The 63,531-nt window shown below is 44.5% G+C and overlaps 1 protein-coding gene across 1 annotated transcript; it reads right to left on the reverse strand.

Moving 5' to 3' along the window:
- Positions 1-54,649: 54,649 nt before the first annotated feature.
- LOC123100082 (uncharacterized) lies at positions 54,650-56,916 on the reverse strand. Its single transcript, XM_044522073.1, has 3 exons — positions 56,615-56,916; positions 55,225-55,403; positions 54,650-55,146 (listed from the first exon to the last, which is right to left on the reverse strand). The coding sequence occupies exons 1-3, from the start codon at positions 56,786-56,788 to the stop codon at positions 54,966-54,968; spliced, it is 534 nt and encodes a 177-aa protein (XP_044378008.1). The 5' UTR covers positions 56,789-56,916; the 3' UTR covers positions 54,650-54,965.
- Positions 56,917-63,531: the final 6,615 nt, after the last annotated feature.

A 63,531-nucleotide genomic window follows, 5' to 3' on the forward strand; every position in this document is an offset into this window, starting at 1 on the left:
TTTGGGGCTGCCGCACCCCTTGGGGTGGGAACCCTAGAGGGGGCGCAGCCCCTATCTCTCCCCTGTATATAGTTGAGGTCTTTGGGGCTGCCAACACAAGAGTTTTGACCTCTGCCTGGCGCAACCCTACCTCTCTCCCTCCCCGTTTCTTGTGGTGCTTGGCGAAGCCATGCAGGATTGCCACGCTCCTCCACCACCACCACACCGTTGTGCTGCTGCTGGATGGAGTCTTCCCCAACCTCTCCCTCTCTCCTTGCTGGATCAAGGCACGGGAGACGTCACCGGGATGCACGTGTGTTGAACACGGAGGTGTCGTCCGTTCGGCACTAGGATCTCTGGTGATTTGGATCACGATGAGTACGACTCCTTCAACCCCGTTCTCTTGAACGCTTCCGCTTAGCGATCTACAAGGGTATGTAGATGCACTCTCCTTCCCCTCGTTGCTAGATTACTCCATACATTGATCTTGGTGATGCGTAGAATTTTTTTGATTTCTGCTATGTTCCCCAACAGTGGCATCATGAGCTAGGTCTATTGCATAGATTCTTTGCACGAGTAGAACACAAAGTAGTTGTTGGCATTGATTTTGTTCAATATGCTTACCGTTACTAGTCCAATCTTGTTTTGACGGTATTGTGGGATGAAGCGGCCCGGACAGACCTTACACGTACACTTACGTGAGACAGGTTCCACCGACTGACATGCACTTGGTGCATAAGGTGGCTAGCGGGTGCCAGTCTCTCCCACTTTAGTTGGAACGGATTCGATGAAAAGGGTCCTTATGAAGGGTAAATAGCAATTGGCATATCACGTTGTGGTTTTGCGTAGGTAAGAAACGTTCTTGCTAGAAACCCATAGCAGCCACGTAAAACATGCAAACAACAATTAGAGGACGTCTAACTTGTTTTTGCAGGGTATGCTATGTGATGTGATATGGCCAAGAAGAATGTGATGAACGATATGTGATGTATGAGATTGATCATGTTCTTGTAATAGGAATCACGACTTACATGTCGATGAGTATGACAACCGGCAGGAGCCATAGGAGTTGTCTTTATTTATTGTATGACCTGCGTGTCATTGAACAACGCCATGTAATTACTTTACTTTATCGCTAACCGGTAGCCATAGTAGTAGAAGTAATAGTTGGCGAGACAACTTCATGGAGACACGATGATGGAGATCATGATGATGGAGATCATTGTGTCATGCCGGTGACGATGATGATCATGGAGCCCCGAAGATGGAGATCAAAAGGAGCAAAATGATATTGGCCATATCATGTCACTATTTGATTGCATGTGATGTTTATCATGTTTATGCATCTTATTTGCTTAGAACGACGGTAGTAAATAAGATGATCCCTCATTAAAATTTCAAGAAAGTGTTCCCCCTAACTATGCACCGTTGCGAAAGTTCGTCGTTTCGAAGCACCACGTGATGATCTGGTGTGATAGATTCTAACGTTCACATACAACGGGTGTAAGACAGATTTACACACGCGAAACACTTAGGTTAACTTGACGAGCCTAGCATGTACAGACATGGCCTCAGAACACAAGAGACCGAAAGGTCGAGCATGAGTCGTATGGTAGATACGATCAACATGAAGATGTTCACCGATGATGACTAGTCCGTCTCACCTGATGATCGGACATGGCCTAGTTGACTCGGATCATGTAATCACTTAGATGACTAGAGGGATGTCTATCAGAGTGGGAGTTCATAAGATGAACTCAATTATCCTGAACATAGTCAAAAGATCTTTGCAAATTATGTCGTAAGCTCGCGCTTTAGTTCCACTGTTTAGATATGCTTCTAGAGAAAATATAGTTGAAAGTTGTCAGTAGCGATTATGCAGACAGTAGAAAGCTTATGTCCTTAATGCACCGCTCAGTGTGCTGAACCCCAAACGTCGTCTGTGGATATTGCGAACATCGGACATACACGTTTTGATAACTACGTGATAGTTTGGTTAAACGGTTTAGAGTTGAGGCACCAAAGACATTTTCGAAACGTCGCGGAACATATGAGATGTTTCGAGGGCTGAAATTGGGATTTCAGGCTCGTGCCCACATCAAGAGGTATAAGACCTCCGACGATTTTCTTAGCCTGCAAACTAAGGGAGAAAAGCTCAATCGTTGAGCTTGTGCTCAGATTGTCTGAGTGCAACAATCACTTGAATCGAGTGGGAGTTGATCTTCCAGATGAGATAGTGATGTTTCTCCAAAGTCATTACCACCAAGCTGCTAGAGCTTTGTGATGAACTATAACATATCAGGGATAGATATGATGATCCTTGAGGTATTCACGATGTTTGACACCGCGAAAGTAGAAATCAAGAAGGAGCATCAATTGTTGATGGTTGGTGAAACCACTAGTTTCAAGAAGGGCAAGGGCAAGAAGGGATACTTCATGAAATGGCAAATCAGCTGCTGCTCTAGTGATGAAACCCAAGGTTGAACCCAAACCCGAGACTAAGTGCTTCTGTAATAAGGGGAACAGCCACTGGAGGAGAATTACCCTAGATACTTGGTAGATGAGAAGGCTGGCAATGTCGATAGAAGTATATTGGATGTACATTATGTTAATGTGTACTTTACTAGTACTCCTAGTAGCACCAGGGTATTAAGATACCGGTTCGGTTGCTAAGTGTTAGCAACTCGAAATAAAAGAGCTATGGATAAACGGAGACTAGCTAAAGGCGAGCTGACGATATGTGTTGGAAGTGTTTCCAAGTTTGATGTGATCAAACATCGCACGCTCCCTCTACCATCAAGATTAGTATTAAACCTGAATAATTGTCATTTGGTGTTTGCGTTGAGCATAGACATGATTGGATTATGTCTATCGCAATACGGTTATTCATTTAAGGAGAATAATGGTTACTCTATTTATTTGAATAATACCTTCAATGGTCTCGCACCTAAAAGAATGGTTTATTGAATCTCGATCGTAGTGATACGCATTTTCATGCCAAAAATATAAGATAGTAATGATAGTACCACTTACTTGTGGCACTGCCATGTAAGTCATATTCGTATAAAACGCATGAAGAAGCTCCATGTTGATGGATCTTTGGACTCACTCGTTTTTTGAAAAGTTTGAGACATGCGAACCATGTCTATTGGTGTATATGCGTGAAGAAACTCCATGCAAATGGATCGTTTGGACTCACTTGATTTTGAATCACTTGAGATGTGAAAATCATACCACATGGGCAAGATGACTGAAAAGCCTCGTTTTCAGTAAGATGGAACAAGATAGCAACTTGTTGGAAGTAACACATTTTGATGTGTGCAGTCCAATGAGTGCTGAGGCATGCAGTGAATATCGTTATGTTCTTACTTCACAGATGATTCGAGTAGATGTTGAGTATATTTACTTGATGAAACACAAGTATGAATTATTGAATGGTTCAAGTAATTTCAGAGTGAAGTTGAAGATCATTGTGACAAGAGAATAAAATGTCTATGATATGATCATAGAGATGAGTATCTGAGTTACGAGCTTTGGCACGCAATTAAGACATTGTGGAAATTGTTTCATAATTAATACCGCCTGGAACACCATAGTGTGATGGTGTGTTCGAACATCATAGTTGCACCCTATTGGATATGGTGCGTACCATGATGTCTCTTATCGAATTACCACTATCGTTCATGGGTTAGGCATTAGAGACAACTGCACTCACTTTAATAGGGCACCACATAATTCCGTTGAGACGACACCATTTGAACTATGGTTTGGAGAAACCTAAGTTGTCGTTTCTTAAAAGTTTGGGGCTGCGACGCTTATGTGAAAAAGTTTCAGGTTGATAAGCTCGAACCCAAAGCGGATAAAATGCATCTTCATAGGACACCCAAAACAGTTGGGTATACCTCCTAATTCAGATCCGAAAGCAATAGGGATTGTTTCTTGAATCGGGTCCTTTCTCGAGGAAAGGTTTATCTGAGAATTGAGTGGGAGGATGGTGGAGACTTGATGTGGTTACTGAACCATCACTTCAACAAGTGTGTAGCAGGGCACAGGAAGTTGTTCGTGTGGCGCCTACACCAATTGAAGTAGAAGCTTATGATAGTGATCATGAAGTTTTGGATCAAGTCACTACCGTACCTCGTAGGGTGACAAGGATGCGTACTGCTTAAGAGTGGTACAGTAATCCTGTCTTGAAGGTCATGTTGCTAGACAACAATGAACCTACGAGCTATGGAGAAGCGATGGTGGGCCCAAATTCCGACAAATGGTTAGAAGCCATGAAATCCGAGATAGGATCCATGTATCAGAACAAAGCATGGACTTTGGTGGACTTGCCCGATGATCGGCAAGCCATTGAGATAAATGGATCTTTAAGAAGAAAACGAACGTGGACGGTAATGTCATCGTCTATGAAGCTCGACTTGTGGCGAAGAGTTTTTCACAAGTTCAAGGAGTTGACTACGATGAGATTTTCTCATCCGCAGCGAGGCTTAAGTTCGTCGGAATCATGTTAGCATTAGCTGCATTTATGAAATCTGGCAGATGGATGTCAAAACGAGTTTCCTTACCAGTCTTCGTAAGGAAAGGTTGTATGTGATACAATCAGAAAGTTTTTTGTCGATCCTAAGGATGCTAAAAAGGTATGCTGGCTCCAGCGATCCTTCTAAGGACTGGAGTAAGCATCTCGGAGTTGGAATGTGCGCTTTGATGAGATGATCAAAGATTTTGGGTTTATACAAAGTTTATGAGAAACTTGTATTTCCAAAGAAGTGAGTGGGATCACTATAGAATTTCTGATGAGTATATGTTGTTGACATATTGTTGATCAGAAATGATGTAGAATTTCTGGAAAGCATATAGGGTTATTTGAAAGGTGTTTTTCAATAGAAAACCAGGATTAAGCTACTTGAACATTGAGCATCAAGATCTATGAGGATGGATCAAAAACGCTTAATGGTACTTTCAAATGAGCATGTACCTTGACATGATCTTGAAGGTGTTCAAGATGGATCAGTCAAATAAGGAGTTCTTGCCTGAGTTGTAAGGTACGAAGTTAAGACTTAAAGCTCGACCACGGCAGAAAAGAGAGAAAGGACGAAGGTCGTCCCCTATGCTTTAGACATAGGCTCTATAGTATGCTATGCTGTGTACCGCACCTGATGTGTGCCTTGCTACATATCTGGCAAGAGGGTACAAAGGTGATCAAGGAGTGGATCACCAGATAGCGGTCAAAATTATCCTTAGAGGAATAAGGATATGTTTCTCGATTATGGAGGTGATAAAAAGTTCGATGTAAAGGGTTATGTCAATGCAAGCTTTAACACCTATCCGAATGACTCTGAGTAGCAAACCGGATATGTATAGTGGAGCAACCATTTGGTATAGCTCCAAGTGGAGCGTGGAAGCAGCATTTGCAATATGACCTGGAGATTTGCGAAGTACATACGGATCTGAATGTTGCAGACCCGTTGACTAAAACCTCTCTCACAAGCAAAAAATGATCAAACCCCAGAACTCATTGAGTCTTAATCACATGATGATGTGAACTAGTTTAGTGACACTAGTAAACTCTTTTGATGTTGGTCACATGGCGATGTGACCTGTGAGTGTTAAACACATGGCGATGTGAACTAGATTATTGACTCTAGTGCAAGTGGGAGACTGTTGGAAATATGCCCTAGAGGCAATAATAAATTAGTTATTATTATTATATTTCCTTGTTCATGATAATCGTTTATTGTCCATGCTATAATTGTATTGAATGGAAACTCAGATACATGTGTGGGTACATAGACAACACCATGTCCCTAGTAAGCCTCTAGTTGACTAGCTCGTTGATCAATAGATGGTTACGGTTTCCTGACCATGGACATTGGATGTCGTTGATAACGGGATCACATCATTAGGAGAATGATGTGATGGACAAGACCCAATCCTAAGCCTAGCACAAAGATCGTGTAGTTTGTATGCTAAAGCTTTTCTAATGTCAAGTATCATTTCCTTAGACCATGAGATTGTGCAACTCCCGGATACCGTAGGAATGATTTGGGTGTACCAAACGTCACAACGTAACTAGGTGGCTATAAAGGTACACTACGGGTATCTCCGAAAGTGTCTGTTGGGTTGGCACGAATCGAGACTGGGATTTGTCACTCCGTGTGACGGAGAGGTATCTCTGGGCCCACTCGGTAGGACATCATCTTAATGTGCACAATGTGACCAAGGGGTTGATCACGGGATGATGTGTTACGGAACGAGTAAAGAGACTTGCCGGTAACGAGATTGAACAAGGTATCAGGATACCGACAATCGAATCTCGGGCAAGTACTATACCGCTAGACAAAGGGAATTGAATACGGGATTGATTGAATCCTCGACATCGTGGTTCATCCAATGAGATCATCATGGAACATGTGGGAGCCAACATGGGTATCTAGATCCCACTATTGGTTATTGGCCGGAGAGTTGTCTTGGTCATGTCTGCATGGTTCCCGAACCCGTAGGGTCTACACACTTAAGGTTCGATGACGCTAGGGTTATAGGGAATAGATGTACATGGTTACCGAATGTTGTTCGGAGTCCCGGATGAGATCCCGGATGTCACGAGGAGTTCCGGAATGGTCCGGAGGTAAAGATTTATATATGGGAAGTCCTGTTTTGGTCACCGGAAAAGTTTCGGGTGCTATCGGTAATGTACGGGACCACCGGGAGGGTCCCGGGGGTCCACCAAGTGGGGCCACCGGCCCCAGAGGGCAGCATGGGCCAAGTGTGGGAGGGACCAGCCCCAGGTGGACTGGTGCGCCCCCCCCCCACCAAGGCCCAAGGCGCCTAGGGTTTGGGGAGGGGGCGCCTGCACCTTACTTGGGGGGCAAGTTTCCCCTCTCCCCCCCTTGGCCGCCACCCTAGATGGGTTTTGGGGCTGTCGCACCCCTTGGGGTGGGAACCCTAGAGGGGGCGCAGCCCCCTCCCTCTCCCCTATATATAGTTGAGGTCTTTGGGGCTGCCAACATAAGAGTTTTGACCTCTGCCTGGCGCAGGCCTACCTCTCTCCCTCCTCTTCTCTTGCGGTGCTTGGCGAAGCCCTGCAGGATTGCCACGCTCCTCCACCACCACCACGCCGTCGTGCCGCTGCTGGATGGAGTCTTCCCCAACCTCTCCCTCTCTCCTTGCTGGATCAAGGCATGGGAGACGTCACCGGGCTGCACGTGTGTTGAACGCGGAGGTGCCGTCCGTTCGGCACTAGGATCTCCGGTGATTTGGATCACGATGAGTACGACTCCTTCAACCCCGTTCTCTTGAATGCTTCTGCTTAGCGATCCACAAGGGTATGTAGATGCACTCTCCTTCCCCTCGTTGCTAGATTACTCCATACATTGATCTTGGTGATGCATAGAAATTTTTTGATTTCTGCTACGTTCCCCAACATAAGTCTCACGAGGCGGGCGACACCAAGACCTCTGGAAGGAGCGGCCTCCCCAGGCGCCCTCCTGAGGAGCGGACATTCTGATGCAAGCGCTGACCTCATGTGGTTGAGGTGACGTGAGCCATGATGACCAAGGCCAGGCGCGTGCCAGCGGGTGTAGAGCAGCAGGTTTCCCCTTTGGTGCTAAGGAGGCAAGAGCAGGCGCAGAGTCCCGAGGAATCAACCGAAGGTTTCCATTCCCATGCAACAAGAGCAAGACCACTAGGACGGATGTCAACGCCGAGCCCACCACGACCTCACGACCAGAAGCTTTGCATGCGAAGACCACCTATGATCAGGATAAGATGTACTACTTGTGCCCTTTCAAAATTGGCCACTGTGGGATCCCTTCCCGCCTAAGTTTTGGGGGAAGAGGACCAATGCCCCTATAAGTATAGCCTAGCCACCACCATAGTAGAGGGGAGATTGAATCCCTTGAGCTCATATCCACCCCAGAGCAGACCTCACGAGATTGTTCTTCCTTGTACTAGTTCATCCTAAGCCCCCGCACATGCCCTAGAGTTCGAACCTTTCTTGGGTATACGAAGCCCTGAATCCGGCATTTGGCGTGCCAGGTAGGGGCGTGTCAAAGCCTCTTTTTCGTTGGTTGTTTCACCATCGCTCCGTTGTTCTCATGGCGGACGCTCGTCGAGTTTGTGCTGAGCGCCGGGCAGCCCTCGCCGCCCGTGTTGCTTAGATGGCGCCCGCAGGCAACGGTGCTGCCTGCCGCTCCCCGTCACCTATGGCCAGCGCCTCCACCAGCCCCATGATCCACGAGCAGCAGGACTCATCGTTTCCGCCCTCCGTGCGATGCAACGGCCGCACCACCACCCAATCGCTGACCCCGGCCGCTGCTTCATCTTCCCATGCTCGTGGCAAGCCGGCGAACACGGAGGTGGCACTGCTCATGGCGCGAGAGCTACTGCGTTATCGTCCGGCCGATGACCTCTACGAGGACTGGTTGGACCGCATCATCGAGCTTGTTAGTGCTGCTGGAGAGGCTCCTGCACCGTCTCGTTCGCTGCCTCCCCCGCCGCCCTAGGCAGGCGATGTAGCCCACGACGCCCCCTCCTCCTCTCCGGCATGATGTCGTCCCCGAGCCAAGGTGTGAGGCCCCCTAGTGCAACCCGCCGTGCAAGGCACCAGCACGCGATGAAGAAAGTTGCCGGGTGGTCCAGCGGCCCCAGGGAGAGGCCCATGCTCTCCTAGCACCACCGGCACCCCCGCGCCAAGACCGTGCGCCACCCGAGGTGGCGGCGCGTGGACGTCAAGATCAGGCTCCGCCTCTGCGGCAGGCTCCCATGAGCGCGGCAGGCTGCCAGGCGTTCACCCAGGAGCTCCTTCGTGTTGTCTGGCCCGACAAGTTCAAGCCAGATTTGCCTCTGCGCTACGACGGCACCCCTGACCCAGCTGAGTTCCTCCAACTCTACGAGATGAGCATCATGGTGGCGAACGGTGACGAGAAAGTCATGGCAAACTGGTTTCCCATGGCTCTCAAGGATAGCACGCACTCGTGGCTCCTAAACCTCCCGGTGGGGTCGATCTCCTCCTGGGACGAGCTACAGAAGCGTTTCGTCCCAACTTCCAAGGCACCCGCAACTGTGCTCCTACCGTGGGCGACCTGCGGCACATCAAGCAGTAACCAGGGGAGACCTTGCACAAATACATCTAGCGGTTCACCAACGTTTGCCTCAAGATCCCCAAGGTGCCGGACGAGGCCATCATCTCAGCGTTCACTGATGGCGTCCGGGACGTCAAGATGAAGGTGGAGCTCGCCATACACGAGGACCTGTGCTCGGCTCTGGAGATGTTGAATATGGCAACCAGGTGCGTGAGGCTAGAGGAAGGCCGTCTCTCGGTCCTCAAGCTCCCAGAAATTGACCCAGAAGACAAGAAGGTCAAGGCGAAGGATGTGAAGCGCAAGGGCCCGGCGGTGCTCGTGGCCGAGCCCGAGGTGAAGCGTGGCTGCGATCACCCCGAGTCTTCCAAAGACAACCACCCATTCTGCGTCTTCCACAATGTGCACAACCACAACACCAATGACTGCCAAGAGCTCAGGGCCATCCAAGACGGACGCCTTGGTCGCCGCCCTAAGCCCAACGACCGTGGCTACGGTCATGGAGGAGGCCGCGGCGGAGGCCGTTGGGACAACCGTGACCCCCATCAAGACTGGCACGATCAGCCTTGTGAGGACCGCTGGCAGGGCCTACCTCGCGATAGTTCATGGAGGGACCAGCCTCGTGAGGACCACCCTCAGGGCAATGCTAGCCTCCCTCCGTTGCCACCGCCACCAAGAAGGAACGACGACCTCCGCTAGGATGATGGGGCCGGGGACTTCCAAGAGCCTCATGCTATCTCCTGCATCCTGGGTGGTGCTCAGGCCCCCGCCTCCCATTGCGTCTTCAACAGTTTACTCCTAAGGTGAACGCGGCCCTGCCCAAGCTCGAGGCATCACATCCCCTCTGGTAGTCCAAGTACTCCATCACCTTCGACTCCTTGGACCAGCTCAAGTGTGCGGCCACTGCGGGCGCGCTCCTGGTGCTCTGTTCACCAACCATCAACAACGTCCTCGTCACCAAGACACTCGTCGATGGTTGCGTGGGGCACAATGTCCTCTCTGTCGAGACATTTGACATGCTCCTGGTGCCATACGACCAGCTTCAGCCCACCAAGCCATTCTCAGGAGTGACCGATGGCTCCACCATCCCCATAGGGTAGATCCGTCTCCCCATCACCTTCGGCAAGCGCGACAACTACCGCACCGAGCTCATCGGCTTCGATGTTGCTCACATTCGCCTACCATGCAATGCCATCCTCGGGTACCCAGCCCTTGCCATGTTCATGGTGGTGACTCACCACAGCTACAATGTCCTCAAGATGCCAGGAAGCAGCAACATCATCATGTTCACCTGCAATGAGAAGGACACGATGTACTCCCTCGAGCGTGCCTACCAGGCCGTGTCGGTCGAGAATTCAGATGGCAAGGGTGTCACCCATCCTCCTGAGGCATCCCTAAGAAGAAGAAGCAACTCCTCAGGGGCCCTCAGGAGGCTGGGGCGCCCCACGATCATGCTTCAAGCCCCGCGCCCTCTGCGGGGCGCCTTTCCCTCTCGAATAAGAAGGCGCACCTGGTGCCCCTCTTAGGCTAGGCTCAGGGGCTCTCCTCTGGAGGGCCTCTGATCTGACCAGTGTCACGAGAGAGGCAGTCGGGCACCATGTGGAGGCGCCGCTTCAATGCATGCTTCTGTGCACAAAGCGCAAGGTGGGAGGCGCCAAGCACTTAGGAGTTCATCACCAAGGCAATCGGAGAGCTTCAGGAGGCGCAGGCCATGCGCAGTGAGCGTCGACCCATGTCACTCAGTGCAACTGCCGCCTAGGACATGAGCGGTGAGCTGCACATCTGCGTCAACATCCCGAGCCTCAACATGTCTACTTCTCAGGAGCTCTTCTGGTCGTCCCGCATTGGCCGGTGTAGAGGCTAACCCCATAGGTACGTCTGCATGCCGTTTGGCCAGCCGAACATGGCTGCCTTGCACCAGCGCTACATGCGGCGCGTTATGGAGGCTCACGAGGCCAGGCGCCTGGCGCTCCTGACAGGAGGATGAGCCGGAGCCTTGCGAGCCCCCCGGACCTCCGGAGTCCCCAGGGGCTCAGGAGTCCACTCGCTCATGAGGAGCGACTTCTACGGTGCGCATTTCCAGCTACTCCAACACTTCTACACCAACGATGCCAGGTGACTTTTTTGGTTTGTTCAGTTGAGGGCGCCCCTTGGGCTGCATTATCCTCAAGATGTACGGGTTCGCCCTGCATCGTGTATCGTTTTGCACATCTATCAGATCTGGCCTCACCTCATCGTGATTATTTACGTTACCCCTGCTGTCGCACTATTCGTGGAGTCGCCAACGTGGCCTCCGCACGTCGCCAACCTGCCTCCTACTCATCTCGCAATGGGGGCTGCTGGCACGACGCCTGTGCTTGGGTCTGTCCCTGCAGTGCTGATAAACCTGAGAGATCGAGCTATGGCTCGCGGCCTACCCCGCGGCAGTCACCTCATCGGGTCCTTAGTGCCTTTGCCTTTTTGCGAAAATATCACTGGCAGGTCGGCGAGCGTGGTTGTGTTCTATGTTTTCTTTCTTCAGCTAACTCGTAGGGACCTCCGGAGCCAGGACCACGAGTCGCGATCCCTCCAAGGCACCCTCGTGAGGCCAGCCCCCCTTTTTCACTTAATTCGCTTGCATGTTAAAGGGAGAGCCCTTGAGCATCACGCCTCAGGGGCCCTTACTAGCCCTTGAGCCCTCACCCCCTGGCCTTGACCACGGCACCGCGACCTGGCATACCAGCGGCGGCTGAGCCTTTATCGAGGGCTAGGACCCAAGGATGTAGAGCACCCAGATGAGCGAGGAAGAAGGGGCCGGCGTGAGCCTTTCCTGGGAGCACCGCTGCCACCAGGATGCAGCCAGGCGTCGCGCAAAGTGTGGCACCCCGACCTAGAGGAACCGGTATACATTGCATTGCCAGCCCAGAGATCTAGTCTTCTGGCAACACGCAACAACTTGGTACAGAAAACAACCGCTTTATTGATGCTAGAGGAAACATAGGTTCGATATTACATCCAGTGGCGAGGCCGAGCGCCACACACTTTGCGGCTGAACAGTATGTACATTATTTAATGAACATGAAGGGGGCCTCGAACACGACAACTATGCGACAGTGGAATGATGACAAAGCGGGACTCCGTAGCACAGGGACACCGATGTGGACACGATCTAGACAGGGGACGCACTCCAATCCGATATGACTTTCCTGAAATATGGCATGACACGCCAGGTCAGTACATTGAATGTACTTGCAAGCTCACAACAAACAGAAGCATAATGGAAAACAATATTATGAAAATTAATTAGGTTAAATGCAATGCAACGTACTACTCAAGTATCAACTTACTACTCATGCAAAGCATCAACTTACTACTCATGCAGTGAATATGCTCATGCACCGAGTCCCTCGGACTCACTTACCGAACGGGTTACCTCGTAACCAAAATCATCACAACGGTGATCACTCCAGGATCACAAATGGAACCAACTCTTTGGCTTCTGCAACAACGACCATTTCACGGTCTCCATGATCTCATCACAAACCAGTGTCACCATGTTTCCTTAGTGTGCAAGATTTACTTATTTATGTTGAACCATGGTGTGACCTACTTACGAGCTGTGTCCGTAACCAAGGACGCGACTATCAATAGATTAATAAACACTCTGCAGAGGTTAGCACACTGTACCCACACCACGGAACCCAAGGCCTCGCACTCCCATTCGGGTGGACCAATGGTATTCCGACAAAACCCACCCATTTCCATGACACTCTCTTGACCACTCCGACCAACTCCCCTCTTGGGCTAAGTCATGGGTGGCCCCGATGTCTACCACAGACATCCAACAGCCACCGTCATGGCAAAACAAATCTACGGTCCCACACGGGGACAAGGTACTATAACAACAACAACGGGCAGACAAGGTTATGGCTGCTTACTGGGCTAGGGTACCGCATGCCCATAACCTTCCCTCATTGGAAGCACTGCCCAGAGGCATGACATCGGACCGAATAAAGATCTTCCCATAAAGGTAAATGTGGTTGCACTGGGAAGCTCAATTCAGTGGCACCATGACCCGATCAACATTAGGTTCCAATTGAGTTATAATCAGTTTTAACTTGACATGAAAGAAACTATGAGTCACGATATGTCATGAACATGCAACTATCTAACATGCACCATAACCATATATCAGGAAAACAACGGATCAACAACAATGAATCAAGCTACTTGCACTACTCATCATTTTAACTCACTGGTTTCAACTTCCCTGGTTATGTAGCTCATCAATTTTTTAGTTATGCATTGTCATATTAAAAGCAAGAACTCCGATATGAAAATTATAACGATTATACCCGAATCATAACCATGCCATGACCATCCTACCAAAACACCTCTACTACCTCATACTAGTTCATGCATGCAAAATACTTCTGTAAACTAAGCACTTCTATCATGTAACTTCAACTAGCATAAACATTATTCATATAAATGACTAAATGCATGAAAATAATTCATATTTAAGTTGGAAAATCATAAATATTGAGATCACACCATGAAAATGCTTGTGGTGGCTTGCCTTAGCACAGAGGAGGGTCACACTCCTCCTGGTTTCCTTCAACACAAGTTTCCTCCTCTAAAAAATAATTAAAATCACAAAAGAAAAATGTCAAGAACACTTCTGAAAATCACCAGAAATTCTAGACAGCAGAGAAAAATCTCAACTTTTGTGTACTGCTAGAGAATTCCAAGACAAACACAATGCAAAAAGAACCAAATCATTTAGACTTATGGTTTAGAAGTTAGAGCCAGTCAAAATTTCTGGTCAAAGATTGATTAAAATTTGAATTAAAAGAAAAACAGGGGGTGACGTCGATGGTGTATTCCTGGAATACACCTCCACTCGTATCGCTTCGGGTGCGAGTGGTGAGGCTGATAATAGGCCACACACGTCAGGTCGGGGAGAGAGAGAGAGAGAGAGAGAGAGAGAGAGAGAGAGAGAGAGAGAGAGAGAGAGAGAGAGAGAGAGAACAGAGACATGCGATGCTTTGCCGGCGCTTTCTCCGGCGAGGAGAGCTCGGCGGCCAGATCAAGAGGGATGGGTGGATAGAGGAGATGCTCGCGCACCTGCCTGTACCCGTGGAGTGGCTAGAGGTGGACGGATGGGGTCGGAAAGGGCTTCTCCAGCGGCTGTAGAAGGCGGAGCTCACCGGAGTTGAAGAAGACGGCAATGCAGGGCTGCACCAGGGACTTCTACGGGTTCAGACAGCACCAGAGGATCATTAGGGAGTCACCTGAGGAGTTGATTGAGCTTGAGGGGCACTAGAGTGAGGAGGAGGAGCGGAGGGGATCGCCGGCGAGCTTGGGTCGGGGACGGCGGCCAGAGGCCTGCCCGGCCGGGCTGCGGCTATGCTACGGCTTTGTTGAGGTTGGCGATGAGCTTGGAGTGCTCGGAGAGGCTAGAGGGGGTCGGAATATATAGGCGGATGGGAGGGGGTCTCGGCTCTGCCGGAGGGGTCTGGAAGCGGCACACGACTGAAGGAAATATGCCCTAGAGGCAATAATAAAGTTATTATTTATTTCCTCATATCATGATAAATGTTTATTATTCATGCTAGAATTGTATTAACCGGAAACATGATACATGTGTGAATACATAGACCAACATAACGTCACTAGTATGCCTCTACTTGACTAGCTCATTAATCAAAGATGGTTATGTTTCCTAACCATAGACATCTGTTGTCATTTGATTAATGGGATCACATCATTAGGAGAATGATGTGATTGACATGACCCATTCTGTTAGCCTAGCACTTGATCGTTTAGTATATTGCTATTGCTTTCTTCATGACTTATACATGTTCATGTAACTATGAGATTATGCAACTCCCGTTACCGGAGGAACACTTTGGGTGCTACCAAACGTCACAATGTAACTGGGTGATTATAAAGGAGTACTACAGGTGTCTCCGAAGGTACATGTTGGGTTGGCGTATTTCGAGATTAGGTTTTGTCACTCCGATTGTCGGAGAGGTATCTCTGGGCCCTCTCGGTAATGCACATCACTATAAGCCTTGCAAGCAATGTAGCTAATGAGTTAGTTACGGAATGATGCATTACGTAACAAGTAAAGAGACTTGCCGGTAACGAGATTGAACTAGGTATTGGATACCGACAATCGAATCTCGGGCAAGTAACATACCGATGACAAAGGGAACAACGTATGTTGTTATGCGGTTTGACCGATAAAGATCTTCGTAGAATATGATGGAGCCAATATGGGCATCCAGGTTCCGCTATTGGTTATTGACCGAGAATAGTTCTAGGTCATGTCTACATAGTTCTCGAACCCGTAGGGTCCGCACGCTTAACGTTACGATGACAGTTTTGTTATGAGTTTATAAGTTTTGATGTACCGAAGTTTGTTCGGAGTCCCGGATGTAATCACGGACATGACGAGGAGTCTCGAAATGGTCGAGACATAAAGATTGATATATTGGACAACTATATTCGGACACCGGAAGTGTTCTGGGTGTTTTCGGAGAAAACCGGAGTGCCGGACGGTTACCAGAACCCCCCCGGGAGAAGAAATGGGCCTTATGGGACCTAGTGGAGAGAGAGAGGGGCAGCCAACATGGGCCGCGCGCCCCCTCCCCCTCTGGTCTGAATTGGACTAGGAGGGGGGGGGCGCCCCTCTCTTTCCCTCTCCCTCTCCCCCTTCCTTTCCCCCTCCTAGTAGGAGTAGGAAAGAGGGAGTCCTACTCCTACTAGGAGGAGGACTCCTCCTCCTTGGCGCGCCCACAAGGGCCGGCCGGCCTTCCCCCTTGCTCCTTTATATACGGGGGCAGGGGGGCACCCTAGGATACACAAGTTGATCTACGTGACCGTTCCTTAGCCGTGTGCGGTGCCCCCCTCCACCATATTCCACCTCGGTCATATCGTCACGGAGTTTAGGCGAAGCCCTGCGCCGGTAGAACATCATCATCATCACCACGCCAACATGCTGATGGAACTCATCCCCGACACTTTGCTGGATCAGAGTCCGGGGATCATCATCGAGCTGAACGTGTGCTAAACTCGGAGGTGCCGTACATTCGGTACTTGGATCGGTCGGATCATGAAGACGTACGACTACATCAACCTCGTTGTCATGATGCTTTCGCTTATGGTCTACGAGGGTACATGGACAATACTCTCCCCTCTCGGTGCTATGCATCACCATGATCTTGCGTGTGCGTAGGAATTTTTTTGAAATTACTACGTTCACCAACAGTGGCATCAGAGCCAGGTTTTATGCGTAGATGTCATATGGACGAGTAGAACACAAGTAAGTTGTGGGCGATACAAGTCATACTGCTTACCAACATGTCATACTTTGGTTCGGCGGTATTGTGAGATGAAGCGGCCCGGACCGACATTACGCGTACGCTTACGCGAGACTGGTTTCACCGTTACGAGCACTCGTGCTTAAAGGTGGCTGGCGGGTGTCTGTCTCTCTCACTTTAGCTAAATCGAGTGTGGCTACGCCCGGTCCTTGCGAAGGTTAAAACAACACTAACTTGACGAACTATCATTGTGGTTTTTGATGCGTAGGTAAGAACGGTTCTTGCTCAGCCCGTAGCAGCCACGTAAAATTTGCAACAACAAAGTAGAGGACGTCTAACTTGTTTTTGCAGGGCATGTTGTGATGTGATATGGTCAAGACGTGATGCTATATTTTATTGTATGAGATGATCATGTTTTGTAACCGAAGTTATCGGCAACTGGCAGGAGCCATATGGTTGTCGCTTTATTGTATGAAATGCAAACGCCCTGTAATTGCTTTACTTTATCACTAAGTGGTAGCGATAGTCGTAGAAGCAATAGATGGCGTAACGACAACGATGCTACGATGGAGATCAAGGTGTCACGCCGGTGACGATGGTGATCACGACGGTGCTTCGAAGATGGAGATCACAAGCACAAGATGATGATGGCCATATCATATCACTTATATTGATTGCATGTGATGTTTATCCTTTATGCATCTTATCTTGCTTTGATTGACGGTAGCATTTTAAGATGATCTCTCACTAAATTATCAAGAAGTGTTCTCCCTGAGTATGCACCGTTGCGAAAGTTCTTCGTGCTGAGACACCACGTGATGATCGGGTGTGATAGGCTCTACGTTCAAATACAACGGGTGCAAAACAGTTGCACACGCGGAATACTCAGGTTAAACTTGACGAGCCTAGCATATAACAGATATGGCCTCGGAACACGGAGACCGAAAGGTCGAGCGTGAATCATATAGTAGATATGATCAACATATTGATGTTCACCGTTGAAACTACTCCATCTCACGTGACGATCGGACATGGTGTAGTTGATATGGATCACGTAATCACTTAGAGGATTAGAGGGATGTCTATCTAAGTGGGAGTTCTTAAGTAATATGATTAATTGAACTTAAATTTATCATGAACTTAGTACCTGATAGTATTTTGCTTGTCTATGTTTGTTGTAGATAGATGGCTCGTGCTGTTGTTCCGTTGAATTTTAATGCGTTCCTTGAGAAAGCAAAGTTGAAAGATGATGGCAGCAATTACACGGACTGGGTCCATAACCTGAGGATTATCCTCATTGCTGCACAGAAGAATTACGTCCTGGAAGCACCGCTGGGTGCCAGGCCTGCTGCTGATGCAACTGACGACGTTAAGAATGTCTGGCAGAGCAAAGCTGATGACTACTCGATAGTTCAGTGTGCCATGCTTTACGGCTTAGAACCGGGTCTTCAACGACGTTTTGAACGTCATGGAGCATATGAGATGTTCCAGGAGTTGAAGTTAATATTTCAAGCAAATGCCCGGATTGAGAGATATGAAGTCTCCAATAAGTTCTATAGCTGCAAGATGGAGGAGAATAGTTCTGTCAGTGAACACATACTCAAAATGTCTGGGTATAATAATCACTTGATTCAACTGGGAGTTAATCTTCCTGATGATAGTGTCATTGACAGAATTCTTCAATCACTGCCACCAAGCTACAAGAGCTTCGTGATGAACTATAATATGCAAGGGATGGACAAGACTATTCCCGAGCTCTTCGCAATGCTAAAAGCCGCGGAGGTAGAAATCAAGAAGGAGCATCAAGTGTTGATGGTCAACAAGACCACCAGTTTCAAGAAAAAGGGCAAAGGGAAGAAGAAGGGGAACTTCAAGAAGAACAGCAAACAAGTTGCTGCTCAAGAGAAGAAACCCAAGTCTGGACCTAAGCCTGAGACTGAGTGCTTCTACTGCAAGCAGACTGGACACTGGAAGCGGAACTGCCCCAAGTATTTGGCGGATAAGAAGGATGGCAAAGTGAACAAAGGTATATGTGATATACATGTTATTGATGTGTACCTTACTAATGCTCGCAGTAGTACCTGTGTATTTGATACTGGTTCTGTTGCTAATATTTGCAACTCGAAACAGGGACTACGGATTAAGCGAAGATTGGCTAAGGACGAGGTGACGATGCGCGTGGGAAATGGTTCCAAAGTCGATGTGATCGCGGTCGGCACGCTACCTCTACATCTACCATCGGGATTAGTTTTAGACCTAAATAATTGTTATTTGGTGCCAGCGTTGAGCATGAACATTATATCTGGATCTTGTTTAATGCGAGACGGTTATTCATTTAAGTCAGAGAATAATGGTTGTTCTATTTATATGAGTAATATCTTTTATGGTCATGCACCCTTGAAGAGTGGTCTATTTTTATTGAATCTCGATAGTAGTGATACACATATTCATAGTGTTGAAACCAAAAGATGCAGAGTTGATAATGATAGTGCAACTTATTTGTGGCACTGCCGTTTAGGTCATATCGGTGTAAAGCGCATGAAGAAACTCCATACTGATGGGCTTTTGGAATCACTTGATTATGAATCACTTGGTACTTGCGAACCGTGCCTCATGGGCAAGATGACTAAAACGCCGTTCTCCGGAACTATGGAGCGAGCAACTGATTTGTTGGAAATCATACATACTGATGTTTGTGGTCCAATGAATGTTGAGGCTCGCGGCGGGTATCGTTATTTTCTCACCTTCACAGATGAGTTGAGCAGATATGGGTATATCTACTTAATGAAACACAAGTCTGAAACATTTGAAAAGTTCAAAGAATTTCAGAGTGAAGTGGAAAATCATCGTAACAAGAAAATAAAATTTCTACGATCTGATCGTGGAGGAGAATATTTGAGTTACGAGTTTGGTTTACATTTGAAACAATGCGGAATAGTTTCGCAACTCACGCCACCCGGAACACCACAATGAAATGGTGTGTCCGAACGTCGTAATCGTACTTTACTAGATATGGTGCGATCTATGATGTCTCTTACTGATTTACCGCTATCATTTTGGGGTTATGCTTTAGAGACGGCCGCATTCACGTTAAATAGGGCACCATCAAAATCCGTTGAGACGACGCCTCATGAACTGTGGTTTGGCAAGAAACCAAAGTTGTCGTTTCTTAAAGTTTGGGGCTGCGATGCTTATGTGAAGAAACTTCAACCAGATAAGCTCGAACCCAAATCAAAGAAATGTGTCTTCATAGGATACCCAAAAGAAACTATTGGGTACACCTTCTATCACAGATCTGAGGGCAAGATTTTCATTGCTAAATTCGGATCCTTTCTAGAGAATGAGTTTCTCTCAAAAGAAGTGAGTGGGAGGAAAGTAGAACTTGATGAGGCAACTGTACCTATTCCCTTATTGGAAAGTAGTTCATCACAAGAACCGGTTCCTGTGACAACTACACCAATTAGTGAGGAAGCTAATGATATTGATCATGAAACTTCAGATCAAGTTTCTACTGAACCTCGTAGGTCTACCAGAGTAAGATCCGCACCAGAGTGGTACGGTAATCCTATTCTAGAAGTCATGTTACTTGACCATGATGAACCTACGAACTATGAGGAAGCGATGATGAGCCCAGATTCCGCAAAATGGCTAGAGGCCATGAAATTTGAGATGAGATCCATGTATGAGAACAAAGTATGGACTTTGGTTGACTTGCCCGATGATCGGCAAGCCATTGAGAATAAATGGATCTTTAAGAAGAAGACTGACGCTGATGGTAATGTAACTGTCTATAAAGCTCAACTTGTTGCAAAAGGTTTTCGACAAGTTCAAGGGGTTGACTATGATGAGACTTTCTCACCCATAGCGATGCTTAAGTCTGTCCGAATCATGTTAGCAATTGCTGCATTTTATGATTATGAAATTTGGCAAATGGATGTCAAAACTGCATTCTTGAATGGATTTCTGGAAGAAGAGTTGTATATGATGCAGCCAGAAGGTTTTGGGTGCTAACAAAGTGTGCAAGCTCCAGCGATCCATTTATGGACTGGCACAAGCATCTCAGAGTTGGAATAAACGCTTTGATAGTGTGATCAAAGCATATGGTTTTATACAGACTTTTGGAGAAGCCTGTATTTACAAAAAGGTGAGTGGGAGCTCTGTAGCATTTCTGATATTATATGTAGATGACATATTATTGATTGGAAATGATATAGAATTTCTGGATAGCATAAAGGGATACTTGAATAAAAGTTTTTCAATGAAAGACCTCGGTGAAGCTGCTTACATATTGGGCATCAAGATTTATAGAGATAGATCAAGACGCTAAATAGGACGTTCACAAAGCACATACCTTGATAAAATTTTGAAAAAGTTCAAAATGGATCAGGCAAAGAAAGGGTTCTTGCCCGTGCTACAAGGTGTGAAGTTGAGTCCGACTCAATGCCCGACCATAGCAGAAGATAGAGAGAAAATGAAAGATGTTCCCTATGCTTCAGCCATAGGCTCTATCATGTATGAAATGCTGTGTACCAAACCTGACGTATGCTTAGCAATAAGCTTGGCAGGAAGGTACCAAAGTAACCCAGGAGTGGATCACTGGACAGCGGTCAAGAACATCCTGAAATACCTGAAAAGGACTAAGGATATGTTTCTCATATATGGAGGTGACAAAGAGCTAGTCGTAAATGGTTACATCGATGCAAGCTTTCACACTGATCCGGACGATTCTAAATCGCAAACCGGATACGTGTTTTTATTAAACGGTGGAGCTGTAAGTTGGTGCAGTTCTAAACAAAGAGTCGTGGCGGGATCTACATGTGAAGCGGAGTACATAGCTGTTTCGGAAGCAGCAAATGAAGGAGTCTGGATGAAGGAGTTCATTTCCGATCTAGGTGTCATACCTAGTGCATCGGGACCAATGAAGATCTTCTGTGACAATACTGGTGCAATTGCCTTGGCAAAGGAATCCAGATTTCACAAGAGGACCAAGCACATCAAGAGACGCTTCAATTCCATTCGGGACCAAGTCCAGGTGGGAGACATAGAGATTTGCAAGATACATACGGATCTGAATGTTGCAGACCCATTGACTAAGCCTATCTCACGAGCAAAACATGATCAGCACCAAGACTCCATGGGTGTTAGAATCAATACTGTGTAATCTAGATTATTGACTCTAGTGCAAGTGGGAGACTGAAGGAAATATGCCCTAGAGGCAATAATAAAGTTATTATTTATTTCCTCATGTCATGACAAATGTTTATTATTCATGCTAGAATTGTATTAACCGGAAACATGATACATGTGTGAATACATAGACCAACATAACGTCACTAGTATGCCTCTACTTGACTAGCTCATTAATCAAAGATGGTTATGTTTCCTAACCATAGACATGTGTTGTCATTTGATTAATGGGATCACATCATTAGGAGAATGATGTGATTAACATGACCCATTCCGTTAGCCTAGCACTTGATCGTTTAGTATATTGCTATTGCTTTCTTCATGACTTATACATGTTCCTGTAACTATGAGATTATGCAACTCCCATTTACCGGAGGAACACTTTGGGTGCTACCAAACGTCACAACGTAACTGGGTGATTATAAAGGAGTACTACAGGTGTCTCCGAAGGTACATGTTGGGTTGGCGTATTTCGAGATTAGGTTTTGTCACTCCGATTGTCGGAGAGGTATCTCTGGGCCCTCTCGGTAATGCACATCACTATAAGCCTTGCAAGCAATGTAGCTAATGAGTTAGTTACGGAATGATGCATTACGTAACGAGTAAAGAGACTTGCCGGTAACGAGATTGAACTAGGTATTGGATACCGACGATCGAATCTCGGGCAAGTAACATACCGATGACAAAGGGAACAACGTATGTTGTTATGCGGTTTGACCGATAAAGATCTTCGTAGAATATGATGGAGCCAATATGGGCATCCAGGTTCCGCTATTGGTTATTGACCGAGAATAGTTCTAGGTCATGTCTACATAGTTCTCGAACCCGTAGGGTCCGCACGCTTAACGTTACGATGACAGTTTTGTTATGAGTTTATAAGTTTTGATGTACCGAAGTTTGTTCGGAGTCCCGGATGTAATCACGGACATGACGAGGAGTCTCGAAATGGTCGAGACATAAAGATTGATATATTGGACAACTATATTCGGACACCGGAAGTGTTCCGGGTGTTTTCGGAGAAAACCAGAGTGTCGGAGGGTTACCGGAACCCCCCCCCCCCGGGAGAAGTAATGGGCCTTATGGGCCTTAGTGGAGAGAGAGGGGCAGCCAGCATGGGCCGCACGCCCCCTCCCCCTCTGGTCCGAATTGGACTAGGAGAGGGGGGGCTGCGCCCCCCTCTTTCCCTCTTCCTCTCCCCCTTCCTTTCCCCCTCCTAGTAGGAGTAGGAAAGAGGGAGTCCTACTCCTACTAGGAGGAGGACTCCTCCTCCTTGGCGTGCCCACAAGGGCCAGCCGACCTCCCCACTTGCTCCTTTATATACGAGGGCAGGGGGACACCCTAGGACACACAAGTTGATCTACGTGATCGTTCCTTAGACGTGTGCGGTGCCCCCCTCCACCATATTCCACCTCGGTCATATCGTCGTGGAGTTTAGGCGAAGCCCTGCGCCGGTAGAACATCATCATCGTCACCACGCCGTCGTGCTGATGGAACTCATCCCTGACACTTTGCTGGATCAGAGTCCGGGGATCATCATCGAGCTGAACGTGTGCTGAACTCGGAGGTGTCGTACGTTCGGTACTTGGATCGGTCGGATCGTGAAGACGTACGACTACATCAACCGCGTTGTCATAACGCTTCCGCTTACGGTCTATGAGGGTACGTGGGCAATACTCTCCCCTCGCGTTGCTATGCATCACCATGATCTTGCGTGTGCGTAGGAATTTTTTTGAAATTACTACGTTCCCCAACAACGACAACGAGGAGTGCCAGCGGGGAGGGGGCCAGGCTTCAAAGGTCACGTGAGCATTGTGAAGCTCGAAGACGAGCACATGAGGCTGTTGGGGAAGGAGACAGGGGCACGGGCGCACTGTGGCTTTGTCCATGACGTGCCCGTGCTTGCTGCGGCTGCTCCGGTGTCGGCAAGCGGTAGGGAGAGGTTGAGGGCGATGAGACGAAGCTGGTGGCGCGGTGCAGCAGTCGTCCGCGAGCGCCGGAGCGAGCACGTGCCGAACAGAGGGTCGGGCGCAGCATAGAGCGCCGAGCACCTGCCAGCGCGCGTGTCCACATGCCGTCACCACACGAACTATGCCAAAACGGTGCCCAAAGGTTGCCAAACCATGTCTAGCGTGTTGTCCGTGCAGTGTTTGGTCTAGGAGATGTGAGGAAGCAAAGACAGGCCGACCGGACAAGACTAGAGCTACTCAGCAAGTTTCTGGGCAGAAACTTGAGCACAAAATTTGGATGGCTTCTAGAAGGAGTTTAGGGCTAACCTTCTGGAGTTAAGGTTTTCTTAGGAGGGTAATGAAGCTCAAGAAAAATGAGCTTCATTGGATCAAGGATTAATACACTTGCTGTGCAAAGTGCATTATTAGGGCAGAATGGAAATGATTTCTGTAGCAACAATATTCCAAAGAACTATGAAATATTTTTGCACAGAGAGGTGAGGCAAGGTCCAAAGAATATTCAGGAATTTTCTCAAATTTTTACGGCCAAGAAAAATGAGGGTTGCTTTGGAGCATATGGTGCTAAAGTGAATATCAGAGGGGGAAATGAATATTTTTCATTTATGAAAAATATTCCTATGGCCATTTTGAAAATAACCAGAGAGGAAGTGAGGTGTGTGAGAGAGAGGTGAGTCACTTGGGTGAAAATCAAGGAGATGCCCAAGTGCTTAAGTCCAACTAAGATGATTCAAAATCTCCAATTCAAATCAAATGGCAAATAAATCCAGAAAAAGAAGGAGCGCAAAAACCAGCAAAAACTAGGGTGTCAGAAACCTCCCCCACTTAATATGAATCTCGTCCCCGAGATTCGATTGCTTGGGAAAATAGTTCCGGATAGGATGCTCTCAAAATGTCCTCTCTTTTCGAGGTCGCTTCTTCCTCCGTGTGATGCTCCCTCTGTACCTTATAAAACTTGATTGCCTTACTGCGGGTGACTCTTTCCATCTCTTCCAATATTATGAGCGGTCTTTCCTCATAAGTCAAATCCTAAGCAAGATCTAGCTCTGTCACATTAGTCCTTTTCTCGGGTGGTCATATGCATCTTCTCAACTGTGAGACATGGAACATATTATGCACTTCTGACAGTTCCGGTGGTAGCTCCAACTGATAAGCCACTGTGGCAACTCTGGACATTAGTAGGAATGGATCAATAAATCTGGGTGCAAGCTTTCCGCAGGTCTGGAACTTCTTTACCTTTCATGGGTGTGACTCGGAGGTAAACATGCTCTCGGGTTCAAAACTGGGAAGGCCACCCCCAGAAGGAGACGACCAATGCATCCCGACAGGGCCTGCCAGGACTTGCAGAGGCTAAATCACCTCGCCAACCACTTCACCATGACTCACGTCGTCGATCAGTGCGGTGTCAAGCCGCAAAGTGATTAAGTGGCGGCCATACGCCACATGGCGACCTCTCCCTACATGAAAAACCCATAGATGACACCCGTCTTAGGACGTGTCAAACAAACATGCGTGGAGCTGGCAAGATAGCCCAGCAAGCCTTGTCAGGCAACCAACGATGTGACGTTGAGCAGTGCATTAAATGCACACTGTCAACCCACATAGTTAGGTATGATAGCACTTTTTTGCTATCATATCAATGCATAATGACTACTTTGCCATTGTGGTGATCCCTTGATCTATAAAAGGAGGCCCTTGGTAACCGTAGACGAGGTTAGAAGGTTGGATAACTCACACCCCCATACGCACATAGTCGCTGCCGCCCTGAGGCAACCCTTGCCGGGCAAGTGTACCACGCTCCGCCACCACATTTCCACCAACAATCCACCAAAAGAAGGAGTAGGGTTTACGCCTGCGGCAGCCCAGACCTAGGTAAAACTGCCCGTGTGATCTCTGCCATGCTGCCCCACATTCATCTGCTCTTTGTGCAATGCGGCTCTCCCCTGCCGAACCAGCAAGGGGCCTCCTGGTCCCATAGGTGGCCACGGTTTCCCGCGACAACTTATCAAGACACAATTCTCTATTCTTCCTCATTATGTTTCTTAAAGCGATTGAGAGATCATGTGGACCTTGAGCCACGATTAAAAAAATGCTCTCACCTATTTATAGTGAACGTTTGTACTTTCGGATGACTAATTTTGTCATTAAAATAGGTTATTTCTATTTAAATACATCATCCAATATACTACTTTGAATAATAAATTTAGGTATGATATACATAAAGAACAATGTAGACATCATCATGTATATTAGTTGTATATTTATTATATTGTTCCACTATTTATAATTACAAATTATTTTATCTAGCACCAAGATGAAATTATACTTTGTCGTAGCATATATTTTTCATTCAGTTCGTGATGTTTAAGCAATTGTATGATCTAGTGGATTTCATCGCATATCAAAGAAAATCAATATTAGCTTTGTCTTTGTATGTATATTTTCCATTGGATAGTTTCATATCTATAAAAAAGTTTGTGAGTGTTCACACCTATTTATATTGAACATTTTTACTTTGGGGTGACTGATTTTGTCATTAAAATAGGCTATTTATATTTATATACATCATCCAATATACTATTGTGAATAATTAATTTAGGTATGATATGCACAATGAACAATGTAGACATCATCATGTATATTAGTTGTATATTTATTTTATTATGCCACTATTTATAATTACAATTTTTTTATCAAAAGTGAAATTATACTTTGTCACAACATATATTTCATTCAGTTCGTGATGTTTAAGCTTATATGTATATTTTCCATTGGATGGTTGCATATATATAGAACAATAGAAGTTTGGAGTGTTTTACATTATATGAATCGTGCAAATAAGATGTTAGGGCTTTCTAGAATACAAGACTATCAAGCTTAGGTGTAGATAAAAAGATTCTTCTAGATTGCATGAAATGTCATTCCCTTTTCCACTCTAGCCTTGATAGACCCTAGCTGCTAATTAGTCTGGCCCAAGTGAATTTTGAACATTCCTGTCTCAAGCAGTGTCCCTTGTTACTTTTGAACATTCCTTTCTCAAGCAGTGTCACAAAGGGTTTGATGCCCCTTGGGAATTATGCACATTCACGTCCCAAGCATTGTCTACAACATGGAATTGTCATTAATATTGTTTGTGGTTTCCTCAGATGAGGGGTTAGTTAGCACGCTTGCATTTGAAGAATTTGAGATAGAAGATGAGAAGCATTTGATGATTGAGGTGATGAATTAGCACTATCATGTTCTGCTACTTCTTGAGCTTGCGTTGGTTCTTGAGGAAAGGGTGATGCAGCAAAGTAGAGATAAGTATTTACCTCAGTTTGAGAACCAAGGTATCAATCTAGTAGGAGGTACATGCAAGTCTCCAATCTATGCACCTGCACAAACAATAAAACACTTGCACCCAACGTGAAAAAGGGGTTGTCAATCCCTTCACGGTCACTTGCGAGGTTGAGACCTGATAGAGATAGATATAAAAGATTACTAAAACCTTAAACAATTTAAAACAAATAAATTGCAGTGAGGTATAGATCTGAAAATATATGAAGGAAAATAGAACGGGGGCCATAGGTTTCACTAGAGGCTTCTCTCTTGAAGATCGCATACGGTGGGTAAACAAATTACTGTTGAGCAATTGATAGAAAAGCGCAACGTTATGCTGATATCTAGGCAATGATCATGAATATAGGCATCACGTCTGTGATAAGTAGACCGACTCTTGTTTGCATCTACTACTATTACTCCACACATCGACTGCTATCCAGCATGCATCTAGAGTATTAAGTTCATAAGAATGGAGTAATGCTTTAAGTAAGATGAAATGATGTAGAGGGATAAACTCAAGCAATATGATATAAACCCCATCTTTTTATCCTTGATAGCAACAATGCAATACATGCCTCGCTACGCCTACTATGTGACTGGGTAAGGACACCGCAAGGTTGAATCCAAAACTAAGCACCTCTCCCATTGCAAGAAAAACCAATCTAGTTAGCCAAACTAAATCGATAGTTCAAAGATAAATCAAAGATATCAAATCATGCATATAAGAATTCAGAGGAGACTTGATAACCCACAAGTATAGGTGATCGCAACAGTTTTCGAGGGCAGAGTATTCAACCCAAATTTATAGATTCAACACAAGAGGAGCCAAAGAATATTTGCAATTATTAGCAACTGAGTTTTCAATTCAATTACACCTGGAGATTAATTATCTGCAACTAGATGATCAGTAGCATAGTAATATGATAGTTTTGATAGCAGTGGTAACCGTAATAGTGATAGCAATAGTTTTGTAGTAGTTGTGACAATAGCAATAGCAATATTAACTTATAAAGAACAATATGTGAAAAACTCATAGGCATTGGATCGGTGAATTCGTTGGATGATATTCATCATATAACAGTCACACCTAGGGCGACACAAAACTAGCTCCAGTTCATAAATATAATGTAGGCATGTATTCCGTAAATAGTCATACGTGCTTATGGAAAGAACTTGCATGACATCTTTTGTCCTACCCTCCCATGGCAGCGGGGTCCATAAGGAAACTAAGGGATATTAAGGCCCCCTTTTAATAGAGAAATGTAACAAAGCATTAACACATAGCAAATACATGAACTCCTCAAACTACGGTCATCACCGGAAAGTATCGCGAATACTGTCACTCCGGGGTTTACAGATCACAACACATAGTAGGTGACTATAACATGCAAGATTGGATCTAGAACATAGATATAATGGTGATAACATAAACGGTTCAGATCTGAAATCATGGCACCCGTGCCCCAAGTGACAAGCATTAAGCATGGCAAAGTCATAGCAACATCAATCTCAGAACATAATGGATACTAGGGATCAAGCCCTAACAAAACTAACTCGATTACATGAAGAATCTCATCCAACTCCCTCACCGACCAGCGAGCCTACAAAGGAATTCTCACTCCTGGTGGGGAGCATCATGGAATTGGCGATGGAGAAGGGTTGGTGATGACGAAGATCGAAGATTCCCCTCTCCGGAGCCCTAAACGGACTCCAGATCTGGCCTCCCGATGAAGAACAAGACGTGGCAGCGGCTCTGTCTCGTGAAACACGATAATTCTTTGTCCCTGATTTTTTCTCCAAAAATAGGATTTTACAGTGTCGAAGATAGGGCCAGCGGGGCCACCAGTTGGGCACAACCCACCTGGGCATGCTAGGAGGGGGGCGCGCTCTGGTGGGTTGTGCTCCCCCAGGGACCCCCCTCAAGTGGTTCTTGGCCCAGTATTTCTATTTTATTCCATTAAAAATCTCCAAAAAGTTTCCTTCCATTCCAAGAACTTTTATTTCTGCACAAAAACAACACCATGGTAGTTCTGCTAAAAACAACGCTAGTCCGGGTTAGTTTCATGCAAATAATGCAAATTAGAGTCCAAAACAGGAGCAAAAGCGTTAGGAAATGTAGATACGACGGATATGTATCAACTCCCCCAAGCTTAAACCTTTGCTTGTCCTCAAGTAATTCAGTTGATAAACTCCAAGTGAAAAAGAAAAACTTTTATGAACTCTTTTGCTCTTGTTTCCATAAATAAGCTTAAGTAGCACCCAGGTTTTCAACAAAGATTATAACTAACCATATCGACAATGACTCTTGGAAATTATATTAACCCATAGCAATGGCATAATCAACTAGCGAGCAATAATACGATATATATATATATCTTGAATGACAATACTTTTTCAAAACAATCATGATATAATATAACAGTAGTGGTATCTCCCTAGCCCTTTCTGAAACCAGAAAACATATGCAGAGCACCTCCAAAGTTCAAGCAGCGACTAAACATTGTAATTCATGGTAGAAAAGATCTAGTCATGATGCATCCAACATTAGCTACACACAATGCATGAGGATGACAATAGTGCTCTCAGGTCCGGTGCTTATTTGAGAAGGTGATGACTCAACATAAAAGTAAATGGATGGTCCCTTCGCAGAGGGAAACAATGATTTGCAGCGGTGCCAGAGCTCACATTTTCTGCAACAGAGATAAATGAAATTTTTAGAAATGCACCCTTCCTGTTTACTTCGCGACCATCGGCTATCCATATCTTCCATGCTAAACACATTAGTGGCGGTTCCCAAGCGATAAAAGTAAAGGTTTAATTACTCCCCCTCTACCAACAAACACACTCCATGGCTAGCTGGATCCACGGTAACGTCCATACCAACATCATTCCTAGGGGAGTTTTGTTTAATTAATTGCAATTTTGAATTCGGGACTGGGAATCCCTATTACCTCCCCTCTCGTGCAAGGACGAGTGAATAAACACCCATCATGAAAATAACCCGCTTAGCATGGAAGATATTGACTACCTCTTGTCACTCTATGAACAATCCAGGCACACAAAAATGGATGTTTATTTGACATTTTTAGAGGTGGCACATGAAAATTTACTTAGAATGGAAGGGTATAGGTAGGTATGGTGGACTCATCTGGAATACCTTGGGTTTTAGGATTTTGATGCACAAGCAGTATTCCCGCTTAGTATAGATGAAGGCTAGCATATAGGTTGAGAAGCAGCCAGCTAGAGAGCAAAAACGGTCATGAACATGCATTATGCATAAATAACATTAAACACTAGCATGAGTAGGGTTTGAACACCATGAACATAAATATCATAGAGGCTATGTTGGTTTTGATTCAACTACATGCATGAACATGTGCCAAGTTAAGCCACTCGAACATTCAGAGGAGGATACCATATCATCATACTACATCACAATCATTTTAATGCATGTTGACATCCAAGATAAGTCATTATCCACTCCTAGCTACTTAAGCATGGCATGAGAAACTATAATATCTAATTGTCATTGCAAACATGTTTGATCATAATATGCTGAATCATGGATACTAGGTTAAACATATTTACAAAAACAGAGCAAGTTGAGTTCATACCCGTTTCTCTCTGCCACAACCAGTTCACCAAGTATCGTCATTATTGCCTTTCACTTGCATGACCGAATGTTATGAAAATAATAATAGTGCAAGCGTGACGTGGACTAAGCTGGAATCTGCAAGCATTTTATTCAAGAGGAGAAGACAAAGCAATTTGAGCTCTTTGTTAGATCAACAATAATGCATATGAGAGCCACTCAACATTTTCATTGTGGCCTTCTCCTCGGTATGACTCAATAAAAAGAAAATAATTTCAGAGAAAGACACTGAAATATTTTTGGAGTTTTTAGTTTTTCTAGTAGAAAGCAAATTAAAGAAAAACAAAAAACAAAAAAAACTATTTACACGGGAAAGCTCCCAACAAGCAAAATAAGAACAAGGAAATCTTTTTGGGTTTTCTTTTAAATACTACAATTAACTAAGCTAGAAAGAAAAACCAAAAAGCACAGAGAAATATTTTTGGGTTTTCTCAAAGTTTTTCAAACACACAAGAAGAAAGCGAGAAAATAATTTTAGCATGGATAATACAATGAAAAAGTATGAACACCGACAACTGGAATGAAATGTATGAACATGAATATAATGTCGGCGGAAATACGTTCTCCCCCAAGCTTAGGCTTTTGGCCCAGCCTAGTAATCACCACTCGTAGTAGCCGTCCGGTCCCACGTTGAAGTGTTGGGGAGCAGGCACCCGAGCATCCCACTCCTGAAGCTCCTGCACTGCTGCTGCCTGGGTGTTCCGGTAGGCGGTAGTGTCATCTAGCATAATCCTGCATCCGCCCCTGGCAATAGAATCAAACAAAACAGGTGCATGCAACGGCATAATATCACGGGTGTTCTTACTGAAAACCAGGTTGTAGGGAATATCAATAGTAGTGTTCTCGCCATCAATAAATTGATGGGCTGCCATAGCCTGGCGACCTAAGTAAACCTTGTCCAAGCGATAATCATGTTGGCGAATCTAAATGTTAAAGTGGCTCGCTAAACGAGTGGCATAAATACCGCCATGAATTTTGCCCTTGGTCCTGTTAAGGTGCAAGTAACATGCAATTATAGCCCCTAGTCTATAGGTGTTATCACCGTAAAGTGCACAACATAGGACAGAGAAATCGGGGGCACTAAGTGTACCAACCTTCTCTCTAGCAAGTAAACAACTTCACAATAAATAGAGCAAAATAGTGCACGGAAAGGAACTGCAAGCTAGTGGTGGTGACACTCGATACCCCTTTCTCATCTCCTAGTGATAAAGTACGATAAAAGTCCTCAAACTATGTTGGCCTAGGCTCTCTTATTTCCCCATCAGAGGGGATCAAGCATGCATCTCAGTAAGTGGCATCTGGCGGGATTCAACATATAAGTTAAACTGCACCTCAGGGGGATTATTCCTACTCAAAAAATGGAAACTTTGCACAAAGTAATATGTAAGGAGATGGTATTATTCACACTTAGCTGCGATGAAGTCGGCGAGTCCGGCATTTGCAGCGAATTGTGCGAACTCTTGATGGATTCTGGCTCCATCCATGAAGAGGTTGTGCGGCCACTCGCATGGCCACACCTCCGCCCTTCTCGGAGTATGGAGGTTGTTGTCCGATGATTCCCCAATGACTCCCTTGTAGTTCTTCTTGGAAGCAAACTTCCTAAAGAAACTCATCTTATTCCTATAAATAAAACTCTGAAATTATTAGTCCACCAATTTTTTGTCAACAAAACTACACAAGATTGATAACAACTACTCATAGAGATGCATAGAGGCCATTTCAAGCATTGAAGCTACTTAGAACTCTAGGAATTCAACATGCAAGCTCATCTACAGCAGCACCAAGAGTAGATAATTTTTCTAAATATAATCTACTGAAGCAAAAACTAATTGGACCAATGGAGGAGTCACATACCAAGTAGAAATCCCCCGAAACAGTTTCGAAAACGGAGCTTCAAGCAAAGAGATCGAAATACGCGGGTTTGAGAGCAAGAACACAAGAGAGAGAGAGAGAGAGAGAGAGAGAGAGAGAGAGAGAGAGAGAGCAATGGTGATTTTTTTGGAGGTAGGTGATGACATGGGCTAAAGAGATAAGCGAGGGGGCCATGTGGGGGCCACAACCCACCAGGGTTGTGCCCACCTAGAGCACCCTCCTCTCATGTTATTTGCACTAAACATTCGGAAATATTCAGAAACAATTGTATTAAATTTTCATGGCATTCTGAGAACTTTTATTTTTGGGTCATTTTTTTATTGCACGGGAAATTCAGAAAAAGACAAAGCATGACATTTTATTTTATTTCACTAAGAAAAACAGAAAACAAAAGTGGGAAATGGAAGGTTGTGCTTACTAAATTCACCAACTTAATACCTCTCAAAAATGATCCATTAATAAGGTTGATTAAGTCTTATTAACAATCACTTTCGATTGGCATGAAACTGAAGAACTTTCGCAAAACACTAAGTTACCTCAACGGGGATATGCATGTCCCCAACTATAAGTAGTTCATATTTATTTTTGGCAGTAGGTAAAGGTAGTTGAAAACTTCCAATAGTGAGTGTCGGAGATTTTTCAATAACATTAATACCATTCACTTGGAATTATTTCTTCAGAAAGTGCACCATATGCTCATTACCATTGATATTAAAAGTGACCTTGCTTTTATTGCAATCAATAACAACCCCTGCATTATTCAAGAAGGGTCTACCAAGGATAATCGACATGTTGTCGTCCTCGGGCATCTCAAGTATAACAAAGTCGGTTAAGATAGTAACATTTTAAACAACAACGACGCATCCTCACAAATACCGATTGGTATGGCAGTTGCTTTGTTAGCCATTTGCAAAGATATTTCAGTAGGTGTGAGTTTATTCAAATCAAGTCTTTTATATATAGAGAAAGGCATAACACTAACACCAACTCCTAAATCACACAAAGCAGTTTTGACATAATTTGTTTTTATGGAGCAAGGTATAGTTGGTATTCCCGGACTCCAAGTTTTTTAGGTACTCCATCATTAAAATAATAATTAGCAAGCAAAGTGGAGATTTCAGCTTCTGGTATTTTATTTTATTAGTGATGATGTCTTTCACATACTTTGCATAAGGGGCCAACTTTTAAATATCAGTCAAGTGACTGTGCAAAAAGACTGGCCTAAGCATTTCAGCAAAGCGTCCAACTCCTCATCATCCTTTTTCTTAGTTGGTTTAGGTGGAAAGGGCATGGGTTTTTGGACCCATGGTTCTCTTTCTCTTTCATGTTTTCTAGCAACAAAGTCTCTTTTATCATATCTTTTATTTTTAGGTTGTGGTTATCAAGATCCATAGCTGGTTCTATCTCAACATCATTATCCAATTGTTTTTCATTGTTTAGTTGGGTGTCTTCATGAACATAATCATTGTCTTTTTCATTATCACTAGGTGAATGTTCATTACCAGATTGTGTTTCAGCATCAGAAATAGAAACACAATTATTATTTTCGGGAGGTTCCTCTATTTTAGGTTCACTAGAGGTGTGCAAAGTCCTATCCATTTTCTTCTTCTTTTTTCTTAGAAGGACTAGGTGCATAAATGTTAATTCTTTGAGAGTCTTGTTCAATTCTTTTAGGGTGTCCCTCGGGATAAAGTGGTGTGTGAGTCATTTTACCTCCTCTAGTTGCTACTCTCACATCACAGTCATTTATATTATTATTCATTTCATCAAGCAATTCTCTTTGAGATTAAGCAACTTGTTCTAACTGGGTTTGAACCATAGAATCATGTTTTCCTACACCTCTAACATCATTGGAAATTCTAAATAACAAGTCACTCAAGCGGGCAATCATATTAGAATTATATTTCAATTGTTTCATAATGTAGTTGTCAAACTCATATAAGCACCGACTAGGATGTTTATTATAAGGGATATCACCTTCATAAAACTTTAATAAAGAATTTACCTATACCACCTTGGGTGGTGGTTATGTGTTGAGGCCATGTATTTCTTCAATAGGTGGTAAATTTTTAACATCCACTACTTTAATACCTTTTTCCTTCATAGATTTCTTTGCCTCTTGCATATCTTCGCAACTGAGATATAAGATACCCCTCTTCTTCTGAGTGGGTTCATGTAGTGGTTCAGGAAGAGTCCAATCATCATAATTATTCAATATATTATTCAATAATTCCTCAGCTTGTTCAACAGTTCGTTCCCTGAAAACACAACCAACACAACTATCTAGGAAGTCCCTAGAAACATCAGTTAGTGCATTATAGAAGATATCAAGTATTTCATTTTTCTTATGTGGGTGATCAGGCAAAGCATTTAGCAACTGGAGAAGCCTCCCCCAAGCTTGTGGGAGACTCTCTTCTTTAATTTGCACAAAATTAAATATTTCCTGCAAGGCAGCTTTTTTTTTATGAGCAGCAAAATATTTTTCAGAGAAATAATAGATCATATCCTGGGAACTACAAACACAACCAGGAGCTAGAGTATTGCAACAAGTCTTAGCATCACCCTTTAGTGAGAACGAAAATAATTTGAGGATATAGTAATAGTGAATTTTATCCTCATGCTCAAACAGGGTGGCTATATCGTTTAATTTGGTAAGGTGTGCCACAACGGGTTCAGTTTCATAGCCATGGAAAGGATCAGATTCAACCAAAGTAATCAGCTCTGGGTCGACAAAGAATTCATAATCCTTATCATTAACAAAGATAGGTGAGGTTGCAAATTGAGGGTCACATTTCATTTTAGCATTCAAAGTCTTTTTTTATACTTGCATAATAAATTTTTTAGATCATCTCTATCCTTACAAGCAAGAATACCTCTAGTTAACTCTCCAACCATAACATAACCCTCAGGTATCTTAGGTAGTTCATATCTAGGAGAGCTAGGTCTAACAGGTGTTTAAAGATTTTCAGTTTCAAGCACTTCATCTATTTCAGTGATCTCACCAGTTTCAGTAATTTCTTTCTCTCTAATTCTAGCAATTTGTTCATCAAGAAAATCACCTAGTGGCACATCATCATCAAGCAAGGTACTAGCATCATAATAAGTAGCATTCATAGAAGTAGCATCACCAATAACTTGCGACATACCAGGATTAATAGCATGTGATGGTGTTGGAAGTCTACTCATAACAGAAGGTGAATCAAGTGCAAAGCTAGATGGCAGTTCCTTACCTTCCCTCGTCTTAGAGGGGAAAATCTTAGTCTTGGTATCCTTCAGATTCTTCCTAGTGATAAATTGATTATAATCCCAAGTGACTCAAAAAATATAGCTATGCTCCCCGGCAATGGCGCCAGAAAAGGGTCTCGATAACCCACAAGTATAGGGGATCACAATAGTTTTCGAGGGTAGAGTATTCAACCCAAATTTATAGATTTGACACAAGGGGAACCAAAGAATATTTACAAGAATTAGAAGCTGAGTTGTCAATTCAACCACACCTGGAGATTAATTATCTGCAACAAGACGATCAGTAGCACAGTAATATGATAGTTTTGATAGCAGTCGTAACAGTAGTAGTAACGGTAATAGTGATAGCAATAGTTTTGTAGCGGTTGTGACAATGGCAATAGCAATAGTAACTTGGCAAGAACAATATGTGAAAAACTCGTAGGCATTGGATTGGTGAATTCGTTGGATGATATTCATCATATAATAGTCATAACCTAGGGCGATACAAAACTAGCTCCAGTTCATAAATATAATGTAGGCATGTATTCCGTAAATAGTCATACGCGCTTATGGAAGAACTTGCATGACATCTTTTATCCTACCCTCCCGTGGTAGTGGGGTCCATAAGGAAACTAAGGGATATTAAGGCCTCCTTTTAATAGAGAATCGGAACAAAGAATTAACACATAGTGAATACATGAACTCCTCAAACTACGATCATCATCAGAAAGTATCTCGAATACTGTCACTCAGGGGTTTACAGATCACAACACGTAGTAGGTGACTATAACTTGCAAGATCAGATCTAGAACATAGATATAATGGTGTAACATAAATGGTTCAGATCTAAAATCATGGCACCCGGGCCCAAAGTGACAAGCATTAAGCATGCAAAGTCATAGCAACATCAGTCTTAGAACATAATGGATACTACGGATCAGGCCCTAACAAAACTAAATCGATTACATGATGAATCTCATCCAACTCCCTCACCAGCCAGCGAGCCTACGGAGTAATTACTCACTATTGGTGGGGAGCATCATGGAATTGGCGATAGAGAAGGATTGGTGATGACGAAGATCGAAGATTTCCCACTTCGGAGACAGACTCCAGATCTGGCCTCCCGATGAAGAACAGGAGGTGGTGGTGGCTCCGTCTCGTGAAACGCGATAATTCTTTCTCTCTGATTGTTTTTCTCCAAAAATAGGATTTTATAGCGTCGGAGAGAGGGTCGGCGGGGCCACCAGGTGGGCACAACCCACCTGGGCGTGCCCTGGTGGGTTGTGCTCCCCCAGGGTCCCCCCACTAGTGCAGAACCGGGCAATAGCACCGGTTCATAAGGCCCTTTACTGCCGGTTCCATAACCGGCACTAAAGTGTGGGCACTAAAGCCCCCCCCCCTTTAGTACCGGTTCAGCACGAACCGGTGCTAAAGGGAAACCACGTGGCACGAGCCAGCTCCAGGGGCCTGGAGCCCTTTAGTACCGATTGGTAAGACCAATCGGTACTATAAGGTTTGGGGGGGTTTAGTTTTATGATTTCTTTTTCATTTAATTTTGTGTTTCCATTTTAATTCTTTTTTCGTTTGCTGGTATTTTACGATACTACACATTGTACACATTATGCATATATATATATATATATATAGAATTTCTAGTAGAACCAATCATGCATATATATATCATCAATGTCTCACAAACCATCATATTAATTAATTCACACATACACACATGTATAGCTATATACAATTTCTCCTACATATGCATGTTGCCTTCGGAGCCAGTGGCATTAGCCTAATTGGTGCCTTCGGAGCACGATGACAATTGGAAGTGGTTTTCATGGGGGCGGTAGCGGGTAATAGTATTCTCCCTTCAGATTTATGACCTGGTCGAGCAAAAATCCTGCTATTTCCTCTTGAAGTGCTTCTACGCGCTCCGTTTCTAGGAGCTTCTCCCGCACCTCTCTGAACTGTTAAGAAGGAGATCAATATGCATGTGTATTAGTTGTGTGACTAGATATCGATAATGGTGTAAAAATTGTGAATAGTGTTTTGACAAGCGTACCCATTCCTGTCTTTGAGATCTGCTCCTTTCGGACGCCATCATGCGAATGTTCTCGCAAACGCAGAATGCACACAGATCAGTCCCCTGCGCCTGCTTCAGGGCCTTTACGAGAATGGAATTTGATCAGATAATAATTAATCAAGCATGATAACTAAAGAGATGGCAGCTAGCTAGCTAGCTAGTACTACTTAATTACTTACCTTGGGTCTTCCCCATTTAAGCTTTTCTTTCCATTCGCCTTCCGTGACGCTGATGAACCTTGCCCAAGCCCTGCCCGCCGACAAAGAAAATGAATAAAGGGGTTATTAAATAGTTCATATCATGAAATGACGAACTAAATAGGCTGAGATATATAGTTAATAATGATTGAAATTACCTGTTGACTATCCCAAACAAGATGTTATAGTCAGTTTTTTCTTTGAGTAGTGAGTCCAGTATTTCAACTGTTCTGGCGTCAACTTTAATGATACACAAGACCCAGTGAAATCAGCATGCACACACGTTTGCATGTCTTAATTAAGCGGGCATATGTAAGCAAAAACATGTAGCTAGCTAGTAGGCAAAAACAGAGAATTTGTAGTACAAGACAGTGTGACTCACTGGAAGTTGTAAGGAAGTAGTATATCTTCATTGTATTTGAGGCGCTTCAAGAACTCTAGCATGCTGTCCTCTACGGCCTTTTGATGACGTGGATCTATTTTCCATGTGTATTCATTAACGGTATTTGGGTCAATGAACCCAATGTCAAAGCGTCCACCTTTTCTCATTTTATACATCTTCATCCTGCATATAATACCACAGAAAAGAATATAGTGAGGATAATTACAGGTAATGATTGATCAAAAGGATCACTACAGCTAGCTTGAGACTTAAATTACAGAAAGAAATCACTTACAGACAATAGCAACTGACGATAGATTTGTCGAGTGTGTCTTGATTGTATAACTGAAATAGTTCAGAATACTGAACGGACACAACTTTCTCATGGTAGTAATGCTCCTCCTTGACATTCACCATGAGGGACAATCGATTGGAAATCTTGGTAATGTTCATGTACCATTGATGCAATTCATACATTCTCATTGGGAGGTTCTTGACCTTGTCTGGCTCGACCAAAGGTTGACCCCGGACATATTTCCGTTTTATTTCATCCTCTCTAAGCACAGGCATGGGCTCGATCTCGAGGAGTTGTCCAACAGTGATTTTGAGAACTTCAGCCTGCATTATATGGTCCTCCGTTATTACCACATTGCCCACCTCAGGAACGTAAACTGTTTGCCCACAATAATATTGGGCGCACGTACTGTCACGTGTTGTTGGCACAACAAGCAAGGGGATCGATTGCGCCGCCTGTTCTCCCAGCCGGGGAATGGTTTTCCCGCATTTTTTGACAACTGCTTCTTGTTTGCTCGATCCTGAGCTCGCCTCCTTACGTAGACGTGCTCGATTTAACTTCCTGATGTGGCGCTCATAGTCTGTGTCAACAGGCTTGGGAGCTGGTGGTTGAGCCATACAAATGAAGTGGTCAATCGTTTCCTCAGGCACTTTCTCCCTTGGCGGCGGTTGCGGTTTCGGTGCAAAATGGGCTTCCACCTCAGACTTCGATATGGCTGCGATTTCCTCCTCGGACCTGTCATAAGCCCTCTGCGGAAGAGGCGTGAGGCTTGGACCATATTTATATCGCTTGCCTCCACTTGTACTTCATGTACTACCTCGACTCATACCGCTACGCACCATAGCTGCGGGGTGTCTCTTCTGCGATTGCTGAGGCGGCGGAGACGGCTGACGGGGCTGAGTTGGACGAGGAGGAGTGGCTGCCTGAAGCTGTGCCGGACTTGGAGGAGGAGTGGCCTGAGGTTGTGCCGGACTTGAAGGAGGAGTGGACGTCTGACGCTATGGCGGACTTGGAGGAGGAGGAGTGGCATGACACTTTGCCGGACTTGGAGGAAGAGTGGCCTGACACTTTGCCGGACTTGGTGGACTTGCAGGAGCGGGAGACTGCTGACTCGGTGGCGGACTTCGACGAGGAGTCGGCTGACGCGGTGTCGGTGGCCTTCGGAAGATGATGCAATCCTTTTTCCATAGGATGATACGATGGTTGGCGTCTCCAAGAAAGCGCTCGTCGTCACCTCCAGGAATGTCAAGCTCTAGCTCCGAATATTGGTCCACCACCTCATCAACCAAGACACGAGCATAGCCCACTGGAATCGGGTTGCAATGGAAGGTTGCCTCGGGGGGATTTGTAAAAGCAACGGCGTCCGCCACCTTCATGGATATGTTCTTCATTTTGACGTGTAGCTCGCAGCTAGTGTTCTCCATGATGTCATCCACGGGGTATCTACCCAGCATTGCGTCGTCCGGGGCGGAACCCACGCTGCTTCTCGGCATGGATGGGGCGGTGCTATCCAATGCTGGATCATTCGCTAGCTGCTGCAGCTGCTGAGACCCCCTTTGGTGGGTAAGTGAGTCGATCTGCTCCTGCTGCCGCTGGAATTTGACTACCAATTCCGCTTGACTTGCTTCTAGGCCTTGAAGGCGTTCATAGTCCCGCTTCCTCTGCTCCTCCTCCATCTTCCTCTTCTTCTCCTCCGCAATCTTCTTTCTCGCACGGGTTCTGTAGTCGGTGTTCCAGTCTGAAAACCCCTCATACCACGGAATAGCGCCCTTGCCTCGTGTTCTTCCCGGGTGTTCAGGATTTCCCAGGGCACGCGTAAGCTCGTCGTTCTCTCTGTTGGGCTGGAACACCCCCGATCGTGCCTCTTCTATTGCAACAAGTATCGCATTGTCGGCTCCCTTCAAACTTGCCCTCGTCGAAACATTGCCTGTCTTCGGGTCCAACTCCCCCCCCCCCATGCGCATAGAACCAAGTCCTGACCCTGGGGGGCCAGCTCTTAGTAACCGGAGTAGCACCTGCATCCTCCATCTCTTTCTCAGACTTATCCCACTTAGGCATTGCCACCGCATAGCCACCTGGCCCCAGCTTATGGAACTTATCCTTTTTTCGGCATTCTTCTTGTTTATTCTCGACCGTTCCTTAGCTAATTCCGAATCCTTGAATTTCACGAAATCGTCCCAATGAGCACGTTGGTTCTCTAGTGTTCCCTCGAATACTGGAGTCTTCCTTCCTACCTTGACGTACTTGTCCCATTCACGATTCTTGTGGTTCTTGAATGCAACCGCCATCTTCCTAAGAGCAACGTCCTTGACTTTCTGCACATCTGCTTCTGTGAAATGATCTGGTAGGGTGAAATGTTCCATGAGAGTATCCCAAAGCAGATCTTTTTGATTCTTGTCGACAAAAGTAACATCTGGACGTGGAGCAGCGTCCTCTTTGCCTTTTTGTCTTTTGTCTTTTGCTGGCTCTCTCCATTCTTGAAGGGAGATCGGGAGTTGGTCCTTCACAAGAACTCCGCACTGACGAACGAACTTGTCCGCAATCTTCTTAGGCGCTAATGGTTCGCCATTAGGTCTGACTGCCTCGATATTGTACTTTACGCCCTCCTTCAACTTTTTGTTCGGGCCTCGTTTCGTCCTTTTGCCTGAAGATTTGCTCGATCCGGATGGCTGAAAGAACAAAGATCGATTCGTTAATATATCTTCAAGTCATTTAAAACATGTGATGATCACCAGATACCTGCTTATATAAATATATATACCTCGCCGGTCTTTGTTGTTTCAGGATCAACATGTTCTTCGTCATCGTCATAATCGTAGTTCATGACTTCATCAATTCGGTCGTCGCGATCGAATATCATATCACCCTCTCCGGTGTTGTTTAGAAATTCGGAGCCGTCATAATCTTCTTCATTCTGATCATCATCTGGCCCGCGTATCATATCGAACATGGTCTGTTCTCCCTCTCTGTCGGTATTGTCTGCCATAGCTTTTATTTAACTAATTCAAAAGAAATATAAAACAATTTAGTATTCAAATTACATCGTCTCGAATAATAGATATAATCTCGAATACTTCGTCTAGAATAATAGATATAATCTCGAATACATCGTCTCGAATAATATATAATATTGAATAGTACATCACTGGCTAGCTAATTAAAGATCGAATACTACAGAAGAATCTAGGACACTCGCGGTTCCTGCGGCGCGGGCGGTGGACACCCAAAGAGAAGGAACCCTCACAGGATCATAGCTGAAGTGAGATCCCCGAAGATACTGCCAGGTATTGGAGAACCTGCCGCCCTCTAACGCAACCATGTAGCGATGGACGTGCTCGTCCTCCTCCCTGACACGGCGACGTACCACCTCCGGCGGGGCCGGGTCCCTCCGCACCGAAACTGGCCCACGCGAACGCCACCAAACGAGATCAGGGTCGACGACGGGACCCGGGGCCGGGTTCCTCATCAAGCGGCGCGCCCCTCCAGGCAGCACCTCCCAGTGCCAGCCCGGCGGAGCCCAGTCCCGGACATGGGTCGGCTGGACGTCGTCGCGGACGGGTCGACGGCGAGGATGCGGGCCGGGCATCGTCGAGAACAAATACTAGCTATATGCCCGCAAAAAGTAATATTTTTTTAATGATTGGATTTTGATAACTAAAATTTCTAACATTTCTACTATTTCAAAAATCTATATACTATTTCATACTAATTAAGCATCTAACACTAAAAACAGAAAACACAACTTCTATACATCCATTAAAAAACTGAAAAACAACATTATATAAAAAATTTCCATACTAATTAAACACTAATTATATACTAATAATAATAATCTAAATTATATACTAATTAAACATAAAAAATTCCATACTAATTAAACACTAATTTCCATATAAAAATTTTGATAACTAAAACAATAATAATCTAAATAATCTAAACTAATTAAACATACAAAATACGTATATACTAATATATATACATGCATTAATTCATACATATGTGTGTGTGTGTGTGTGTTCCATATAAAAAAATTTGATAACTAAAACAATAATAATCTAAATAATCTAAATTATATACTAATTCATGCTTGTGTGTGTGTGTGTGTGTTTTGATAACTAAAACAATAATAATCTAAATAATCTAAATTATATACTAATTCATGCTTGTGTGTGTGTGTGTGCTCGGGGCCGGGAGGGGCGGCGCCCATGGTGGCCGCCGGGGGCGAGGGAGAGAGGTTAGAGGGGGAGAGCTCACAGCGGGGCGACGGCGACAACGAGGCGACGGCGGCGACGGGGACGGGGGCGGCGACGGGGACGGGGGCGGCGACGGAGACGAGGGCGGCGACGGGACGGGGGCGGCGACGGGGACGGGGGCGGGCCCGGGGCGGCGACGGAGACGACGGCGGCGACGGGGACGGGGGCGGCGACGGAGACGAGGGCGGCGACGGGGACGGGGGCGGCGACGGCGACGGAGACGACGGAAACAGAGGAAGAATGAAAATTTCGTAAGTCGAGTATATATAGAAGGCACCTTTAGTACCGGTTGGAGCCACCAACCGGTACTAAAGGCCTGTTTTGGCCAGGCCAAGCGGCGGGAAGCGACCCCCTTTAGTACCGGGTGGTGGCACAAACCGGTACTAAAGGACCCCCCTTTAGTACCGGTTTGTGCCACGACCCGGTACTAAAGGGGTCGCGCTACCACCCCAAAGTTCAGTCCCACCTCGCCGGGCGAACGGCAGCCGCACTGGTTTATAAACCCAGCCACGGCTACCACTTCGAACTCCTCTATATAGCTAGCAGGCTTGTGGGCCTAAACTCTGCGCGCTGCCCTGTGAGTCTACTGGGCCTTTAAGGCCTGTAATTACACACCTGTGGCCTATCGGGCCCACAGGGCAGCGCCCCAAATTTTTTTATAGTTTTTTTCTTTTCTGCTTTATTTTCTTCTATTTGTTTTTGCGTAGTTTTTTGTATAGTTTTTTCTTTTCTGTTATATTTATTTTCTTCTATTTATTTGTGAGTAGTTTTTCATCTAGTTTGCCAAAATTCAACATTTTCAGAGTTCATTTTGTACTGATTTTCAATTTCACGGTCATTTTGTAAACGATTGAAAAATAGCAAATATAATTTATTTCTTTTCTGCTTTATTTTTTCTTCTATTTATTTCTGAGTAGTTTTTTCTTTTCTGCTATATTTATTTTCTTCTATTTATTTTTGAGTAGTTTTTTTATATAGTTTTTTTCTTTTCAGCTATAGTTTTTCTTTCTTTTCTGCTATTTTTTCTGTTAGTGCCCGTAGTTTTCAAATTTGAATAGTTTAAATTTTGAATTATTTGAAATTAGTGTGAATTTGTTTGCACATAAAATTTCTTCGCGTTTCAAATGCCAAAACACATAACTACCCTAACTATTACAGAGATTCCCCTCTCGGTGCGAAACACAGAAGAAAGTGATGATAGCTAGTGAAGCCGATCACATCCCAGATCTTTGGGTGTGAAACTTTTTCTTCGCGTGTGTCCCTTTGCGCCGTAACCATGGAAAATCTTCATCATTTAACGGGATGCTCGGGTCAATATTCACTGTGAATGGAGCAATTTCATCAAACTTTTCATAATCTTCTGACTTGTCTGTCTTGTCATCCACTCCCACGATGTTTCTCTTCCCAGAAAGAACTATGTGCCGCTTTGGCTCATCGTACGATGCATTCGCTTCCTTATCTTTTCTTTTTCTTGGCTTGGTAGACATGTCCTTCACATAGAAAACCTGTGCCACATCATTGGCTAGGACGAATGGTTCGTCTGCATACGCAAGATTGTTGAGATCCACTGTTGTCATTCCGTACTGCGGGTCTTCCGTTACCCCGCCTCGTGTCATATTGACCCATTTGCACCGAAACAAAGGGACCTTTAAACCACGTCGATAGTCAAGTTCCCATATGTCCTGTATATAACCATAATATGTTTCCTTTCCCGTCTTGGTTTCTGCATCAAAGCGGACACCACTGTTTTGGTTGGTGCTCTTCTTATCTTGGGCGATCGTGTAAAATGTATTACCATTTATCTCGTACCCTTTGAAAGTCATTATATTCGAAGATGGTAACTGGGACAGCAAGTACAGGTCATCTTCAATAGAGGTGTCATGCATGGTACGTGTCTGCAACCAGCTGGCGAAACTCCTGGTTTGTTCACGTGTAATCCAGTCATCAGACCGCTCCGGGTGTTTGGAGCGTAGCAAATTCTTGTGTTCATCCATATACGGAGCCACCAAGGCGGAATTCTGTAGAACTGTGTAGTGTGCTTCAGTGAGAGAATGTCCATCCATACATATTATTTGTTCCCCTCCTAGCGTGCCTTTTCCATCCAGTCTGCCCTTATGCCGCGATTCAGGAACACCAATCGGCTTAAGGTCAGGAATAAAGTCAATACAAAACTCAATGACCTCCTCATTTTGATGGCCCTTGGAGATGCTTCCTTCTGGCCTAGCACGGTTATGAACATATTTCTTTAAGACTCCCATGAACCTCTCAAAGGGGAACATATTGTGTAGAAATACAGGACCCAAAACGTTAATCTCTTCGCATAGGTGAACTAGGACGTGCGTCATGATGTTGAAGAAGGATGGTGGGAACACCAACTCGAAACTGACAAGACATTGCACCAAATCATTCTGTAACCTTGGTATGATTTCTGGATCGATTACCTTCTGAGAGATTGCATTGAGAAATGCACATAGCTTCACAATGGCTAATCGAACGTTTTCCGGTAGAAGCCCCCTCAATGCAACCGGAAGCAGTTGCGTCATAATCACGTGGCAGTCATGAGACTTTAGGTTCTGGAACTTTTTCTCTGCCATGTTTATTATTCCCTTTATATTCGACGAGAAGCCAGACGGTACCTTAATACTGAGCAGGCATTCAAAGAAGATTTCCTTCTCTTCTTTGGTAAGAGCGTAGCTTGCATGACCCTGATGTATGCCGTCTTCTCCGTGCATACGTTGCTGGTCCTCCCGTGCCTCAGGTGTATCTTTTGTCTTCCCATACACGCCCAAGAAGCCAAGCAGGGTCACGCAAAGATTCTTCGTCACGTGCATCACGTCGATTGCGGAGCGGACCTCTAGGTCTTTCCAATATGGCAGGTCCCAAAATATAGATTTCTTCTTCCACATGGGTGCGCGTCCGTCAGCGTCCTTTGGAACAGGTTGTCCGCCAGGACCCTTTCCAAATATCACCTTCAAATCCTTGACCATATCATGTACATCAGCACCAGTACGGTGGCGAGGCTTCGTCCGGTGATCCGCCTCACCTTTGAAATGCTTGCCTTTCTTTCTTATGGGATGCCTGCTCGGAAAAAATCGACGATGTCCCAGGTACACATTCTTCTTACAACTATTCAAATATATACTGTCGGTATCATCCAAACAGTGCGTGCATCCACGGTATCCCTTGTTTGTCTGTCCTGAAAGGTTACTGAGAGCAGGCCAATCATTGATGGTCACGAACAGCAACGCCTTTAGGTCAAATTCTTCCCCCATGTGCTCATCCCACGCACGTACACCTGTTCCATTTCACAGTTGTAAGAGTTCTTCAACTAATGGCCTTAGGTACACATCAATGTCGTTGCCGGGTTGCTTAGGGCCTTGGATGAGCACTGGCATCATAATGAACTTCCGCTTCATGCACAACCAAGGAGGAAGGTTATACAAACATAGAGTCACAGGCCAGGTGCTATGGTTGCTGCTCTGCTCCCCAAAAGGATTAATGCCATCTGCGCTTAGACCAAACCATACGCTCCTTGCGTCATCTGCAAACTCCTTCCCGTACTTTCTTTCGATTTTTCTCCACTGCGACCCGTCAGCTGGTACTCTCAACTTTCCGTCTTTCTTACGGTCTTCTCTGTGCCATCGCATCGCCTTGGCATGCTCTTTGTTTTGGAACAAACGTTTCAACCGTGGTATTATAGGAGAATACCACATCACCTTGGCAGGAATCTTCTTCCTGGGGCGCTCGCCCTCGACATCACCATGCTCATCGCGGCTGATCTTATAGCGCAATGCACCACATACCGGGCAAGCGTTCAAATCCTCGTACTCACCGCGGTAGAGGATGCAATCATTAGGGCATGCATGTATCTTCTGCACCTCTAACCCTAGAGGGCAGACAGCCTTCTTTGCTTCGTACGTACTCTCGGGCAATTCGTTGTCCTTTGGAAGCATATCCTTTATCATTACCAGCAACTTTCCAAATCCCTTGTCAGATACACCATTCTCTGCCTTCCATTGCAGCAATTCCAGTGTGGTGCCCAGCTTTTTCTTGTCACCTACGCAATTCGGGTACAACATTTTTTGTGATCCTCTAACATGCGCTGCAACTTCTTCTTCTCCAAATCACTTGCGCAGTTTCTCTTTGCATCGGCAATGGCCCGACCTAGATCATCAACGGGCTCATCTGATGCCTCTTCTTCAGCTTCTTCCCGCATTGCCGGCTCAGCTTCTTCCCGCATTACCGGCTCAGCTTCTTCCCCCATTGTTGTATCATCGTATTCAGGGAACCCATGGCCAGGATAGCTGTCGTCGTCCTCTTCTTCTTCATTGTCTTCCATCATAACCCCTCTTTCTCCGTGCTTGGTCCAAACATTATAGTGGGGCATGAAACCGGACTCAAACAGGTGGACGTGAATGGTTCTTGACGTAGAGTAATTGCGACCATTCTTACAGCCAGCACATGGACAAGGCATAAAACCATCCGCCCGCTTGTTTGCCTCAGCCGCAAGCAGAAAAGTATGCACGCCCTCAACGAACTGGGGAGAGCATCGGTCATCGTACATCCATTGCCGGCTCATCTTCATTACACAACACCGAATAGACCAAATTAATACAAGTTCATACATAAAGTTCATACAACACTTAAATGCAACAAACAAATAACTCTCTAGCTAAAGCATTTAAATGCAACAACAAATGCGATCAAGATTGCAACTAAGGTAACAATTGATCCAACAGCATAATGATACCAAGCCTCACTATCGATGGCATATTTTCTAATCTTTCTAATCTTCAAGCGCATTTTCTCCATCTTGATCTTGTGATCATCGACGACATCGGCAACATGCAACTCCAATTCCATCTTCTCCCCCTCAATTCTTTTCAATTTTTCTTTCAAGTACTCGTTTTCTCTTTCAACTAAATTTAACCTCTCGACAATAGGGTCGGTTGGAATTTCCGGTTCACATACCTCCTAGATAAAAATATCTATGTCAACTTGATGGGCATAATTTGTCATAAACACGAAATGCAACAAATAGTTTTAAAAGAGAATATACCACATCCGAGTCATAACAAGGACGAGGGCCGACGGGGACGGATATCAAAACCATGGCACTATGTATAACAAACAACGTATGGGTAAGATAATTATTATACGAGTAACTATATATCAAAATCACACAAACATCAATTTTTTATATAAAATTTCATGAACAAGAGGCTCACCACAAGGTGGTGCCGGCGACGGGACGGTGCGGGCGATCGACGGTGGTTACGACGGAGATTTAGAAGGCACTAAGTAAACCACACCTACATATGCAAACTAAGTGTTATTTTAACCTCAAATTGCATATAAATCAAATACTACCACATATAATTCCTCCCAAATTACTAAAACCCACAATTAATCACTATATAAACCAATGCAAGAGCTAATCTAGCAATGAGAGATGAAAGGACAAAGTTGCTAACCTTGGTGATCATTTGAATGGATGACGGCCTGCAAATCTTAACAAATTTGGGGCAAATTTTGTGATGAACTCGAGAGGAAGATGGGAAGAACAGAGGAGAGGGAGAGGGGAAAGGGGGAAGAACAGAGTGCGGGTGGACGAAGGATTTATATAGGACGATCTTTAGTACCGGTTCGTGCCACGAACCGGTACTAAAGGTGCTGAAAGGGCCCCACTCTGACAACATTAGTACCGGTTCGTGCCACGAACCGGTACTAAAGGTGCTAGAAGGGCCCCACTCTGACAACATCCTGCCACCACTCTCATTAGTACCGGTTCGTGGCACGAACCGGTGCTAAAGGTTTGTCACGAACCGGTACTAAAGAGCTCCTCCCGGCTAGCCGTTGGAACCGGCACTAAGGACTAATGTGTCTCACATTTGACCCTTTTTATACTAGTGCCCCTTCGGTGGTTCTTGGCTCCAGTATTTTTCTTTTATTCCATAAAAAATCTCAAAAAAGTTTCTTTCCATTCCGAGAACTTTTATTTCTTCACAAAAACAACACCATGATAGTTCTGCTAAAAACAACGTCAGTTCGGGTTAGTTTCATTCAAATCATCTAAATTAGAGTCCAAAATAAGAGCAAAAGCGTTAGGAAAACTACATACAACGGAGACGTATCAAGACTCAATTATTATTCATAGATAATCTGCTCACAAATCCACAATTCATCGGATCTCAACAAACGCACCGCAAAAGGGTGTTACATCGAATAGATCTCCATGGACATCGAGGAGAACATTCTATTGAAGATCAAAGAGAGAGAAGAAGCCATCTAGCTACTAGCTATGGACCTGCAGGTCTGTGGTAAACTACTCATGCGTCATCAGAAGGGCAACAAGGTTGATGTAGAGGCCCTTAGTGATTGAATCCCCCTTCGGCAGATCGCCGGAAAGGGCCCCAAGATGGGATCTCATGGGAACTAAGGCTTGCGGCCGCGAAAAAGTATTTTGGTGGATGCTTCTGTTGGTTTGGGAATATTTCTGAATTTATAGACCAAGGATTAGGGTCAGGGGACTCCCGGGGGGGCCCACAAGCCAGGAGGCGCGCCCCCTCCCCTAGGGCGTGCCCTAGAGGCTTGTGGCCTCCTCGGGACTCCTCTGGTCATCTCCCCAAGTCTTCTAGGTTTCTTTTGGTCTAAGAAAAATCATTGCGAAAGTTTTATTCCGTTTGGACTCTGTTTGATATTCCTATCTGAAAAAGGCAAAAACAAGGGGAAAACAGAAACTGGCACTGGGCTCTAGTTTAATAGTTTAGTCCCAAAAATAATATAAAATAGCATATTAATGCATATAAAACATCCAAAACAGATAATATAATAGCATGGAACAATCAAAAATTATAGATACGTTGGAGACATATCATGTTCCAAGTATTTTAGTCAAGGAGGAACAAACTATTCTTGACTAGCATTAATTTGTTATGCGGGTAAGGAGTCACTCTTGGTCATAAAATAATCATGAGCCACTTTCTGTTTCTCAAGATCTTGCTTCCTTTTGAGGAACTCAAAAGTAAGCTTGTCATTATGAGATGAAAGAGCCTCATGATGAGAAGTGAGTTACTCAAACTTTGATTGAAGAGCTTATGTTCGTTAGTCAAAGTCTGGTGTGTCTCCATTTCTCTGATCAGTAAATCTTCTTGCTTACCAAGAGTCTTTTGTTTATTAAGACCATCATCACTAGTCATACGAAGGACTCCGTTAAGTGGATATTTTTTATTTTTTAAATCCTATTTGTTGTATATTTTCATGTCAAAACCCTCATAGCATATCCATCTTGCCATTTCCATGCCCATTTTGCATTGTTTCTATTTTCGTGTGCTTTATCAAGGTCATTGATTAATCTTTAGTTTTAATTAGTTTCCTTGATTTTTTTTGTCTTTTCAGGCATATTACAGATCCCACGGACTTTGCACGCTAAAAGAACCATGTTGGGGCCAAACCGAAAGGCTCGCAAGCACCAAATTCAGGCCCTTTGGAGAGTTTCCCCAAATGATGCTTTTTCCAGTAGCCAAAATTGAAGATCCAACACCTGCAGGTTCTTGCCTTGTTCATATGACCTAACTAGCACAAGAACACCCAAATCAGAGTCTGTATGAGGAAATGCAATCAAAATAAGAAACACCTCGCATGGATTCCAAAAGAGAAGATGGGGTGTGGTACAAGCGTACATACTCATATCGCTTCTCATACCACCCGATCGTGGCCACATATTTGGTTGTATCTTCTGTGATTCTTCACTGATTCATCCCATTTTGATCCCACGTCGTCCTTGAAGATAAAGTAAGATACTGTGAGAGCTTTGGTCTCCTCTAGATCCTTGGATCAAAGGGTAGGTGGAGGACCAACGGAGAATACCCGTGAAGGTCAACTATATATGCAACACCAACCTAGCTGTCGTCTCTCTTCAATCATGTGTCTTCACACTTTCAATCTTGAGCCGCCACACCTCCATATCCATAGCAAGACCTTCTCCACCATAAAGGAAGGGCTAAGACAAGGAATAGATAAGAACAAGTCTACACCATGATGTTGGCTTGTAACTTGTCTCTATTATCTATGTTCATCGTGTACATGTTTGAGTAATTGCACTAGTTCTCTGGTCTGGATGAACTATTATATTTTCATGAATTTAATGCCAATGATATTTGATCTTTGAAGTAAGTTTGTGTTAACTTTTCTTTATGATGTTGTGGGATATCGACCTCACAACATTTGCCTTAACGGGTGTGAAGGATGTTACTATCATTGGGTAATTAGGACAAGGTGGTATTGCCATGACATAAGCTAGCTCCCTTCTTCTTGGAACTTTGGTAAGGGGAATACCAGAGACCCAAAGCCTTAAGTTGCATCCGTGGGGATGTTGGCAAACATAGTATAAAACAAAAAAAGTTAGCCTACATGAAGGGGTACGAAGCATGAAAATAAAAAAAAGTCCTACGAGCAGCCAAGATCTAATCTAGGAGATGCATAGCAACGAGAGGGGAGTTTTCTACCTACCCATGTAGACCAAAAGCATTAGCGATGAAATGCAGTTGATGTAGTCGTACTCTTCACGATCCAATCCGATCTAGTGCCGAACGAATGACACCTCTGACATGAGCACACATTCAGCCTGATGGCATCCTCTCCTTCTTGATCCAACAAGAGAGGGAGAAGAGGTATATGAGATCAGAACCAGCACGACGGTATGGTGGTGGTGGCAGCAGCGGAATTCCGGCAGGGCTTCGCCAAGCACGTACCGGAGGAAAGGTGGGAGGAGTTGGGAGCGACAGAGGACAAGGGTGGAAGGGTGCAGCTGCCCTCCTACCACCCCACTATATATAGGGGAAAGGGGAGAGGGGGCGGCCCTAGGGGTGGCTTGCCCCCCAAGCCAAAGGGGCACCCCCATATAGGGTTCCCATCAACCACTATAAAAAACACTTCCGTGATGATACGTGTTTGTCACAGTAGGTTTACATTTTCTGTCATGCATGTACATCCATGACGATTTTATGACAAAATGAAGATAGTCATACTTGTGCTCTTGTAGAAGTGTTCCATGACAATACTCAAATTATTATCACGGAAGTGTCCACTTCCATGACGATAAATAGCGCGTCATGGAAGTGCTTTCGTCAAGTGTAACCGACACGTTGCATCCATCGTAACGGGTCGTCATTAAGCTATCAGGTTCCGGTTTGGATCTGATAACCCGCTAACAACTGGGGCCAATGGGGATTATCCACGTGGAAAATTTCTCATTGGCCACAGGAACATGTGTCGGCTCAGCGTTGGGACAAATGTCATCCATTCAATGGACAGGAGGCGCCTATGATACGTCAACACATGGCACGACCCAACAGTGGCCCATTTAGGTGAAAAAGGTCGGCCCGGTCAAAATTAGCAGGCCGACCCATTTAGGGCCTACTTGTGTCTAGCCCATTTAGGGCCACAACCCGTACGGGTGGCCAATTCGGCCTGTCAATGACTCGTTAACTATTTGAAACCATTGTAGTCCATCGTTAGTTCGAGCCCGTTAACAACCCACTATATATTTGGGCTCAATAATGGCCTGCGGTAATTTTGGCCTGTTAATAACCCATTCTAGGGATGGGCCAATTTTCAGGACGTATGACTTTCGACCTTGTAACGACCCATTCAAGTGTTGGGCCAATTCCCAGCCCAGTGTGTCTTTTGGCCTGTTGACGACCCATACAGGAGTTGGGCGATATACGGTCCGACCTGACTTTTGGCCCCTTAATGGCACATGCTCTTCATGGTCCAATTCCAGCCCGGTGTGTCTTTCGGCCTGATAAAGGCCCATAGCAGAGTTGGGCCATTTACAGTCCGACATGACTTTTGGCCTCTTAGCGGCCCATGTCACCGACGCACAATTCCAGCCCGACCTTACTATCTGCCTGTTAAATGCATGTGTTGTTAATCGACCCACTTATGGCCTGCTTGGATTTGGGCCTATGAACAGCCCAACAGGAACTGGGCCAAGCATTAACTTAATCTATTTTTGGCCTCCTAAGGATCATTGGCTCGTTTCAATTATTCTGTCCCAATAGAGCTTTCATTCTGTTAATGACCTGTCAACTAATTGGCCTGCTAAAGTTCGAGCATGGTTGTAGGCCCAATTAGCCAACATCAACTTTGGCCCAACTATTACTTTGAGCTTGTTACAAGGACCATTTATGGACTGGGCCAAATCCGATCAATCAAAGTCCCAAGACAATATTGGCCTCTGCGAGCCCATTAGGGGGGAGGGGCATTATGGGAAGTGGGCTGCTAACCTTGATGGAGGGCCCATGACGCTTCGTTCTAGTTATTATTTCACTGCTTTTTGGGCTTCTTAGCGACCAGTTGAGCTTTCAACCCAGAAAGCTGGATTACGAGTCGGGCTAAGCAAATGTACGACATACAAGGAAAAACGTAGCACATTGAAGCATATATTATAGAAAATTACATCCACTGGGCAATCAAAGATTGATGCCAATGCAAATAAATGAACAGAACTTAATGATCTACAACCTCACAATCTGCAACCTCAGCGCAAGTGACGCCCTTAAGCATGTGAGCAAGTTCTTCCTTCTTTGCTATATTGTCTGTGAAAACATCGATCAGTTGTTGTTGCGCAAGAATGTACACCTCTATTCCTCCATGATTTCCATCATTGTTTTAGCCAGTGTTCAAGAAAGCGTTTTTAAGCGACGCTTAAGCGCGATTAAGCGCTGAGCGATGGCAAAGCGCTTCGCTTTTGCCCTAAGCGGTAGATTAAGCGTTTTTATTTAAATTTGACCAAAATTTGGCAATTTTTGTACTACTTCTGCTGGTCTGCTTGTGCAATAATGGCAATATGCTATTTATCTTATTACTAGGCTATGTTCAAGAACTATTTCCTTCATATTTTGGCAAAATTCTGTCCACATGATATCTGTTAGGTTACTTCTATTTGAACTGAACTGCATTTTAGTTGTTATTTTGCTTGCTATGCGAACCTGATATGTATTTGCTATTGTGTGAACTATATTTCAGATGCTACTTCAATTACCCATGTGCCGAGCTTCCTATTTTCATGTGTATATCATTCAAAATCTGTCAAATTCTAGCCAATTTCAAAAAACGCTTAAGTGCGATTAAGCTGCGCTTAAGCGCTCATTGCTCTAAGATGTGGCCTTCCGCTTCGCTTACGCTTTCCGCTTTCTTGAACATTGGTTTTAGCCAGTAATTGGTTCACAAACATACATTTTTTCTGTTGGATTCGAAACAGAGAAAACTGAACAGATTCAGATGGCGATTTTGGCAGGCTTATATCATTGATAGTGGAGGGTGTCTCGACCACTGCATCATAACATAAATTAGGATGGGGAACTGAACAGATTAATCCAGAGTTATTGCCATATTATCTGCACTAGATTTATTGGAGAGAAACAATGGGGTTGCCTTGCTGTCTTCAGAGTTTGTCTTCTTATCTTCAGCAGCCTGCACCAAGTTAACACACTAGTATTGCTATCATTGATCAGGTAAGATAATAGGAAAGCAACATTGACACAATGAATATTTTGGCAACCAGACCACACCAGCCTACACCAAATTAACACAATATGGCTTTGCTATCATCAGCCAAGTAAAGTAATAGAAAAGAAACATTGACACAATGAAAGATTGGGCAATCAGACCACAACACTACATTTTAGAAATGTGCAAGATATGAGATAGTACAATCATACAACTCAGTATGCAAAACTACGAGGCAGTTTTCCTTATGAAATCTACATTGTCACATTTAATTATACATTTTGCTACAAGTAAATTTACATCAGATAATTGGTGTAGTGTACTGAAGGTTGGATTTATGCCGATGCTACTTAACAAAGTACATGCTGATGTAAAAATATAATGATATACAACAGGTACTTACATTAGCATTGGAATATAGAGAATTCCTGCAAGATACTTTTTGTACATGTCAGCGTTAAGCAGTTGCAACTTTGAACTCCTTATTTCAATTTCTTCAACAAACATAAAACATGGAAACACCAAAATAGATATAGCATAACATCTTGGTACTAACCAGTTGGTTCCGTCATACAAAGCGATAGATGATTGTTCATGCAAGAACACACTAGCAACCTTTTATTGGAATTTTACCATTCATAAACACGGCTCTCAATCATTTTGTTTCATTTCGCTTGCGTTCCTCCCCTCTTTTCTTCTTATCCATCGCTTTTCATCTGGCTCCAATTCAACGATCGAACCAATGGCCATGCTCGCGAGCACATATGAGGTGAACATAAAAGACGCATATCCACCGTAATACGTTAATGTATGCATCACTCGTAACATGCGCCTACAGGTTGGGTTCAGATGAGATAACTTGTTAACCCCACAAAAATCTTGTAAACAGAAGATGATCATACATATATACCATGAGTCGTCGCCGGGTCTAGGCCCCACTTGCGTGGCGAGCTCCTCGCGCAGCCGACTGATCTTTTTGCCTTCCCTACCAGGGATATTGTAGATCCTTTCCGCATGCGAAACCTTATCATACAACTCCTCGCTCATATTATGGATCTCTGTCAGGAGTTTCTCCCGATCTTCATAGCCCTGCTTTGCACTAGCATAAGATTGAGCTCCTACATAAATGATCATGCAATGGAAAATGGTACTAGCCGGTCCATGGATCAAAGCATTTAGATACAGTGTTTTGCTATCTGGTCATCGGAACATGCATCTTGTCAGCTCGAAAACAATGGGTTTTTTCTTTTTCTTTTTCTTGAGGAAACACACGAACTGGACTCAGTTTTTTTTACGGAAACACTAATGCCCACACGTGTGGGCGTTTCCCAACTCGCACACACGCGTCGATCGTCGTCCGGTGCCTTTTGCACGAATCTTGACACGAAAAGGTGGATTTGGTGTGCCACGTAGGACGGGGCTGGTGTGTGGGTGTTGGAGAGTTCGCCCACACGCTCGCATCATGTTGTTTGCCAACTGCGCTGTGTGGGTGAACTAGCTAGTTTTTGCCCACACAGCCAGCCACATACTCCATGCGCGTGTGGGCGAACTGTTTTTCGCCTACACAACACTCCTACATTGTGGATGACAACTGCAGTTAGGCGAACGTGGCAACTAGGTAAACACACATGGCAACTGTGATTTTTTGCTAGATGGCAACTGCAGTTGCGCGTACGTGACAACCAGATAAACAAACATGGCAACTGTGAATGTGATTAACAATACATAACAACTATGGTTGGACCACACGTGACAACTAGATAAACACACATGACAACTACTGTTTAACCATATATGGCAAGTAGTTAATCACACACGGCAACTACGGTTTGATTACACGCGGCAACTACCATAAATTAGACATAGCAACTATAGTTAACCAAAACAGATAGAGTTGCCATGTTTTTACAACTACACTTGCCATCTCGCATAACTATATCTGCCAACCGGGATGACAACTAAATCTTCACCCCGTGGTGTACTTAAGGTACCTGCGCTAGGACGTGTGGGCATTTTTGCTTCGTGCCACACGCGCGGGGTGAAGATGAGTAGTACTTGTTGGCGTGTGGCACGAAGTAGCCGCGTCCACACGTGTGGGCAATTCTAATGTCCGCCCACACACAACTCGTGTGGGCTGCCTCCTGCTCACATCACACACGGTGTGTGGGCGCATGTCGAATATACCACACGTGTGGCAGTTATCAGCGTCCTTTTTTTATGCGAAACATATCTTAGTCCAAGTTGCAGAAACAATGCACGAAAAATATATGGACTTCGGTGACCCAACGCGCGTAAAGTACCTTGCCCGCCGCCACATTGGTGTCTGCAGCAACAGCAGCGGAGGATGTGGTAGACCTAGCCCGGTCGACCTGGGAGAGTCTCGGGAAGAGCCGGCGTTGCGCCTCTTCCACCGTCACCGTCGGCGTCTGGCCACCGTCGACGAGCCTCCTCGCCGTGACTCGAAGCGCCACCATCAATGGTCGCCTGCTCTTGACTTTCAAATCGCGGGAACAGCGAGAGGATTTTGGGGCGCGCACGCACCTGTTTTTAGGGTTCCTCCGTCGCCCGCCTCCCCCGACTCCGTCGGATGGGGAGCCAAAACGCCTTTTTCTTTTCTTTTGGCTTTATTTCTTCTTTCTTCCCACCTTTATCCTAGCAAGGCCCAGCCCATAGGCAGACACGCCACTCTATTTAACCCCAGTTAGTTTATCTCTCCCTTGTCTAAAAAACATTTTGTTTATCTCTCCCTTTCTTGAGCATGTTTTAAATCAGGAACATTTTAAACATGTTTGAACTTTTTAAATTATGCCTTTTTAAAATTCTGTGAACATATTTTTAAATCCATAAAAAATCGGAGAACATTTTTTTGAACTCACAAACTTTCTCAATTTTCTCAAAGTATGTTTTCTTTTTGAGCCAGGTTCTGCTGGTTTTCAAGCGAGATTCCCCATTGTAGATGTCAGTACGACAGGGGTCTAAATTATCGATCTAGATTCGTTATCAATGTAGTCTTGACATTATGCGGTTTCTTGTTTGTCTTTACAGATGGTGCGGCTCTAGCTAGCAGTCACTATGTATGAGTCTAATGGAGCCCAACCATATGCCTTCAGGGTGCGCCAATAAGCCATGCATATCCGTCAAATGCGAGCGTTTTGGTTACATTGATCAGTTGCGCAGTAGCTTAGCTGACCCATCTAGTTAGTTTTCGCTTTGCCGCCTTGCATGGGCAAGTGCTTTGGTTCTCGTTTGCTTTGTCAGCCTTGCAAAGTAGGCGCCTTACATCTGGAGCTTGTGTTTCCGAATAATCTACCTTTGTGTTGCAAACTAAAGAAGTAAACTAGAACAAGAATTAGAAACAAGTGCCAAAAATAAATAAAGACACAAAGATACTAAACACAAAAGAATCAACAAGGTGAAACAACATTTACTATGCTTGGATCAAAGGTAATCTGAAGGTTGAATATAGATGGACGATTTTATGACAAGAGGGTGGAGCCTAAAATACACATGCCACGAAACCGTGTGCACATAGCACTTGTAACACCATTGGCCCCATCCCCTAACATCCCGCTGGCAAAAGATTGTGATTAATGTTTCCTGTGCTGATCACTTACTGCTAGTGGGTCTCCTTTCATGATCGTGCATGATGCTTGTATTGTTTAGTGTACGATTATAAACGGGGGTGTCACATCAACCCTAATTATCGACTATTACGCAATCAAAAGGGTGCAATCAAAAAGGGGTAACATCTCAGGCAATTCATAATATCATGATATGGTCTAGCCCTCGGCGCCGGGGATATCTTCATGGTCCTCCAAGGTCTTCATGAATTTTTTCGAAAACACTGTGATGGCGACAATTTTGAAAACTGATGTCGTGGCAACACTTCTTGCCTCCTGCGTCGAGGTCCTCTGTAGCAAGTCCGTCACTCCCATCAAGAAAAATAAAATAACGAGTTTGACACGCAGGTCATTAAAGGGACAATCCTTTGGCTCCAGCCATCATGCCGTACTATGACGCATAGGTCACTTAACGTTGTATCATATAACCATCTCATACATAAACTCATTATCACGATGAAGGCTATAGCACATCACATGCAACCTGCAAAACCAAGTTAGACGTCCTCTAATCGGTTTAAAAAAATTTAATTTATGTGGCTTATAGGGTTTCCGGAGAACACTAGCTACCTACGTCCACCATTAAGTTGTGATCGTTCTTGTTGCTAGATTAACTTTGCGGGGTGTGTGAGAGAAGAGACTTAATTAAAAATCTCTGGCCCCGCGCTAAACTTCGTCAATACGCATGGCCCCTGTGAAGATAAAACATCTTCATTGCCCTCTCTTGTTTGCGACAGTTCACTATTCTTCACTATGATGTAGCCCAAAGAACTGTTAGCATATCGTCGACAGTCAGAGTCAAAACTTTGTAAAGACTACATCATGCCGCCAAAGAACTAAATCGAAGCAATACTTGAGGGAAGCAAAAATAAGAACATCAACCCTCACAATCACACGTGATCTAGATCGAAACCTGCATATACTCATAGAACCGCTCATGATGCCACTGTTGGTAGACGTAGTAGGAAACAAACAAAAATTGGCATACGATCGAACCAGGAACACTATGAATATGCATTAGAGGTTTAGATCGGATTGTTACCAACTACAAGTTGCAACAGAAGTAGAGTTGATGTTGATCGTTGATGAAGTCCCTCGAACTGAAGACTAAAAGTACGACCTCTCTACGAATTGCAGGCGTACACGCTTCACAATTTGGCAGCACTTCGCCGTTCAGAGCTAATCGTTGCCGGAGAATTAAAGGGAGAAGGAGAGAACCGCACATGGATTCTCTATTATGATGATTGAGAGAATCAATTTAGATCGAAAAGAACTAGACGAACTAGAGAGGAGGGGGTGCCCGGAATGAGGACTTGATGCGTTCTCTAGGGGGCTCCCCCTCTCCCATATATATAGGTGGGACAGGGGGGGCCAACTTGGGGAGAGGGCTCCTCTCCCTTGGCACGGCGGCCAAGGAGGAGGAGTCCTCCTTCGACTCCCCTTCCCCCGTTAGCATGTCCAACAAGCCCTAGGGGGGCGCCTTCACTAATGGGCCCATTCCACCAAGGCCTTTATTTAATATATAGCCCAATGAATTTAAATAAATTCCAAGGGCCTCCCAATAAATATTGGAGCCCTTTATAATTTATATTAAGTCCCCAAAATATATTTCCTCCTATATATTATTTCCCGGTATTCCTCGAAACACTTTCAGAACTCCAAAGCGCTTCTGGTTTCTCTCGAAACTATTTCTAATGTTCATGAAACTATTTCATAAATATTTTACCATAGCTCTTACTCTACTAACACTCAATAGATCGTGATTCCCTTAAGCGTGTGACTCTGTAGGTTCGACAAAACATAGACATGAACAAAACCCCTTTTGTCCATGACCAATAGTGGAATCGTGGGCATCCATATTGATCCCTATGAATACATGAATGATATTCGAGTGAACCTTTGGTTATCATGTGCTATTCTCTTTCCTTTGCGATACTTTACAAAACTCAAGGTGAGATATATCTGTATTCTCTTGAGTCATTCTCATACTCAGTATGTTCGTCTCCTCGTTACCGGTTTTATGAGAATTATCTGAGGATTTTTAGATAGCAAGAGAAGTTAGTTGCTTCACAACACAAGCGCTATAGAGGACATATTCTTTTATAAAAAAAATATACTCCTTTGATTTTGATCTATGAGAAAAGGTTGAGAGTTTGGGGGGTGAAGTAACTAGGGTGGATGGGTTTTACTTATTTCTAGGTTGTTAAGTCCAGTTGAGTTATGTCCAGTAGAGCCAGAGCAGAAAGAAAAAAACCAACTAATAAGAAAAAAAAGGCCCAAAAAGGAGAGTGGCTAAATGGCTCCCGAGCTCATCAACTCATGCGCATGAACGGTAAAATCAAAAGAAATACTAGAAAAAAATCAAAAAAATCCGAATTTTGTTTGCATGGGAAATGTGTTTGTGCGTGAGGTTTGTGCCAAATTTCATCTCACTGGGACATCTGCTCTACTCTCAGGAAAAAAAAACAAAATTGGGGTTTGAGAAAAAGTGTACTATCCATGCACTATTCGGGACCGGTTTTTTTTTCTTTTTTGCTCAGAGCTGCTCAGATGTCCAAATACGCAAAAATTTGGAGCAGACCTCACGCGCTAAAATATCTTCCATGCAGAAAAAATCAGAATTTTTTGAATTTGTTTACTATTTATTTTTATTTTACTATTCACCGGTATCAAATGAGCTCAGGAGCTGAAATGGATATTCGGCCAAAAACCAGGGTGTTAGAATGGAAAATTTACTTTTTTACCATGGCAAATTTACTTGACAACCATGTAAAATATACAACCATGTCACCATTACAATTGTATTGCCATGACAATTTTACCTTTTATTGCCATGGTGACATAGCTTTTGCCATGTCGCCATTACAACTTTTGACATGCCATAAGCACATTTTTTCGCCATGGCAAATTTGTTAAACTCTTTGCCATGGTAAATAATCCAAACATGTAGCCGTGCAAACCTACAAATTTTATTGTAAATTCATTTTTTCCATGATTTTTTTTCATGGTCACATGGCAAATTTATAACATTTTCTTGTTTCTAAAGATGGCAAATTTCGGTCTTTCAGAACACTTCCTTTCCAAAACATGGCAAAAAAAGTTAATGCTCTCATGGCAATATATGATTTGTGTGCCACACACATGGAAACTTTAAAAAAATCCTTATGGTCAGTGGCGTAGCTAGGAGGTGGCCAGGGTGGTCCATGGACCACCCTGAAATTTTCCCATAACTTGTATATAGTGTAGTAAAAAATATTTCTTTGAAAATAAATAAACATATGTAAATATTTTCATTAATGGACCACCCTGAAGTATTGGGCTGGCTACGCCACTGCTTACGGTCACATGTATATTCCAAAGCACTGTTCTACCAACACATTCAAATTTTAAGGCACTGTCCAACTCAGGTAAATTTTATGAACATGCAAAGTTTGTGTGAACAGAACAATTGTAAGTTCTTTTCCTGTGTTTTTTTATCCTTTTGTTATTGATTTTTGCATTTGGACATTTTTTAGTACAAATTCAAAAATAAATTTTCCATGTTGCCATTACCAAATTCAAAAATAAATTTACCATGTGTGTTTTAGAAAAAATCTTGTAAATTTGGTAACTAGCAATGCAGTGGTGATGCAACTGAGACGAGATGGGTCGATGAGGTCAAGGGATGCTCTGTTCTGGCACTACATATAAGGCACTGTACGTTCATTTAGACCGCATGGAAACAATCATACAAGGCGAGAAAGTGAACCACCACGGATTAAAAGCACCACGGATTAAAAGGCGAAATTATTATCCAACCACGTTAAATTCCAATCAATCAATGGATTAATCCATCTATACGTCCGTGCACTAGCAGTACACTCCTTAGGAGGATTTGGGAAAAAACAAAAAAAAACATCTTGAAGGGAACGACGAGGAAGAGGGCCGTCCGGTCACCGAGCCGCCTCACCACCCACTGCCGCGTCGCGCCAGCCATGAAGGATCAAGCACGGCGGCGGACCTGCTCATCCTCTTCCTCCACCTACGGTACGCCGCCTCTGCCGCTACCGGATCCAGCACCGCCGCCAGATCAACCAATTTGGACAAAAAAAAGGAGCTTTTTTGTAGCCGGGTGGATGCGTCGGTGGCAGCGGCGCTCGACGGGCAGATGCGACGGCAGCGGTGCTGGCTTCGCGCCGGCGCTGGGACGGCGGAGAAGTCCGGGGGGATGCGGGCGGAATGTGCGATGCGACGACGACTACTGATTCTCTGGACCGCGGGTTGTGTTTTTGCAAATTTACAAGTCGCGACAGTTATTCTTGGACGGAGGGAGTAAAGATTAACGGACAGGTACAGGAAGAAGAGTTTGAAACGGAAACTGAAGCCGATCGATCCACAAAGCTCTGGCTAATTCGGACACGGTAAGGCAAGCTATCCACCATATATGTATCAATCAATCTGCCACGGAATCAAGCTATCAAAGCCTCCACCGGCAACCAGCGAAACCCATAATAACCCTACCGATATCGCCATGGCTGAGGGTTGGTGGAAGAGGGCCAGAGCAACGTTGGCCAAACTCCCCCAAATGGCGCGCGTCATCCACGACATGAGGGCCGGTGGTTGCATCAAGGAGTTTGAGAAGGCGCTGGAGCAGTGCGAGGAAGCCATGGCCGACAAGAAGCCCAAAGAGGGCGTCTCGTGCGCTAAGGCAACGGCGGCGCTGCGTAAGTGCATGGAAGGCAAGGACGTCTTGGCGAAGCACCTCGTCGCCTTGGATGAGGGCATCATGGAGGACGAGTGGCGGCGGTGGGATCCTTATGTGCAGAAGAAGCTGAAGCTGGACCCGAGGTATAGGTGGTGGACCGGCATGAAGAAGAGTGAAGAAGAGTAGAAGCCTAACTAGCTTATCATGTCAAACCGTCATCCGACTAGATTTAATTGACGAGAGTTTATCTAGGTTAATCATGTGAAATACTAAGTCCTTTGTAATTGCCCTTTTTTCGCTTTTTTTAAAAGCAAGTATAATAAAGATACAGTCAGCAGGTTATAAAGATTAAACAATTATATTTATACTGAGTTGAATAAGAGAGAAGATGAGTGAGAAGGGAAGCGGGTTGTAGATTAACAGCCGGCTGTAGCATGGGCTCCAAGAAATATTATGAGAGTGTACGATGGGACATGCATTAATAAAGTAGTACTATTTAGCAACTATCGATTATACATGTTGGCTATTAGGTTAACTAGATGTGACATGGCAACTTCATATAGCCGGCTGTTGGATATATACTATTAACCATGCTCTAAGTCTGGTCATAGTGGGAAGTACCATATATTAACCATGCATATGATAGCACTCCCTATGTTCCTAAATATAAGTCTTTAGAGAGATTCCGCTATGGACCACATACGGAGCGGAGGGAGTATATCTGTAGTGCATAGTATCATATATTAGTATCATAAGTGGTCGCATTTATTGTCATGCATCACACATAGTAGCATAACATTTATTATGATACGATATCTACCTATGTTACTATAACCCTCCTCTCTTCTTTAATTGTGTGTCACATAAGCATGTTTGCGAGTCTCAAGTGCATATGATACCGGTACTATCAATG

The sequence above is a fragment of the Triticum aestivum genome, chromosome 1B, assembly GCF_018294505.1.
Source record: "Triticum aestivum cultivar Chinese Spring chromosome 1B, IWGSC CS RefSeq v2.1, whole genome shotgun sequence".
Classification (NCBI taxonomy): domain Eukaryota; kingdom Viridiplantae; phylum Streptophyta; class Magnoliopsida; order Poales; family Poaceae; genus Triticum; species Triticum aestivum.

What these genes read in the sequence shown, in the direction of transcription:
- LOC123100082 (XM_044522073.1), bottom strand. Translation starts at nt 56,788, where the DNA reads ATGGTGGCGCTTCGAGTCACGGCGAGGAGGCTCGTCGACGGTGGCCAG. An exon ending in CCAATGTGGCGGCGGGCAAG is followed by an intron (nt 55,404 to 56,614) that starts GTACTTTACGCG and finishes AGTGCAAAGCAG; the next exon opens with GGCTATGAAGATCGGGAGAA. An exon ending in AGACCCGGCGACGACTCATG is followed by an intron (nt 55,147 to 55,224) that starts GTATATATGTAT and finishes CCCAACCTGTAG; the next exon opens with GCGCATGTTACGAGTGATGC.